The sequence below is a fragment of the Caloenas nicobarica genome, chromosome 9, assembly GCF_036013445.1.
Source record: "Caloenas nicobarica isolate bCalNic1 chromosome 9, bCalNic1.hap1, whole genome shotgun sequence".
Classification (NCBI taxonomy): Eukaryota; Metazoa; Chordata; class Aves; order Columbiformes; family Columbidae; genus Caloenas; species Caloenas nicobarica.
Genome location: NC_088253.1, coordinates 12,335,826 through 12,407,656, shown reverse-complemented (window position 1 = coordinate 12,407,656; position 71,831 = coordinate 12,335,826). Strand labels below are relative to the sequence as shown.

General features: G+C 38.3%; 3 protein-coding genes across 4 annotated transcripts; 1 reads left to right on the top strand and 2 right to left on the bottom strand.

Moving 5' to 3' along the window:
• Positions 1 to 30,430: 30,430 nt before the first annotated feature.
• PDP2 (pyruvate dehydrogenase phosphatase catalytic subunit 2) lies at positions 30,431 to 35,445 on the bottom strand. The gene is made up of 2 exons (XM_065640975.1): positions 35,290 to 35,445; positions 30,431 to 33,201 (listed from the first exon to the last, which is right to left on the bottom strand). The coding sequence occupies exon 2, from the start codon at positions 33,140 to 33,142 to the stop codon at positions 31,541 to 31,543; it is 1,602 nt and encodes a 533-aa protein (XP_065497047.1). The 5' UTR covers positions 33,143 to 33,201; positions 35,290 to 35,445; the 3' UTR covers positions 30,431 to 31,540.
• Positions 35,446 to 44,562: 9,117 nt separating this feature from the next.
• CA7 (carbonic anhydrase 7) lies at positions 44,563 to 52,658 on the bottom strand. The gene is made up of 7 exons (XM_065640877.1): positions 52,619 to 52,658; positions 50,460 to 50,657; positions 47,830 to 47,948; positions 46,837 to 46,932; positions 46,526 to 46,588; positions 44,936 to 45,091; positions 44,563 to 44,685 (listed from the first exon to the last, which is right to left on the bottom strand). Exons 1-7 carry the CDS (start codon positions 52,656 to 52,658, stop codon positions 44,563 to 44,565), a joined length of 795 nt encoding a protein of 264 aa, XP_065496949.1.
• Positions 52,659 to 58,017: 5,359 nt separating this feature from the next.
• Positions 58,018 to 71,548, top strand: NAE1 (NEDD8 activating enzyme E1 subunit 1). Of its 2 annotated transcripts, XM_065640899.1 has the most exons (20): positions 58,018 to 58,093; positions 59,104 to 59,207; positions 59,295 to 59,355; positions 60,287 to 60,317; positions 60,910 to 60,981; positions 61,279 to 61,358; positions 62,472 to 62,581; positions 62,930 to 63,039; positions 63,559 to 63,621; positions 63,884 to 63,947; positions 64,712 to 64,803; positions 65,839 to 65,898; positions 65,987 to 66,120; positions 67,369 to 67,444; positions 67,798 to 67,837; positions 68,336 to 68,422; positions 69,464 to 69,556; positions 69,966 to 70,080; positions 70,156 to 70,205; positions 71,302 to 71,548. In XM_065640899.1, the coding sequence occupies exons 1-20, from the start codon at positions 58,038 to 58,040 to the stop codon at positions 71,409 to 71,411; spliced, it is 1,608 nt and encodes a 535-aa protein (XP_065496971.1). In that variant the 5' UTR covers positions 58,018 to 58,037; the 3' UTR covers positions 71,412 to 71,548. The 2 variants fall into 2 exon arrangements, with proteins under 2 accessions (XP_065496971.1, XP_065496972.1); XM_065640900.1 differs by lacking the exon at positions 58,018 to 58,093 and having other exon boundaries at positions 59,120 to 59,207; positions 59,295 to 59,359.
• The last annotated feature ends 283 nt before the right edge of the window (positions 71,549 to 71,831 follow it).

The following is a 71,831-nucleotide window of genomic DNA, read 5'->3' as shown; positions in this document are numbered from 1 at the left end:
TTCTGAACAAAACAACAGCTTCCTAGCAATCATGGTTCATCAAGTGAAATAAAAAATTCATTCTGGCTTGGACTCCATTACAAATACAACCTGAGTGAACTACACTGAGCACGGCCAGAACTGATAAAGAGCACAGACAATCTTTGCTGTCACAATTGTATAGACACTCAGTGAAATACAAAAAGACTGAATCTACAATAAATGTTATGAAATCTTCCAAAGCTGGGTATAATAACAGTAAAAAGAGAGACTTAGTTTCAGTCACCCTGGTTAACCCAGGTCTCTTTTAGCATTAATGAATTTTTAGTGCCCATTCCTGCTTCATGTGGGAAATCTCTCCTGTAGTTACAGCAACCGACTGACCTTCTTTGAAAAATCATATGCATGATAAAATGGAAAACTATATGCTCTAGTTAGATACCAGCCTGTTGTCAGCCGTATGCTATTTTGGGAATCACACTTCCAATACTGTAAATCAAGCCAAGATATTGGCTTCTGTCAAGGATACAGCTTTATATGAGTTTATAAGGACTTCAGATTTTCTACCAAGATCTTAGAAAAGCTATTACTTTAAAGGAACTTGAATCCAGATTTTAGTAATTTGCGGGATTAATTATTCTGTAGTGAAGAATATTACACGCACCTTTTAATAGTATTTGGATGTAATTCAGCAAGGCACTTAAACAATTGTTTACTGCTAGTATATACTTCAGGATATATATATGTGCCTTGCTGAAGTAAAACATAAATTGCTGAGGATAAACTTCTGGGTCAAATTTTCAAAAGCAGCCTTTGATTTTATTGCTGGACCCAATTTGCTTATTGCTGAGAGTCAAAGCATAACACTTGGGAAGAATTCCAGCATCTTTGCAGGTCTCTGAATTTCTAAAGACTCTGCTGCTGGAAAAGTTCTTCTGTGAGTACTGGGAATAATGAGAGGCCTGCTTTCTATCAATTTGTACTCTTTATCTCCACAAATGCTCACCTACACTGTTGTATTAACACATTTTCTCTTGCCGTCTGTTCTAAAACGTCCTCAGACAGCACGCGCTTGTAGATGGCCCAGCTGGCCTCTGCTAAACGGAGCGTGTGACCCTCAGGCTGTACCTCTGCTTCCTTCAGTGACGGCACTAGTGCAGACTTTCTCTTCTGAACAGCCTTCAGTTTTATTGAAACTTAATTATGAATTAGACTTCCGTATATTTTGTCAAATTTGGCTAAAATTATACTGTGGGTATAAAATGTCTTCAGGGAGATAGGACTATGTTATTGATAATAATATGATAGTATAAATCTAATTTTCATAAGAAGCTAAGCTGTAAAGAAAATTACTATCAGCATTAAAGAAATGAGCTTTTAGGAGAAAGTGTGTTCCCAGAATAAATCTGAGACTGCATTTCAGAAGTTAGCGATGTTTATACCAATAACCTGCAAGCATAGACCTTCCGTACTATGAAAAAGTAAGAATCTGCTTTAGCATGGAACTCTAAGTAAATAAACAGAAAATAAGCAATCACAGAGTTTCTGTGACAAGAAGGAAAAAGCAGGGGTGTGGGTAAAGCGCATAGGAAGCAGGCAAAGGCAGTAGTTATCACCATTCAATTGATTGATTGGGTATTTGATTATGGAGACTATTTCCTCTATGGACCCAACCTGCTGTGATAATAACTTCTCTGAGTTCAGTGGAGTTCTCCCAGGACTTCTGCTGATTCCTCCTTCTCTCGGAAGGCAAATCTAGGAGAGGATCAATAGCTTCATTTCTTTCTTTGACTGAGAATCTCCAGTGACTGAAGTCACTGTCCTAAAAAAGAGCATTTTTACCATCTTGTCTAACAAATTCCAGAGACAGTGACCTCCGGAGTATAAGATGTTTGTGCTGTCTGTAGGTTTTCCGGGGACACTGACAAAAGACAGACGGAAGGAGTACTGTGGGAAGGCCTGGCAAAGATTTTCTGGATCCAGCTTGTATTATTTTTTTTACTTTTTTACCTTTCCTGGATATTGGTGGAAAGCAGATTAAATGTGCCCAGAAAATGTGTGCTTAGATATAAAAACCGAATTGTGCCTGACACTAGCAAGTCTCAAACAAGTAAGTGCCTGTTGTCTGCTCTTTTTCCTGGACTCCTCAAAAATGCTTATTACAATTAGCATTTTTGTCCTACCTAGTAACTTTAACATAAATTCAAACAGACTTTGTTATAATCTCTTCTTAGAGTTTAACAGTTTTATGGCATATTTTTTACTAATCTCCTGAGTGACCCAAACTGCACATTAATGTCACATTTCTTCCTCTTCAGCCTCACAGGAAATCATTTTTCCTTATGTGATTCAATGCAATATGCCAGGGGCTCTCACAAGCCTTTCCAATCTTGTTTCAGATAGGTCTTGTAGGTAGAATGGAAGTCTGGGCACCTGAGGCACACTGCACACAACCAGTGAATTTCCTTTCCCAGCACCTCAGCCTGCCCTTTTTGTACTGCGAGGAGTATTTTCCTGCCTCTCAAAGGGGTTGTAAAACTTCTGAAAGAGCATCAGCTCATCAAAGGAGATACACCAGGAAGGTCCAGCTGTGTGAAGTGTTATGTCCATATTCGAGGTTTCAGAAAAGCCAAGAGATCTGAAGATGTTAAAGAGTCCTTCAGCAACTGGGGTATTTCTCTTTTCTAAGTTCAGGTGGATCTCCAAATTCTTTTTTAATACACTTCACAGTTTTCTTCCTTGTTACTTTGGTTCAAACTCAAAGCATTATACCAATGAGTAAGGAACAGAATAATCTTCCTAGTCACTTAGTAAAAGGAAAAAGAGTAAAGGTTTCTGAGACTGGAGTCTCCATCTGTTCGGGGTTTTTGATTTCTTTTTGTTTTTAATGCAAATAACAGAAAATTACTAGAATTAGTAATAATTCTAAAGTAAAAGTAAAAAAAAATAATGAGGTTCCAATAACATTGTTTGAGGGTATACATTATGCTAACTTTATGACCACACAAATTGGGATAATGCAACATCACTAGGATTTTCCAACTTGAACACACTAGACCTAAAGATTAGAGCTGACGATTGAGGCTGAAGGGCTCAGGATGTTTGGCTGGTGCTAATAATGGCTCTACAAATGTTTCTTGGAGCTTACAAACTTTCAAAGTAGTGAAGTATTTCTTTGATTTATTTTTAAAAATTGTAAATCATATTCACTTAAAAGGCAAACTTTTACACCTATTACTCTAATAACTCTTTCCTGGTAGCTTAGAATTGTGCTTTACATACAAGCTCTCCTTTCTAGAGGTGGGATTTTTTATTTGAAATTGGTGCCTGATTCTGTTTGCACGTGATCAAAACAACACTGAGCTGTGAAAAACACCAAAATTCCTCCCAGTGGTAACCACATGTCTGGAAACTGTTTCCAAACATATTGTTGGAATCTCCATGTACCCTGTACCATTGTTCCAGAATGCCATTGTAGTCTAGCTCACATTTGAGCAGTTTTGCAGAAGAGGTCTTATGTTCCATCTTGAGTTGGACATGTGCCCGAATGCACCCAAGCAGAGGGTGCTGTAGGATAAGCTCTGCTTTCGGCAATACCAACTGCCCGTAAACTCAAGAGGCCTGTTAAAAATAGAAATAGTTAAGACGAGTGGCACAACCACACAAAATTTTCCTGGCAGGAAAGGGGTGCGATGGAGCCGTGACATACATTTCAGGCTCATAGGGATTCCTTCTGCTGTGATGATCTCACCATAACTGCTTAAGTCATCAAGAAGAGTTGCTTTGTAGTAGTGGTTTAGCTACAAAGTAACACTTTACCTCATTCAGTGAGGATAACAGAAACCCAAAATGACCTTCTGCTCTTTTCTTAGTTTCAAAATTCAGTCATTTCAGTGACACATTCAGAAAGCCAGGATATGGGAATGAGTTTCTGTTTGTCTACCTCCCTGTCATCCTCCAATTTGATTTATACTTCAGCAATGTTTAAAATTAGGTCTTTTGATGCATTGGAGTTTTGGAGAAATTAGATAAGAAAGATTGATTTTTTTCATTTCAGCTTATTGGGAATGAAGGCTTTGCAATTATTTGATGATCTGACTGATGAGCATTCACAGAAGAGAATGAGAAGAAGGAATTGACTTTCACAGACAAAGTGAGTACAAAGACACAAAACAGATTTGTATTTCAGAGCTTTCCATAGTGACAGCAAAAGCAAGTTGTTTATAAGGATTCAGATAGATTCAAAAGAACAGACCTAAGGAATACACAAAACCTGATGAGACCACAGAACAGAGAAAGTGAAAAGGAGCTACCTTCTTCCTCCAAAATGCCCTTCAAACATTGGCATGTAAAAAATAAAAAGTAAACAAGCAAGCAATGGCAGACAGAAACAGGGTGAGGGTGCAGCTGCTCACTTGTTATGTCCTCATTGCGTGTTGCAAAGGTTCAGCTCTTTTCGGTAGTAGACCTGCTGCTACCAACAGGGACCCAACAGAGCCCATAACTCAGGGCAGTGTCTCACAGACCTTCTTGAACAGTAGATCTGATCTTACTGTGGAAGAGTATCTCACACTGAAGATATAAAAAGCCCAGTGAAAGGACTGAAACCAGTTACTCAGCAGAAGGGAAACCTCCTTCCTCCCCCGCTCCCTTCAGTCTGAAAAGTCACCTTGCACATTGCAAGAGCTTTCTCTGCCCAACTGACAACTTGGCAGCCCTGACAAGAGCAATCTGACTTTGGATGAAGCTGGATCTGTGGGAAGCATATAGTTAGAAAATAAGTCACGCTTTCCTTCCATTGAGTGCATGTTCTATTTATAGCACATTCCAGATTATGCAAGGATTCCCAGAACACTGCAGACTCTAGTTGAAAATTATATCTGCATAGCATGTAGTATATCAAGCAATATTTTTTAAATCTCATTGTTAGCAGAATGAGCATCTTGCAGCTATATCTACAGAAAAGCTCAGCTGAATTTGGAAAGATACTGTGTAGTAATGAAGAGTAGTTATGGTTCATTTTATTTTGTTTGCCAAATCGTTTGATAAGTTGTATCTTTTAAAAAAGCAAACCAGTAATTGCAAACCAGTAAAAGCCAAGGTAAAAAGCTCACTTGATTGAAAAATTATATTTTTCTGATGTTTCAGAGAGTATGTACTTTAGAAAATATGAGGGATAGTTTTAGAATGTGAATGACTGAGGACAATAATATCTAAATTCTAACACTTTAATGTAAATTTCCTCTTAAAGTTGTGACAAAATACAGTATCTTGCCATCCATCCAGCCATGGGATAGGAACTTTCAGTAAAAGTTTTTGTGATGCAAACATTACAAATTTCTTAAATTTTCATGTTGAGAATTTCAAATAATAAAGCTGGTACTTAAAATATTTCAATGACATTTAAGAACTTCTAAACCCTCAAGAAAAACAACATGGCAGGAGAGCCATGCAGATATAAAAGTCAAGTACACATAGCACCAAGCATACCTGTTTTCACTGCAAATACACTCTCAACACCTGCATCTATTGCTTTTCCCCCAACTCTTATGTCATGTAAACTTGAACTACTCTTATGCTTTGAAACAGACCAATTGGCAAAGCTTATTCTGAATTTTCAAATGACTTATCACTCCTTAAGTGTGAAGCAGGAATTTATGAAAGCCAGACTCAATAATAGCCATTTTGAAAGTCTGGCTGAGTTTAGTCAAAAACAGAGAACATTCATAATTCTATTACAAAGTTTATTATCACTGAGTCATCACAGGTTTTCACTGAAATATCAAATAGAGACACAGCTTTGGGTCAAGACTATTCAAAAATATGAACAACAGTGACCATTTTCATGACAGTGCATTCTGTCAGACTTCACATTCTTGACTTATTTTTTAAAATGAATGTACTAATTGGATGTCCCAGTCTATTTTAGTCAGCAGATACACTCCAAACTGTTAACTGATGCGCTGGCTAGCTAATCAATCCAAGAACAAACTGTACTCTTTCAATATATTTCTCAGTTTACTATACAATTGCCAAGCCCTGTTACGAAGTGAACTTTGCAGTCTAACAATAAATTACACCTACAGAGAAAGTCTGCAAAGTTATCTTCAATAATAGATTAAACTAGCAATATACCTGGGCTTACCTGTAAAATTTTATGAAGTGTGTTTAATGTGTTACACAGCAGAATGTATACAACTAGAATTAAATAGCTTACCCTCAAAATCACCTTTTGTGCTGGATTTAGAAACTGGGAGTTCACAAATTTTCTTAACAAACTAATAATGCTGTTCCCACTCTTAACGAAGCATTCAGGCCTCTGTACACACATATCAGATCCTGCAGTGTTTCAGTCCATTAAAAATATAAAATAAATGGGAAGAGGGGACAGAAGAAAGAGGGCTATTTCTAGATGCAAACATAAGGTGGAAGGGCATTTTTGTGGTATTTTTATTTAGTGATATCACCTATACTTTTCATGTCACTCTAATTTTAATCTCTGAGGTGCTATTTTTCCATCAACTAACTATGGAAAAAGGTGATGTGAGCTCCTCAGTTATCTATCCAATTATTCATCATTAATGAGCGGAGTTGCAATGTAAACCTTCATGCGTAACTTTAGAGTCAGAAAAGAGCCAGATTAGACAGTTTTAATTACCCAAGAGTCATAATTTGAGCTCTCTCTTCTCATACTCTTTCATTTTTAAATCAAACCTCACATCTCACACGTTAGTTCTCGCACATCATCCACTAGATACTGGAATAACTTACGCAAGGTGTGAAGTAGTCTGTTTTTAGCTATCTGTTACGAAGTTAGCAATGTTACTATTCTTACTGGGCACAGTGTGTAAGATGTATTCCCACACTAGGAGAGTATTCAGTAAGGTCACAAGGATGCCCGGTCCTTATCAAACACATTCCCTGGAAACTTGGCAGGGGTTTAGTTTTACAAAAATTCAGGGGCAAATTAATGGTATTGGGTTTAGAGTTATTTAAATTTTTCAGTGTTTGTACAGAAAGAGATTTTTATTACCAACCTGTAACAGAAAATTTGTTGTCAGTGGTACTCAAAGTCTAATTTTGCTTTGAGTAAATTGATTTTGAATTCATTTAATTCACTAACTTTTGTAGACTTGCTTCACATTTGCAGTGGAAGCAGGCTGTATTTACACTACTAAGATTAATTTTAGTCTATTTAATCATTTTATAAGGAGGAAAACTGAGCTTTTTACATAATTTTAAAGATAACATCAAGGCCGGAGGCAAACACAGAGTAATATATGCATGGAGTGGATGCAAACATTTTGCATGTTTAAAAAGGATTTTGTGTAACCCAGAGAAACAGAAGCAGTAGCAGTGTGGCTCTAAAGGGAAACAGAACCCTGCAGAAAAAAGGGACTGGGTCAGAGTGCTATGTCTCTACTTCTCATAATCTGTGGGAAAGGGGCAAGACCCCACACTCTATGTTTCTTGACATTTTTCTGACATTTTCCTTGGTCTCTATCCTATAAAAAGTATTTATGTGTGATAGGAATGTTGCCAGAAACAGTGAGGTGGAAATCGAATGCAACCAACCATTGAAGATCTTCACAGAACTTACGGGCAGTCTATGTAATTGCAGAAGGCTCTTCCCATTCTGCTGTCAAGCCAGACCAAACTATATATGCTAAAAAAATGTATTAAATAACACATCACAGTATATCCAATGGGAAAAGATGTGATCTGCTGTGCTCGTGAGAATCAGAAAAGAATGGTGAGCAGGGAAAGCCTTATTTTAGGGAACAGTCTTTTTAAAAAACTTAAGGGGAAAAAAAGAGCAGGAGCAGAGTTAGTTATTACCATCTGCAAAAGCTGAAAATAGCCTCAATAAATGAATGAGGGGACTCAGATCCCTCTGAGAATCCAAGAATGTCTATAAAACTAAGTTATGAAACTTAGCAAATATAATATTCAACTATGTATCCTGAAAGCAAATCTATACAGATAATAATAATATGCAATACAAAATATTTGCTGTGACATCAGCTGTTTTTCCCTATTTGCTATGCATTGAGGCCTACCTGACTTTCTCAGTCTCAGTGAGAAACTGGAATTTGAAGCTGGATAATTCATTAGTTTCACTTAATAGGAGAAGGACTAAGGCCCAGTTCCTTCCTTGTCCTACACCTGTGCAAATGAGAAACTAGGGGTCACCACACGTCCATTCCCGCCCAGGCACACGCCGTGGGGCAGCGGGCGCTTTACAGCGGGCAGCAGCGCTCAGGAGGAGCAGCTGGCTGAGCTGCCAGCCCGCACTCTGCTCTGCGCGTTATGTCGTCTTCTCCAGCACACTGGGATGGCAGCTTGCCATCTGCAGCACGTTCTGGCCAGAAGACGGCATTTGGATATGACTGCACTCCAGAAGTCCAGGAAAATAAATTGACTCAGCCTATCTGTCAGAATAAGGTCTTCTACCAAAGGATAGCCTTTGTCAGGAGCTGGCAGTCCTGCAGAGGACAGCCACACTTAGGAAACTTGCTTTTGCATTCTGCTCCAGCAGAGATTTCTTCTGTGACCTTGAACAAATAATTGTCTCATCTATGCCTCGGTTTGCTCTCTGAAAATATTTGCAGGGGTTCTTGAGGGTAAGATTGCAAAGCCCTCAAAAACAATGGTACTGAGGTCCAGAAAAGTGGACAGATACAAACTTTTTTTGGAAACACAGCTTTCTACTTCAACAATCAAAAAGCCTCAGCTGTACCAAAGTTCAAGTATGGAGGTCAAAAAAGGCTGTGATAGCAGAGAGCCTTCAAACTCTGCTCTTGGGTAATGAACGTGTCTTCCAACACTTAAACAACCACTACTGACTGATAAACAATGCAGCATTTTGCCCTTCTGGCCAGCAGAAAGGGTCACCACATGTAGGGCCTTTGAGCTGTTCTGGGAAATGCAGATCTTGGAAGACTTCACCAAGAACGATATAGTTCTGTGTTATATAATTATTATTTCTTCTCTAAGATACAAAGCTCTCAGACAGTAGCATTCCCTGGCTTTCCTCACGTGAGAGTCACAGTGCTCTTTGTGCAACATTGCTCCTGGAGCTTACGGTTCAGTAACTTTCAATCTGCCTTGATTGTAAGTGGCAGTGTCAACACTCATGCCAAAAATAAAGCCTCCTGACGAATGACATGGATACTCCGCAGGCTTAGAGGCATCTTTTTATAGCAACCCTTTGATTTCAGATACCGAACTTTTGCTATTTTTGGCACAGAGGCTTGGAGAAACTTTCATGATCTTTAGCCTACATGACTACTTTTGCACACAGCTCAGGTGCTGTCAGAGTATTTGTGGCTTTTCTTAAAGATAGTGAAATACGTTTATTCTGTTGGATATTTGTACTCACTAGAGAAACAGCTGACCTAGAAAACTGAGACTGTGCTATCACATGAGGTTTTCCAAATTGTTGCCGGAGTATTAAAAACTCATCACTTCAAGAAGTTCTAAGGTGTCTGGTGGTTTCATACTTAATATAAATGAAAATAATAACTTTGAACTGAGTTAACTAGAAGTCAAGTGTAACCATGGGATTACTTTGATGTATTTCCTCATTTAATAGCCTGGAGAGGATATATGTATTTATTTATTTAAATAAGAGATTGTGGTACAAATAGCAGATGCCAAATTCACCCTCTAGCACATATAAGTTCACTACTTATACATAGTGCAGACTGAAGATGTCCTTATCCAAACTTCTAAGTCATAATTTACCTCTAATACAACTCTATCAACCCTAAACAGCACTAGAAGCCACTGCGTAGGCAGAGCTCTTGTTATTTTACATCGGTTCAGTTCAACTGGATAACAGGACAGTAGAATTTTGGCTGCACCACCTGATTTAGTCATTGCTATCAACATTCTAGAGAATTACATTTCTGATATTTACTATTGTAGTCAGAGCCAAGTCTCAAGGAAATGTGTATTGCAACTAAATGTTCTGTGGCTTAAGAAACACTTGCCAGATCAGACCTAGTTTACCATAGTACATACAGAATCTGGAAGGTAATTTAATTTTCCAGCTCTCATTTTAATGCTTTTTTTCATTGAAGTTTCTTGCTCATGTTCCCTTTCTGATCAATATGACTTAAAAAGCCAATCTAGGTAATAAAAGTACAAGGAAATAAAAAGTGTTATGGACACTTTACCAATATTGGAAATGGTTCTAAAAGTTAATTTCACAATAAGTCTGTGAATAGGACCTTATTTCTTCTGTAAGTAAATACGGTCCTAAATACCAGTGCATTAAGGCTGCTTAAGCCTGAAAGTAGGATGATTCCAACTTGTCCTATTTTAGCAGGGTAAACTCAAGGTATACTTTTTAAGACTACTGAATGCAATTAATTTCACAATTACTTTGAAAGGATTGAAAATCTGACCAGATTAGATTCTAAGCCTGGGCAGCAATTGCTACAGCTGAATACAGAGCTTCATATACCTATTCATTTTAGCTGTTCACTAATGTTAATATCCACTGGTCATTAAGTAAAAATTCAGTCCTTTAGACTTTCCCCCTAAGGCACGCTAATGAATTTATTTATGGATGTTAATCCAACTAGTAAATTGTTCCTCTCTCTCCGTATGTAATCTCCCTCTCCTTTAGCATTCGACCATTTCAAATGCTGACTATAACCTCCCATAGAAAGCTTTCCCTGTAAATACTAAAATGAAAAGAACAAAAGAAAAAAGGGATCAAAAAGATTACTTTTATTTCTAAAAGCTGGTGTACAATGTATGTGTGTATATATCTCCCTTTGCTTTAGCAGATTTCTTCTTTGCCTTTTTCAGGTCTCCAAAGGCCAGATCTGACTACAAGGAACAGTCCATGGAAAAGTACGTATCATCTTGTACTGTATCTGCCAGAACTGCTTTATTTGGGAAAATAACAGAAAACAGGCTCAACTATTAAAATAAAATTAATAGAGAGGCATAACTTACACTGGTCAACCAGAATATGGGCAACAGAAAAATATATGGTAAAACAATGAGCTGGTTTTGGTAGGAGAACATTCCCTTCCTTGATTTAGAAATTCAGCAGTGATTTTTAATTCTGAAACTTCTCAGAAAATGTACTAGAATACTTACTGCTAAGTGTCAAAGCTTAAGAGAGGTGCAGCCATTATCAGAGAGGAGCTGCATTGCCATACACCAGTTTTCTCTAATTTTTACTAAGTTTATAAAATCTGAAAGTTAAAAAAATTGAAGTGGAAGAAACCTCTTTTGCTAAACTCTTCTAGGGCAGACAATCTTTTCTGAGGAGTGACTAACAGGCTTGTCTACAGCATGACCATTAAGCTAGGGTAAGGAAATAGTACTTATTATCTATTTTGCACCACCTCCTGTGTGCAAACACTTCAAAAAGAAAAATCAGTCTGCATGCACAAAGATGCTCTGAGCAGAGGGCATGCCTTCCCCTTAAAATGAAAGATGATACAGATCTCCTTCAGCAAGCTGTGAGCAGAACCAAAGTGAAGCATTCATATCAACACTGCGCTGTGCAAAAGGTCCCATCAACATTTTTTTTTAACTAAGAAACAGCATTGCACCCAGTAACTTTTTGCTGTCTTTGGAGTCAAAGCTGGTCACTCTTCAGTGCCACGCTGTAGCGAGCTATACATATTGTTCAGTGAACGGCATTGCGCTCCACTGTGCACTGCTTTTTGTTAAAGAACTGTCTTAAGAGAACAAATAGAGCAACTACAAAATAGCTAGGAGACAACTCAAACCAACCCTGGGTCAGACTACTCCTCATCTTACTATTGACTTAACAGTTTACATACTTTAAAGGACGATAGTTACAACCTGCTGTGGAGAACTTTCTGATACATTATAAATAGCCAAGCTAAGTCTCCAAGTACATTACACTTTTGTGGATTCAGTAACCCAAAGGGAATAAGAATTTCCCTAGACTGATCCCCAAACAACAGGTTAAAGCCTTGACTCTTCCTTTTCTACTGGCTTAGTTGTCTGACTTTAACTGGTAACACTACTTATATATCTTAAAATACATAAGGTTTATTATTATGTTACTCAGTCTGCATCTGACAAGTGATAAGAATACTTGGAACAATGCACACAACCTGCAGCAGGTTGCCAGGTAAAGGGGGAAATTCTGAATTCTCTTCATTTCAGTCTGAAATAACATCTAAAAAGGTGAATGCAAGCTACAGAAAACTACTCATTATTAATGTCTGAAATCCTCTCATAACTTGGCCTTTACAGGGGAAGAATCAAAACAACTTTCAATTATAAAGACCATAGAGCAATATTAGATTGTTGTTCTTACACATTAAGTGCTCTCAGTGTCTTTCTAAGGGTTTTTTTTTTGTTGGTTGGCTGGTTTGGGTTTTTTTGTTTTGTTTTAAAATTGGTGTCAAATGTGAGCATCATCATTTGAGTACCTCCCATGCAAATTGTCAAGCACATTACCTTGAGGGAGGCTTTTCTCATCCCCAGTTTGATGTGCTAGGTGGAAAGGAGGACTGTGCTGACAGCAGGCCAGATAACTGATAAAGCACACATCTAGCATTGAGTCAAATGCTCCACAATCCAAACATACACACTTGACAGAGAGACAGACATTTGTGTAAGTAACATTTGGCAAGCAAGAGGCAGATAAGTAGTCGGTAGGTGTTTACCAAGAACTGAATAGTTCTAGTCATCTGTGTAATATGTGCACCAGCTGTCAGTCAGAGCTGAGGGGTTTCTCTAGGCTGACAGAGTCATTTGTACTCACCATTTCTTAGCTCCCTTTCCAGAAACAGATATAAATAGACTTTTCAGCAGATGTGAATGCAGTGTAGATCAGCAAATTTCTAAATGCACAGAACAAGGGTTGGAATCACAGGAGATCACCTAAGGTATTTCCATAATAAGAACTGTAGAAGTCTAAAGAATATGTACTAAAAAACAGATGCACTAGAAACACATTTTTGGTACAAGTTCTCATTAAGGCTCCTTCCTTGTTTTCCCCTGCTGGAAATCAAGAGGAGTCCTGCAGGTAAAGCCCTATCCACTACAGCAAAGACTGCAAAACCAGACCATCTTTACCTTTTTTTGAAGACAAGTATCTCTGAATACAGTACCTCTGCTCCCCTTAACTCCAGATTTCAACAGAAGATTTACTGACTCTTTTCTGGAAGAGCTGTGATATTTTTACTGTAAAGCAGGCAATGCTGAGCATCATGTTTCAAAGCAGCTTTCTTGCCCACATGCTCTGAGCTGTCAGGCATCAGCAAAGCAACCTGTTTGTTTCCTAGAGCAAAAATCTGGAGAGAAGCTTTTGTTCCCAGACAGTGAGAATTTTATACTATTTTATTTTCTTCCTTTGATTAACAAGAGTCTAGAAATGGTGCTTACAATGGACATGGATCCTTCTTGTATTTAGTTCAACTGTTCTGTTTCCTACATATACTTGGGGGAGAAAAAAAAAAAAGTGTAAGGTGACTGATGAGGATCTGTCTTTTGCCTAAGCAGAACTGTAAAAAGGAATACATTCCTGCTTCTAAAACACATTTGTTGAAACATAGGTTGTCAGCCTATTAAATGCAGAACAGGCACAAAAAGTTAGCCAAAACAGATATATGTTGACACTGCATTTCATTTTGATTGTAATGAAATGAGCTACCTACTTTGCTTTCATATACAGTCACATCACTAAAACAGGATTGTTCTATTTAGATCAGTTGCTTGAGCATTCTAGCCAAATTTCGAAAGTCTTATTAAATTTGAACAGCTACTACTTCTACCCTTTTCTGCCCCAGTGTTTGGGTTACATTATAGCCTGACTCTGCTCTTGCAGTGGGTGACAGAAGTGGCCCAAGGGGACACAGCTGAATGCTGCTTCTGTAACTTGTTTTTCACCACCTGAACAAACTGCTTGTGTGTTTATACACCTTTAGTTCCAGCACTGCTCTCTGGGCTGGATCAGTCTCATTAATACCCCATTTCCATGTGTAGAAGGAACTGCAATGCTTGTTCTTTACCAGACAAGTTTTGGATATGGTTAGTCATAAATGTGCTTTTATGTTACACCACCACAATCTGGTGTTGTAAGGCAAGACAGTTTTGCTTCTACTGTAGAGATGGCAAAACGTGCTGTGCAGAAAGTAACTCCAGAACCAGAATCCTCTTTGGACATATCCCATAGCCCAGATGTTAGCTACCTTAAAACTTCATACAAGTGCTGTTTCATACTGTGGATATGACCTAATGAGTTTGAGACTTTCAGAACTCTTTGGGAATCTTGGTTAACAGTTTCAGAGTACTGAAGCACTTCTACTTTTATACTCAGAAGGAGATACTTCCAGACTATCTATAGATCAAAGAACGCCTTCAGTCCTCAAGACTGAAGGTTGAAAAATATCTTTGTTTTTCAAAAACATGGGAACCTTTTACCATAAAATTGAAAATAAAAAATAGTCTATATTAGGTGTAGAGCCTATTCAAGTCATCCTTGCTTTAAGAGAGCAAGGTGCCCTTCTATAAGATGATTTATGAACTTAAGTAGAATTTCAGACACTTATGATGGTAGAGAATTTGGCTCTTCTCTTCAAATGGTGAAGTCAATGCAAATATGGGTAAGAGGAAATTCACACTGAAATGAACGTATGCGTTCTGCTCAGAGTCATTCTAGGTTTTATGCTATCCTGGTGATTTTCAGTTACAATTTTGAAAACATATGCAAGAAAAACATTATGAAAATTTTTCATTGACAAACGTATCTTTCTACTATTGTCTGAAGTAGATAGAACTTTAACTGGTACTTTTCCATGCAAAGACTCCCCCCCCACTTCCAGAATACAAATACTTAGATACAGCTACAACAAAGAAAAATTCCAAATGACATGGATGTATAGCCATTAGCAACAGAGATTTCCAAAGTGTCAAAAAGCATGTCATCATCGGTCTTTTCAGAAAGATGTGCAAGTAAACTCAAAATAGCAGCCACAGACAATACTCCTCAGTTCACCAGTAAAGCAGAGGTAATCTTGGATACCAGACAAAAGCCCTTATGAGCAAGTAATTCAAACACTTAAACCCATGTCCTCGGCTGAGACTATACCCCTATTCTCCTGGCAAACCCAAAGTACCAAGTGTAATTGCTTAGGTAGAGCAAGCAATACAGTATAGTTACTTGACAAGTGTGTATTAATACAAGTTTATATACACCCGGTTGTGGTTTTAACTGAAAATATGCCTTCTAAACTGTAAACAGATTATATTCTATTTGTTCCATTTCCCTGTCTTTTTCTGGACAACTGTTGGATTGAAACTGAGTTTTGAGTGAAATATAATGACAACAAAACCTATCATAGAATTAAGGTTTAAAATCCTTTGTACATTAGGTTAAAGGCAGTATTAGTACATCTTATTACTTTGCCACTTCCAATGCCTTGTAAAAGATAATCTCATTAATCCTGTTGTGCTCCCTCTACAGAGGTGAAACACTAGGTAAAGGAACACAGAAATAAAGCAGTTGATAAGTGGTGTCTGATACTAGAGTAGAGCAAAGCTATGCAAACTGCCAAATCATCTCAAAAAGTACAATTTAAAATTTGAGATCTGTATTGCCCAGCTAGACACAAACAGAAAATCAGTTCTGTTTCCTTAAAGGGTGGTAGAAAACAGTCATGTTTCATTCACTGCTGCAGTTAGTCTCTAACTTTGTCTGTAAAAAATTCACAGTCCTCAGAGGAAACAGTACCAAAAGAGAGCATTTTTTTCCCCAATTCAAAGAAATACAACAATAAAAGAGAGCTTAAAATATATTTTTATATATAAACAGATAGCCTGTTTTCTTTCCCACCCTCCCTACTTTCATCGTGACAGCAATTACTATTTCAGAAGACAATAACAAAAGGTGAAACATCTCCTATCACTCAGCTGTATTTATATGAAAAAATAAATGCATAGAGGATTGTGGAAAAAGCAAATAAAGTTAGAAGTACATAGACTACACTTTCACAATTACCGTTAAGGTAGTGGGAACTCTGCAAAGTTGGAAATTGCTACATTTCCAGCAATGTTTCCAGCAATGGGAGGGCAATACTGTGAAGAGCCTCAGTAGTATTTTGGATGTTTAGAGGTCTTCAGCTGATTTCTGTTCATGTAAATACAACTTCCACCAGTTATATCTCCTGGACATAACCCGTAGAAAAGTTTTGCTCCCAGTTTTGTGCTTTTACCAAAAAAAAAAAACCACCACCAAACAAAAAACCAACCAACCAAAGACCAAACAAACCAACCAAAATAAACAAACAAAAAACCCCCTTCTTCATATTGAATGGACTTTTTCCTTAAGAGACTTGAATGATAATCATGAGAAAAGAAATAAGCCCTGAAGAGTAAAAAGAAACACATGAAATAAAAATAGACTTGTCAGAATTGTAAAAAACACATTACAAAAAATCAAGTGTCTCAAATTTTTATGGATTTGAGGATTAAGTGTCAGAGATGGAAGCTTCAGAGAGAACCTATGGAAGGTGACAGAGATAAAGCTTCCACAGCAGCCATAATGCTGGAGATCATAAATCCTTAGCTGATACAAGTGGGGTTTACTCAGCTAGTTAAAGCTGTTATAAGAATGAAGATTTTATAGTTGAAAAGTGAGATCACACAGGTACACCAAAGAATCATTTGTCTTGAAGACTCCTCCGTTTTCTTGAAGTTTACAGCTAGCATCTTTAAGCTTTACTGTGTGGCCTTTGGACAGAAACAGATCTTGAAGACAGGGTATCTGAAAGCTTGTAATGGATTTACTTTTACCCATAAAAACTCAAGGTTTTAACATCGTGTTTTCACTTACTCCCTATATATGTTGCAACTAAGAAGGAACAGACATGTCTAATAATCATTTCATAACAGGGAAAGCTTTCTGCCCTAGTGGCCAGGATAGATGTTTTCTCAGATAAGTACTTTACAGTGCCATTGGCATAAACTCCTTCAGTTCAAACACACGGTAACTTGTGCAAAGTTGCTGACATCCTGTCTCAGCCGTCTTGGTCCCTGAACTAGACACGTTCAGTAAGGGAAAACTAACAGTCACTGCTTGCCAAAGACTATCTGAAAGCTAAACAAAGCATTTTGGACCAAATTATAGGAATAATAAGTGCTAAGTGTCAGATTTGCTTTTTCTATTATTTTTCTTGTTAGGAGTAAAAGTATCCCCAAATGAGTCAATGTCTTTAATCTTGAGATACCAAAGAACATTCACAATCTGGCGCCGTTGGTCAGCCCAGCTCTCCTGGCAGTGTGCTAGACCCCCGGAAATCCCAGGCAATTCGGTAAAAAAACCCAACCAAACAAAAAACCCCCCCACACACACCCTCCAAAAACAACCCACAATACAAAACACTGCACCATACGATTGTAATACAAGTCAGCCTCCAGCTAGTGACCATTCATAAAGGGAATGAAATGAGCAAGCTTTCAATAAGGAATAATCCAAATTTCCGCTGTGTAAGAAGCAGCATGTTTTGAATCCTGTAACGGCACAAGTATCAAGTTTCTTCACAAGGTCAGATGAAACAAACATGGCCTTGAAGTCTAATGGCACTGTATTGTCATGATTCAATCAGAATTGGTCTGCTCAAGTTACAGACACTGAGGCTTTAAAAATTAATACTTCGTTTCACCTAAGCTGTTCCTGAAAAAAAGCCATTTAACTTTAAAAAGTGCTGACCAAAGTTCTGACTTGCCTTTTCATAAAAAAATGAAGGTTTTTCATCCTTTCCTTGAGGAAAAAAGAAAATAATTGCACAGTTTATTTCCCTGTAATATTTTGTTGATTACCTGTAAATATTGCAGTTTTTATCCTGTGAAAATCAGTGTGTGAGCCTGTGAAACATGATTATGAAACATTTCCTTTTAGCTAAACCAACAGAAAATTACTGCATTTTTCATCTTTAAATGAAAATTAGAGTTCTACGTGCTACTGAAAAGGCTGTGAATACTTTGAATTTTTTTTTAAACAAAAACCTTTTCATAATTTAAAAATGACCACTTCAAATCACTTCCAGATAGAGATTACTCTAATGTTGTAGCTTGGCAAGTTGTAGGTTTTATAGACAAGCTATAAATCCTCCAAATAGACATCAATAATAGAAATAATTGCACAGTCTTTATAAAGCAGTATGAACAATTATACTGCAATATAAAAATCTATTTCCACTATAACCAATGATGAATCAGATGCCCATTAATGAATAAAGGTTGTGAATCATCATCTTTGAAAGATTTAAGACCATGAAATGTAATACCTTCTTAAAATTGGCTCCCTAGCTTGTCTGTGTTAACAATTGCCTGGCCAGAGATGGTTAAGAAATAACTGGAGTTTGGGTTCAGTGACCAAACCCCGGTATCTGTCTGATGTGCACCACCATGGTTTTGGTACGGCTTGGAAATTCAGGCTTTTGAAATCAGCCAACTGCAAGGACACGGTGCTCCTTGTACATTGGGAGAATACTGAGCTCTCACCTGGACTACACAATATCGCACCTGTTAACAAGGCATTTTCACAAAGCAAAAGGGCCTAGTTTAAAACAACAACATTTATAAGCAGTTTCTTATTTTATCTGAATTTTGATTTGCTCATCTATCAGTATCCAATTAAATGTGGTATGAGTTGATGGTAACATCCTATATTGGCTGCTGCTGACTAATAGGGCAGGTCAACATCTATTCATAGAACTGCCTAGTGAAGTAATGGTGACTGGCAGCTCCGATCAGAAACAGTGACCATGAGCACAGTACACATATTTGAAAGATGTGCATTATTATACTTAATTCGCTAACATAAAAAGGCAAGATACACCATTAAGACTTTCATATTGAATAATCCAAATTTAGTATTGCTTGCTAAACTTTGGTACTTAGTGATTTTTTTTCGCACTCTATCAAATAAATCCTTTCTTCACATAAGGGCAAGTCTTAAAACTAGTATCTAGAGCATATACCTAAAAAAAAAAAAAGAGGCAATACATTATTTTTAACCTCATGCTTTCATAAGCATTGTATACAATGTAAATCAATGCATCCTTTGCAAGAAGCAACATAAGGTTTACAAATCCACAGAAACCAAAGGAAGAAGACAAGCATGCAAAAAATACTTCAGAAATTTTAAAATGAGCATAGCAATTTTTTTTTTTTTCAGGTCAGCACATAATTTTCTGTTACTTTGTTTTCCTTAATCCATCCTGGTTTACCCTACCCTTAGTACAATTAAGATCACTAATTTAATCTAAAATCAAAACAGATTTTTAATAGTTTGTGCTTTCAGCTCAGATACTACAGACACAGCAAACTAGCTGAATGCAAGCATGGTAGTCCTGAACTATGCAGGTTTTTGCTACAGTCTGAGTCCTCTGAGCTTCACCAACACTAAAAATCTGCATAGACAGACTGCCCATTCATACATGCTTTTTTTTTGAGAGGATAGTATTTGCTTTCATGGAGCTTGGGCGTTTTTTTTAGTTTTTGGAAAAGGGACAAATACTTTTAATGAGACACAATTTAAAGGAGGATACAGTGATCTTTGAGCCTTAGTTTTCCTTCTTCTGGCTTCTGAATGCACTAGTTACCTTGTCTAATGGCTCTAATTTTGCCACAAAATGTTTAGTCAAAGAAATATATCTACACAGCTACACCAGACATTTCCTTTTGTAGTGAAGTGAATGACTTTTAAAACACAGGAGGAAAGACAGACATCACTTTGAGGTTACATGTATTACCAATAGAAATGACAAGCACAAGAAAGAGGACAGGATTAATGCATTCATTCTTCTTGTCATTTAAATTAAGATTAAACAGAATAAGAACATGAGTTCCCAATTTTTTTTTCTTAATTCCTGTTCTTGCTTACTGGAAAATAGACTTCTTATAGTTATCTGTCAGTTATATAGAACCACTTGCAGAGACTTTAAATAGCGTGAGTTAAGTGTCAGCCTTGCCTTTATGTCTAAGAACTGGCTTCCATCTAAACCACAGCCCCACGTTCCAGTCCCATCCATGACAGCAGTACTGTGCTATCAATAGCAGCTCCAGAGCAACAACATGCATCTACGGCTTAGCAAGCAGAGAATAGGATGTAAAAACATATACTAGACATCGTCCAGCTGCAGTTGACTCTGACTACCCAAGCAAATTTGCCTCTTTCAGTGAGGCAAATTAATCCTGCAAAGTGCCAAATTACTACTATCTAGCTCTGGAGTTAGCTCGGGTACCTCTGTGCTGTACCGCATCCTCTCCAGCATCACTGGGAGTGGTCAGGGATTTAAATTGCTGGTGAGAGAGCATCCCATATTCCATTAAACCCTATAAGCCATGCAGGCTATGAATACTAAGACAGACAATACTCCATGTTTCTCTAAAACCTCTGCATTGTGTAAGAAAAGGCAGATTGTCAAGTCACAAACACAAAATCCAACTGTAATTTCAGACACTTCATATGTCCTTCCCATTAGGTTCGTGTGAGTGAGTCTACAAAAACATTCACAGTTCTTTCTGTAAGTTCAGCGATCACCCTAATCACCCAAAAGACATGAAAAAAAAGCACTGGAAAAATTAATCACATGTCCTGCCATTATCACCACTTCTTAATACATTATTCTAAACACAGCAAAGTCTTCTTAATCTTTCAGATACAAATGTCAGATGTTGTTTTATTTCAATAAAGTATTTGTAGTCAATACAATTTTTCAAAGTTAAAAGTATCTCTTTAAACGGTCCTCTCAACAGATCAAATTCTTGGTATAACTAGATTGATTTTGCAGTTCTGGATGTGAACAAGAAAATACCTTATCCCAAGGAAATGTCATTATTCCATACTCAGGAAGACGAAGCAAGACCTTGGTAAGGCCTGTCCATGCCATACGGCAGAGCCTGAGCTCAGAGCTGTGACGGAACAGCAGAGGACGGTCCCCTGTCAGGACTCCCAGATTTTATACGCCCGTAAGATGTTAGAGAATAGACTGCCTTAGCTTATTGAATTATTGGTATACTGCTTCTTACAGAACTTGTTTAGAAACTGCTTACAGAGAATTTTCTTAGCATAACTTCTGCAAGCTGTGAACCTTTGTTCTTTCTGTTTTGTTAAGCAAAAAAGGCCTTGGAGTCTTCAAGCTGGAAGATAAGGGGATCTGCATCCCTGGAGACAAGTTAAGGAACAGAACAGTGTCTAACAGAAGAATGTTTTGGCTGCTGTCAACAACTTATTTTCTCCAGCTGCAGGTGTGAAATAGCAACGGAAGGTCAGAACTTAGACAGCCCACCTGATGAAAATGAAGAGATCCAATGAAGAAAAAGGGAGACCCCTGACTCTAATTTTGCAATTGGCCCAGAGTGACTCACAGGGGGTGGGGGCTTGGATTGTGAGGGTATAATTATCCAAGTTTTTTTCTGCTGGGAGTCCCTCTTCAGGAGGCATCAATGTCATGCTGCTCTACACTGTATCTTGTGAATAAGTTACTGATTTTAGAAGAATTTCATGTCTGAGTCTGTTACAGGAAACCTAGGGAAAAGGAACTTCTCTAACATAAGATGATCTGATTTCAGCAAATTTTCTTACTTCTTCGCCAGTTTCCCTCTCTACCCTTTATTCCTTTTTAGTTACTTATAGTACCTGTATTTTCTTGCACATTGTATATAGGAGACAGCAGGACAACCATGACAAGAGTTTCCAAGCTGCACACTTCCATAACAGTCAAATGGTTCTTAACAGCTGATTTTCCCTGACTTTTGGATTACCAAAGCTGCCACTCCAAGATCCCATTCCTTACCTGCATGGGTTTTATCTCGCTCAGATTTCACAGACCATTATTTAAAGCACAATAATTTTAACTATACAAGTTATAAAGAAATTCATGTCATTGGTTTCTCCTGTACACTGTTGGTTCTAGAGGCAACACATGAACTCACCTGGTTTCAGTACACAGTAAAAAAGTTAAAGTTAATATGTCCTCGGAAGACAGTAGAAAAGAGTGAGCTAAACAGCAAATGTACATACCCTGGAAAAATGGTCTACAGCTCCTCCTCAGTGACTTGCTGTGCCTCAAGATGACAGGGTCTTCACCCTGCACACTGTGCTTTGTTTCTCAGTAAGGAAAGAGGAAGACATTAGTTAGGATATTATTTCATGATAATAAAACTTAGTTTGGCATCCAAACATGTTTGAAGCCTGTCAGTAAAGGAAGAATCAGGGCAAAGTCTTCATGCATGCCCCAACACCAGAGTTTCAACTTCTAGAAGGCACCTTATGCCAGACACTTATTCAGAGCAGAACGTGCACACAGTTACCCAGAGTGTTCCCACAGGACATATTTCTGGGCTGATGCAGTAAGCCTTTGTCTTCCCTGAGACTAGATAGCTTAGAGGATTCATGCATTTTCCATTAGTAATCCTACTTGAGATATTGAAATAGAGTCACATATCCATAAATTTACTCCACCACTTCAGCACCAAGTGTTGATAGAGGAGACATATCTGCCTCTTACATATGAGGAAGACAGGCAGAGGTTAACAGGATTGTAATTCTGTACAAGTCTCACCTGAAGAAGACAGCTCAGAATACCAGAAGTCATTTTTTATCCCACTGTAAAAACTCCATACATTTTTCTTAACCACCCCAGTCTTTTCTCCTTTCTCTCCTTACAATATATGCTGCCTCAAATCTATTTTCCAGATGGTTTCTATCGCTCTTAACAGTAATACAAAAATAGCCCATTTGTAATTTAAAGGTTTAGAACCAATTATCTCAGTCTTTGCTTGCACTTCATCAGCTCAAAACTTCTGTATATCAGATCACATTGTTCCAGCTGAGAGCCTAATGAGATAGAATTTCTCATTTTGGTGGCCCCCAAATTCTATTTATAGGGTTCTTTCCAACAATGAATTCATTTGTTCAGAAAACAAGGTCTGACTGTGCTCAAAAATAATTTATAATGAGCCATGTCAGCAAATACTAGATAAAGGCACCGCTGAAAGAGGGAAATGAATACTTCAAGCTCATTTATGATTTATGAGTTCAGGGTTGAAATGGAAGTGACACATAATAATGAACAATGGAAATACCTCATTTGGAGAGTGAGGATGAATAGAAATTTGGGCTTGAATAGGTTATTAATAGGTTATTGATCTAAGCTATTTCTGTTACAAAAAAAAGTTCAAGTACTGGTCAGCAATAAACAAAAATACACTCTATGAGCCAATAGCTAAAATACTTCTGCATGGCCATAAGCATATACACCAATAACCAGAGTCATGGGTATTGCACATCTAAACCAATGTCTCTTTTGCAATTAGAATGCACACATCCAGGAGTTTCATGGTCTTCTTCCAGGTTTTTCAAGGAGAGGTCAATTGGCTCTGAACAGAGTCCCAGGACGTTGTGGCAGTGAAATCTTACATGGTCTCAAGGGAGAGCACAACAGTGCATTTTCTACTCCAGACCAGGGAATCAAAAATCTCACGCTTTTTTAGAGGTGGACATTTGTTTATTTTCTACTCTACCGGTTTCATCCACTGCCACAGCTCAGAGGGTGAAGCTCCCATTGACCAGTGCCTCAAGAGGTCTGACTTCAGAGGCAATGCCTACATCACTGGCATGTTTTGTTTTAATTCAACACCATCTTGAAAATCAGAGCCAACCTTTGACATGTTCCTAAAGAACATGGCAGAAACATGCAGTCGTGCCTCTGGGGTGATAGGCTTGAAGTGGCTAAGATTTCATCTAGTCAAGCACAGAAAACCTCTTTAGAAAAAAGAAAAAGTTTATCTGGGTGTACATTCGTACCTCTCCTTTCTCTTCACAAAGCATAAAAATCATGTTTTCCTATTATAAAAATATATTTAAAGGTAGTAAAATCCTTGTACTCATGACTGTCTAGGATATTAGCTTGCCTACAGTTCTTGCTTTTTGTCTATAGATCAAATGGGGTTCAGATACACATATATGTAATATATAGAGCTGCATAAATCACTTGGTCTGGTAAATACTACAACCTGTTTCAAATGCATTTAGTAATTGTTACTTTTCTAATCTAGATATGTAAAGTCCTGCAATAATTTACAGTTTTTACAATAGTTGTTTGATTACAGCTGTCATTTGCTAGTTTTTAATGGAGAGGTATCAGCAATTAAGCTGGGATTCTGCTACCAATAGATTGCATAAATTAGCAATTTCAGCTCTAGAAAGAAAAAAGAATTCTCAGTTGGATTTCATTCAGTGGTATATCCCGAAATTCCTACATAAACACACTCTTACCCTACATGGAAAGAAGGGAAGTCCATAGCGTGGGTGCTCCCTTTTTTCCATCAATACACATTGCCAATTTATTCTTAGCTCCAGTTCCCAAGACAAAACTTTACAAGTAACCATTCTCCTGCATGCTTGGTACCACTGCCCTAACGCAAGCACACCGGTGTTTGAGGAATAAAGACATGAGGTTCAGCTGCACCAGTCTACGCCTCTGGAACTTTAAGGGAATATAAGGACAGGCAGTTTTTGTTTTGGCACAGCATTGGTATGTTGCAATAAGAACATAAAGTGCAGGTTCACCTGTTGCTACATTTACTGGGTTGCATTATTTCTGTTGCCCTAGTTGAACATCAGAACCTAACGATGCCTAATTTCTTTTAAAAAATGTGTAACAAAGTAACAGAAAATTCTTACACTAAGGTGGAAAGGATCTGTTACATCTGTAGTGGGAAAGTTTTTGAACTGTTCCAGCAACAGAGGTTTCACAGGAGATGGTTTTCATCAGCAGGATGAATAAAAGATGAGTTGGCAGGTGAATAAGGTAGAAATATTTATTACCAGCATTCACTGAAAATGACACTAGAATGCCTCTAAAAGCCTGACTGGAGGAGGAAAAAACAAATACACACACACACACATTTAAAAAATTAACAAGCACTCCAGAAAAGGAAATGAGGATAGCCAAGTATGCTTGCTTCTGTGTCAGGGGCTTGGAAAGCCAGACAGACACTGAAAACAAAATGAAACTGAGTCCCATTTTTCTTTTTGTAACGTACCTGTAAAAGGGCAGCAATGTCACATTGGGTTTTTCTGTTTGTGGGGGGTTTTTTTGTTTTGTTGGTTTTGTTGTTGTGCCTTTTTTTTCCCCCAAGGAGTTCTATACTCTCCTCTTCATCATGTCACCAGAGAAACTTTCAGATTATTGACTAGCACAATCTGTTCTACTGTAGCCAAATATTTCAAACACATGGAGCTTACTTTATACAAAGTCATAATAAAAATAACTAACCTTTTCAGCCATGTTAGGCACATTTTTTGAAAAAAAGATCAGAGTCCTTAGGGAATTTACTCTCTACTATTACCATTATTTTAAAAATACAGCAATTATCTCTTATTCATAAACACAGCTCTTCAAAGGAGAGAAAGGTCCTATGTACACGCCTCAGGAATTCACAGGGGATATCACAGTAAAGAAAACCACTGGCAAACAGTAAGTTTCTTAATGAGTGTTGGGACGTGAAAAGAGCAACAGCAAGAATATGCAATAGATGCAAGTTTTGATAAGCAGCATCCAGTGCAGGCAACTTTGTTCAGATGAAAGAACTGCAAATAAACACAAGAATTTTAAAAACAGGAAAAGAGACAAAACCTCTCAACCGCTAAACAAACCAAACACTGATTTATTTCTCAAACCCTCATCTCATTTAAGAATTCCAGCTAACAACGCAGTTGAACCAAGATCTCTGCAAACACCTACACTGAACAGCAGATATCAAGCTCCTCACAGCAGCAAGTTCCTCCAGGAACATTTCAATGTGATTTCCAGACTAGACATTTGTCCAAACCAAAACACCTTCACCTAAGCCACAGTGTAGCCATGGGGCAGCTGTGACCACCTGCAGCTTCTGAGCTGCACAACAGCAGGAACCAGACACGGGTAGTGGTTGAGCGAAGACTTCCTGAGGAAGCTGAGGAAGCAATTGTGCAATTCTTGTGCCATTGAAGACTCTTCAGGAAATTCAGACAGGTGCCTCTTGGCCTCACTTTCATGTCTGTGTACCCAGCAGTAACAGGACAGGGAGATTTTTCCACAAAGATTTACCACTTAGGGTACTCAGGCCATTAAAACTTGGTTTTGGCAAAAAAAAAAAAAAACAAAAACAAACTCACTCTTGCTCAGATTATCCAATTCATAAGTTGGAAGTACTAATAAATCATATACAATTTTAAAGATGTGTGTAGGTGATTGGTGGGGGTTTTTTCCTCCATTTTTCAATAGCACTGAAATTTATGTTATGAACACATTATCTATAATAGGAAAGAGAGACAGAATTCTTAACACAGATCTCCTTTTGGAAAACTCAGATGACATCTTCTGGCCAACCTCGGCTCTGCAGGTACAAAAATCAAAGATTATTCAGTAAAGCACTGAAATGGAAATCCTTTTTGCTAAGAAAAACACCACAGAACTGCAGAACATGACATAGCAATGCAAGAGCCACCTCAACGTTATGAAGACCATTTCAGAGAGCACAAAGCAAAGCACACTGAACAAAAATAGAAAAGAGCATGTCAAAGGCTCCAGCAGAGCCCAGAGCCCCCCTGAGCTGACAGCAAAGTGCCCTTCCAGCAGCCACAGCCAGGAACAGCTCCTGCCACCATCTGAGAGAAGTACGGTCTGAACTAACCAACCCGCTCTGGAACAAGTCGCTGTAGGATTGGCTCCAAACTTTCAGCAAGGAGGCAGGAGAAGTACGCTTTGTGACCCACTTATCTGCTGCCTAGGATTCCAGTACCTTTTAAAGCATTGCTCCTTGACCACATTTTACCCCTCCGCATTGTTTCTAATTCAAAAAAGGTCACCATAAGGCAAAAAGGTACTTTTTTTCTCTTTAAGAAATGAAAATTTCCCAGTTAAGTTTGATTAACCCAAATAGAAACCCTAACTCTGCTTCCTTTCCACAATTCCTTGGCTCCCAGTCATCTTTTTCCTTTGAGTTGTTGAAGACATTCAGTCAAAGCATTCCAAGAGTCTCAAGAGCACAGGCTCAAAGCCCAACTCAAGCAGACGTCCACCACTTGTCAGCAGGTGCTGCAGTGCAGGCCAATGGGCCGTAACGTCTCTGAACAGCACTTACCCCCCTCAATAAGAAACAAGACTTACTTGTACCTGACAGACAACTGGGGAGAGATCTGACAGTAGCAGTTTGAACCAGTTCTTCAGGATAAAGACAAAGATTTAGTAAAATTCCAAGTGTTTTGACAATAATATTTCTTTGATGGTTAACCTCTCTGAAACAGATATAAAGAAGGAAAAGCTTTTTTTCATGTCGCACCTGTGCTTTGTAACACCCCTGTGACCAGCTGGTGTCTGACAAAACCACAAGGTGTACACAGTTCTGCTTCCAGTTCTTACTACAATTATATCTCTGAACAGAGAGCCTCTGTTCAACTAAAACAATACCAAAAAACTCTTCCTCAAAGTTTAGATAGATACCTTCTTTAAAAAAAAAAAAATCTGTCCCAAATAATCTTCTTTTATCTTATCATGCATCCCACCCCCCAAAAAAAGACAAACACTTACAATTAATATAAATAAAGTTAAGCCTAAGTACACAAACAATTGTCTTGCTCCTGGCCTCTTGTAATTCAAGGATTTAATCAATATTTCTATAGATGTTGTATTTGTAGGGGGTTTTGCATTATTTTAAGACAATTACAACACACACTTCATGTGAATGTTACAATGATGATGAACACATACGTGCATGTGAGCCTATCAAATATTTTCATGTAAATTGTCAAATTAACTAAAGCACATTTTGGATACTTTGGCCAGAGAACTAGCGCTCCCTCTGCTGACTCGTTAATTTAGTGGAACCTCACTACTGTCAAGATGTCCTTACTTTTACATCTTAACGGTTATTTCCATTGTGGGAAAACCACAGAGCTACAAACACTTCAGAAAACTTACAACATCTACTCAGACTATTTACTTTTACACCAGCTTGAACATTTATGCTTTCTGACCTGAAATGTAGCAACTTTTCATATAAGCATTTAGCAGAAAGAATGCCAGATTCCAGTACAGCAACCAAAACATTACATCTTTCATCCACTTAATAAAGATTAGGTTTAAGCATTAAATGAATATTTTTACCTACAGTGATTCCCCCTCACTACTTAGAAGGAGGTTACAAAAAAAACCCCAAACAAACAAAAAAACACCAAAAACAAACACCTCCCCATCCCCCTGCCCACAAACTCCAAATACATTATGGAGGCCTGAATACTTAAATTTAAATAAGCATCATAATTTAGGAACATGGAAAAAGAGTTCTGGAGAAAACAAACAAACAAACAAAAAACACACACAAAACCAAAACAACAAGTGACAAAGTTGTATTTCAACTGAAAGTTTAAGTTTTAGGGAAAAAATTTTTTTCTGTTATTTTCATCAGTGCTTAGCCTCACATATTTTACTTAAAAGTCACAATGCCCATAATACCACATTTTGAGACAGAGTTTGAATGACTACGATTTTGACTGTTGCTTCTCTGAACTTAAGCTGGAAATTAAAAAAAAAAAAGAGAAACAAATGCAAAGCAGAACTATCTAACCTAAACCAGATACACTGTCTACAAAGATGTTTGTTCCAACGTATCTGCAATATTGCAGAACTTGCATCTAAGTGTGCTATCAAATCTTTACATCACTGTGCTTGCAGGAGCAGACTAATGCATTTAATTCACTCATTTAAACATTGATTTTCCAAGTCACAAAACACTACTTTCATTAATGCCTATTGGCTGTGTTTGTAGTTAGAGATGAAAATGTCTACGATCCAATTCAAACAGGTAGAATCATTATTTTCCTTACCACAAGTATGGATAGTTTGCTTTCATTGGCCTGTAACCAGTTCTGAGGAGCATGCAGTGAAAGCCATGACCCCAACAACCCTCTAACTAGTTCAATGTTATCCTTTTCCACTGTAGGATAACTATAGTATTACATGTTAAACTGAGCAAAACTAACATTAAATTACTAACAGTACCTTTCTTACTATCAAACACGTTCCCCAAAACAATCATTATCGATTTGCAGCTACAACAACCTACGTACAATATCGTATTTAGGAGTATCACTTCGATGACATAGTGCCACCATGACTCTCTTAAAAGATGACCCAGATTTCATCACTGGGTGGTGAAAAGAACAAAACACTTATTTTAATTTTATTACTATGTACTAGCTGGTTTGCTGTATTACTTTTGCAGTTGCAGGTTTGCTCTACAAAAGTTTTCTAGATTATCTTCATAAAAAATGTATCACTTCATATCAGCTCTAATATGGTTTAGCCCCTTTGTTCCTCTAGCCACACTGTTAAGTAATTTCTCTATTAAGAGGTAGTCTAGAAATGCATTCTTTTACTGCTTAATGTCTAAATTTCAAGCAATGATGCATGTAACTAATCACACAAAAGGATTTGTAAGAGCCCACTCAAAGGCAAAAGGGCTCAGGAACGCTGCTGAAGAGCTCTACCCTCCTCACTCTCGGAGGCAGAGCACACCCCTCCTGCGGTTGACACGGGCCTAGCCTCCATCGTCGGCCTTTTTCTGGCAGATGGAGTCTCAGTCTGCAGAGGACCAGCCTCATGGATGAGGGCACACTTTAAACTGGACCCAGGCAACAAGGATTGCAGCAACCTCTGTAACATCTTGCATGTACCTAAAGCCTTCCTGCAGTCCCTGTCACCAAGATTTAAGTGTGAAATTTCTTGAGCTAATCCTGTTTTGTTGGTATCAAAGGGAATAGACCTAGTCATTTTATCTGAAAAACAGGGTGAGCAGCCTCCAGGGTGAGTTGCTGGATGTGTTGCACTATGTACCAGATGAAACAACTTACAGGGTAAACTGGTCTTCCAGAACACAGGGTTCTTAAGGATGCATTCAGTGACTGCAATTCTAGTGCAGTCTAGCACTGAATTACAGGCCAATTCTGAATATTCAAAAGCATGAATATTTTTTAAACAGATCTATTAACAATTTCCTTCTCATCAATCTTCAAGACAGATTATTTAAATGCCTGAAAAAAGCACTGAGAATTTTTATCTGCAGGAAAAATATTTTTTGAAAAGCCCCAAATCCACAATTGCTACTGGTTCATGCCTTGAGATCTCATCTACTTAAGATCTTGAGAAAAAATTAAATACTTTTTCATCTGCTGAACTACAGATGGATAATGAAATTCAGGAAAAAAAAGGCAATATTTTTATCTGCTCTGCTGCACCCACACAAGTTCTTAGTAGCAACAGCAGTAAACAGTCCTATATTCCCAGTATGCATATTCTTGTAAGCAACAGTTACTGCTGTGCTTAAACAAGGAAAAGAATCACTAGAAAACACCATATGTGAAATTTAAGAAAATACAGCTAATTTGGAAGCTTAGATTGGCACTCTAGAAAGTATAAAATAAAACCACTCTAAAATACACTAATGTATATGTTCAGAGATGAGAATATACATTCATTACAGAAAATAACTCCACACCTATAAGTAAAACCTGACATCCATAGGCAACAATAAGAATAAAATAAAGATTAAGCATATTTTGGTGAAATATCAGCACTGTTCTTTCTCTCTAAGTCAAATCTGAAATGTGCCCTCTTTTCCTGTATTTACATTTAGATGAATTTTTGAACTTCTGGATCTGTCAAACTTCCATCAAATTATTGTTTGTGGATTTGATGCACAGCACTTCGTACAAAAATACTTAACAAAAGGGTATCATTTTTAAGCAAGTTAGACACTTAAATGCTTAAGGCTAGTATTGTTAATTCCTACATAGGGAACCATGAAGTCCCTCGTGTGTTTGAACTGTAAGTTGTCACTCAAGTCCACATATTTAAGAGAACATGCATTCACATTTGAAAATAATTGCAGAAGAAAATACGATTTTGATTCCTAGCTTTAAAAAAAAGTATTAAGAAAAAAACATCTGACAACCCCAGAGGGGTTTGAACAGCTTTCTAAAGTGCTATCTTCACATATACATGGCAATTTGTTAAAGTATTTGACACTGTTACATGAAATAAAGGTTTGGTAGTTTGTTTATTTAATTCAATTCCAGTGTTTCGATAGGGTGCTACTCACTTTCCACAAGAGCGAAGCCTTTCCTACACTCCATGCAGCTACAGGTATTATCCATCTCTCTATTAAATTGCACCAGTCTCAGAGAAATTTGTCCTGTTTGTTCATTCGGAAAGTTTTACCAGTAGTTCACATAGAATCGGAACTGGGTCAGCAATCATTAGTTCGGTTACATTTCAGTGAACATTTATCAAAACATTTTTCTTCATTGCACACAGACCTGGAAAGTCAGACAACTTTCACCAAACTTGCTCATATGAAGTTATTTTCAAGACTAGTACGTAACCAAAAGATTTAGGAACTTCCAGACCATAACACTAGCAACAGCTGGACTATCAGAGAAAAAACAATAATGGTTTCAGTATCAAAGCTGGCTAGTGGTACAGAACAGTAGCAGTGCAAGTCTCTATTCATTGTTTCTGTGGTAATTTTCAATTGTTTCTGAATTAAAATAGACCACAGTAACTGTGATATCATCTCTGTACATTCTCACAAGGTCTTCAGGCAGTGTCAGCATCGCAGCAAGTTTCTCTTGGTCCACCTCCCCATACTCGTTACTTCCAATTGCATGCCTTATTAAATGAGTAGCTACATTTTGGTCAAGTGAGGCAATGCCTCTATTTTTCCTCTGAAGTAACAAGCTGTGCATATAACCCAAATTAACTGGTTTCTCAAAAGCCAGTTGTGGTTTCTGCACATTAAGCTCTGTAAGGTGTCCAGCAACAAGTTCTACAACCTTCTCATTACTTAGCATCTCCCATAGACCATCCGAAGCAATAACTAGAAATTTATCCTTGCCTCTTAATTTGTGGTACGTGACTTCAGGCTCTGCAGTTAAATAAGGAGGTGTGTGGTAGCTTGGAGGAACATACTGATAAATATTTAAAGCCTCAACATCACAGCTATTCTCCAGAATGCTGTGTTGCAACTCTTTACTCCATTTTAATTGCACATCTCCAAACGCTCTGGAAGGCATGAGAATCCCAAGTAATCTGTCATTCACAAATAGCGTTTTCTCCTCAGATCTAGGATGCTCTCTCTTCAGTCTTCTAATTTCAAATTCATTGAAGGCATTGTGGTCTCGAGTTAGAGGGAGAGTGGACCATGTTCCATCTTCTTCATGAACCCCTAAAATTGCTCTGCAATCACCAGTATTTGCAACATGTAAGTGAACACCATCAATGTGAGCTACACAGGCTGTTGCACCAGAAAAAGCTACTTGAAGGGCAGTATTTCTCATGAATTCCTTTTCCTGAGGAGCCTGAACTTCCAACGATATGTCTGAGTCTAACCTTTTGAACGCACATGTCATGGCTTCTTCTAAACTAAACGCTGGCTCAGCATCTAGGTCCAGCAAATGTTGCCAGTAAACCCGGAGGTTTTCAAAATACTGTGAAGTTATTTCTTGATACTCTGTATCATTTAGATGCTTGTGCCACTGCAGAATAGGCGGAACTGGTTTCAAGCACTCGGCAGCAAGCTCCATCTCTTCCAAGGTTTGCCGAGACATGAGAGAAACCGCTATATAATGAAGCAGTCTCTCACTTACTGCCTGGGCACACGCAGAACCTGCATGACCATCGAAGACTCCAAACATCATCCCTTTGGTCTGCAAGCAGGTGGCTGCACTTCTGCGGTCTTCAACAGGAGTGTTGGATGCCAACTGGTTACTTTCAAACCTCAACACAGAATTCACATTTTTACCATTCAAATCCAGTATTCTATGGGATAATTCACCTGCTCTGAGTATATCGTTGATTTGTGATGGAGACAACTGGAAAGAGAATTGTTCTTCTTCGGTGGAAGTGTGCCGAAATGCTTTTTTTAAGGAGAAAGTATTGTCCAAACTGCAGTTCCCAGCAGGGCAGAGATGCGTTTTGGAGAAAACAAGCTTCCATTTTATCTTGTTTCTATTTGGGACACAGATGGAGTACAAACGTCCTTTTCCTTGTAAAACAATACTGTTTCTTGCTGAGCTTAAGATCCAGGATGATACAGTTCTTGACATGATAAGTCACTCCACAAAAAGTAGCACCTTCCTTCAGTAACACAGAATGTCCTTGCAGCCTGGAATATAAAAATAGGAAAGGTACAAAATTTAGAAGGTTCACAAGAAGCTTTCTATACAGTAATACAAAAGGAAGTCTAGAGCCTACAGAAATATCCAAAATCTTTCTCCAAAAAAAGACTACTATAAACATAGGCATCTTAAAAGTGATACAATTTCCATCACTTAATTATAACCTTGGTGAATTTGGCTTAGGATATGACTGCCCCTCTTAAGTTAGCTCATCAGAAAACGTAAATTTTACTTTCCAAGCACGTTTTCCCTCATTGTGGCAAGGCTAAGAAGAAATTCCAACATTACAAGAAATGTAATCATTAAGTTTTCAGTGAAAGGCCTCATCTAACATGACACAGAACAAACAGATCCAACAAGTTAGAAAATAGGAGTTTAAGTGACAATGCATAACTTTTAAAAAGCTTGCTGGAGTACAACTCTATTAATGCACTCTAAATAACAAAACCAAGAGAAGATCACCATTCAAACCCTACAGAAAATATGAAAGATGTGGCAAATTAATGATTCGTGTGAACTGCCATGACCCTCACATCTAGAACAAGTTAGTCTACCTTTCCAATTCTGTTCCAGCTTATAAACTCAGTGGGTTTTGGTTTTGTTGTTGTGTGGGGGGGTACTACTCATGCTTAACAACAGAAAAGAGCAGACAAGGCCACACCAACAAGGACCCCACTACTGTAATTCTGGGGGTCCTATGAGCAAAGACATAGCATAATTTTCCTGCTGATGTTAGGAGAGCAGATGGAAAAGGCGATGCCAGTTCATTGCTCAAGGCTCGCCTGCAGTCTCCTGGGACACTGGCAACACAATCAACACCTTTTGTTGTACTGCAGAGAGAATACAAGCGAAATAAAGCTAATAGGAAGACAGCTGATACTGCTAACTCCAGCACCAGTTAAACCCCAAAAGCACCAACAGTGCAAGACAAGGCTTCACGTTTGCCAGCCTTTCCCAGGCAATTTTCCATCCTGTTATTTCTTTTTCCACTTCTCAGTAAGCCACGTAAGATTGAAACAATGACAATTTTAACGTCCTTGACTCAAAACTCAATAGAAATGGTATTTTAAACAAACTTACTTGCTCACATCAGCTGGCTAACAGACACAGCAAGGCGATTTTTTTTTTTTAGAAGCAGAGTGGCCAAATACCATTTAGACATGTGTTTGTCTAAGGTCAGGTAGCATTGATCAATCCTAGAGCATATTTCTGAACCACCCCTACTCACTGCCCATAACGATACGACTTTCACATCCTCAGGTCCCCCCCCCAGCTGCAGTGTGCAGATCCCATTGCTCTGCCCAGGACACCCACCCGCATCCACAAGCTGCTCCAGCGCGAGCCGCATTAGAACACAGTAGCAGTGCTAATAAAAGCAACGTGCGCTAAAGATCTTTATGTAAGATCCAATTACATAAACCTTACGCTCCCTGCTCGGCACACCTACCGCTTCGGCACTGAACACGGCACTTCCTCGTCAGGTGAACCACTGTGATCATTGAAACACAAACTGCCCCACAACCCGGCCGCTCGCTGCTGGGCAGCCAGAGCTCACTGGGAGCTCACAGAAAAAGAACGCCCAATAAAACAACAGATACCCGTTACATCTTGCTTTACAGCCCCCGCCCCCCAAGCCCCATTTTCCCCTCACACTCGCTCCCGGCACTGCCCACACACCCTCCGCACCCCCAGCCCTTCAACCGCACACACCGGCCGCCACCCACAAGTTCCCCCGCCCCGCCCCTCACTGACCCTGCGCCCCAGCGCACGCAGCCCCTACCCCGCACACAGCCCTTACCCCGCACACAGCCCTTACCCCGCACACACGGCCCCTACTCCGCACACACGGCCCCCACCCCGCACACTCCCCGGGCCTTTTCCCCGCGGCCTTCCGCCCCCCACGGCTCTGTCCTCCCGCGGCCGCACGGGCTGCCCCTCAAGCAGACTCGTCAAGGCCCAGCTCCGTTCCCTCTGCCCCGCGGCATCGCCCCCAGCCCGCCTCAGCCGGTGCCACAGCGGAAGGGCCGGCGGCCACCGCCCAGGCGAGCCCCCGCGGCGCCGCCCGCACGACTCACCCGCAGCGGCTGAGGCGCCTCTGGCAGCAGCGACTGCTCCCGCCCGCCCCGCTGAGGCGACTGCCCGCCCCGCGCCGCGCGCCGCTCCCGGCCGCACCCAGCGCAGCCGCCACGCGACCCCCGCCGCCCGCAGGTTCCGGGCTCGCCGGCGCGGCGCGGGAGGTGGGCGCTGACTGACAGCGCCGCCGCCCAACCCGCGCCTCCGACGCCGGAGCCGCCCCCCGCGCCCCGCCCCGAGCAACTGCGCGCGGGTTCCTGTCAGGACACGGCGGGACGGACGGAGCGCGCGGAGCCGAGCCCGGCCCCCCCCGCCATGTTCTCCTCAGCGCCCGCCTTTGCCGCAGCAGCTCCTCCGCTCGGACACAGCCGCGGCCGGGCGAGGTAAAGCGCGCTGCCGCCAGGCCCGGCGTTGAGGGGAGATCCCCGAGGGCGGGGCCCCGGAGCTTCCCGTCACCTCAGCTGCCCGCGCTCCGGCAGCAGAGCCGCGGCTGCCCCGCAGCTGGGGAGGGGCTGAGGGACAGCGGCCCTGCGCGGTTTTAAACAGGAAAGTGACGCGAGACAATAAAGGCAAGAAGATGAAATGCGTTAGAAAATAAAGCATCAGCAAATCTTCCTTTCCCCAATAATAAAAAAAAGTTATTCTCTTTGGGGAGGGCCATTAGGATTTTTGTTTGTTTGTGTTTAAAATACGATTACACGCTCTTCAATGCTGAGGCTGCCAGCTGATGAGGCTCAAAATCGCAAGGCCCTTTTGAAAATTCTAGGCCATACAAATTATGTAGAACAAATATTAAAAGCTTATTTTGCTGGCTTCCCTTTTTTATTTTGATTGTTTCACATGTCTGCTTGTCTTAGTTAAAATTTCTACTGAGTGGTTTTATACCACATATCAAGACAAGGAATGAGCCCAAAGTGCATGGCAGTTAATAAGTAGTTATTGTGTATTATGGATTGGTTACTAAGTAGTCCTTGCTTTAACCTGTAATAGTGATTTTGCAAAAAGAGAGGCTCGCAAGTCACAAGAGGTTTTGATATTACCAGAGCATTTTTTATTCTGCTGGCTTCTTGTACTGAAGCATTTTTCATTTAAATAATGTGTTGCAGGTATCCTAGATGAGGGAAAGGTTTTCCCAGATTATCTCAATTGGAAGGATGTGTGATCATCTTCGTGAGTCGGAGCTTTCATTTGTTTCCTGTTTTTGCTAATACAATGAAACATAGTTTCATGTTAAACGGAAGACCAAACCATGGGGCAAAAAAGGTCACCTTAAAGAAAAATGTCAGGACATTATTTTAGCACACATTGAAAACAATTATTTTAAGTTTGACATATTTGTCTGACAAATGTGCTGAACACAAAGAGGTCCCCCACAGTAGACCTTACCTGTATCTCTCTGCTTTGCCCCACTGCTGGGGTATACTGACAGTAGTTTCTGGATCTGAAGGTGCTCCTTATTCTGACCTACCGATTTTTTCATCCTTTGTACCATTTACAACAGTGGTAAAACCTCATCCAGGAGCCTGAAAGCTAACTTGACTGTTCTGGGTTTCCTGCACTCCTGGCATGTTTAAATGCTTCTCTTCAACTGAAAGCTATTACTTATTGCTCACATGTACGGGCAGTAATTTCATAAACTCATACACAAAAGCTGAAGTGATTTAGGAAGTGTGTAAATGGAGGTGAAACAATTAACCTGCAGAAGGAGGTGTTGCTTGCTTTCCATATTTTCTAAACACAAGAAGGAATACCACACTGAAGGCTTCCAAGAAACTTAATCATTTTCAGTGTTAATAAGTTGAATTGCGATTTAGATTCTGCTTTGGTGTGTTTGGCTATGCTGATGAACCAGAGTGATATATAATTAAAGTTTAAAGCAGAAGAAATGCTACTCTTTGACATGATTTGAGAAAAGAAAGAGTACTGCTCAGGCTTGCAGTATTTTTCCTTCAGGAATATCTAATTAAAATGGCAAATTTCTGCAGCAACAGTGGCTTGGTTGCCATAGTGCTCTGTCTTAAAAAATTATAGTTCAAGTTTCTTTAAATAAAACTAAGATTTGTTTTTTACTCCCCTGTTTATATGTGAACTAAAGCTCGGTATCAAATGTCATGTGCCAGGAGTATTTATCTTATCAGTATTTATAAGCAAACAAGTGTAATTCCAGGGGCATTGTACTAAGGTGCAGTGATAGGTTAAAAATATAGCGAATGCTATATTTAGACTTTTTTCAAGGTATAATTTTATCTGTTGACTTGTACAGTCAGCAACTCTGATTTTCTTTGCAAATGAATTTTTGTGCTCTGTTGCTTGTTTGGGCCATGATCCAGCTCCTGTTAAAGTCAATGACAGTCTCAGCAAGCTTTAATAGATTTCAGATAAAGTGGAATGTTTATTTGATCCCATAAGGTCAGTTTAAGAAAGGCCATTACATGAAACAAGTTGTGATCAGGCCACTCAAGCCTGTGATACCTTTGCTTTTTACCTCAGGGGATTACCAAAATATTAACAAACTGTTTTATTTCTGTTTATATTGCACAACTCCCATTGCGTACAGGGACTTGAAAAAAGCTTGAGTTTACTGTTTTGTGATCTTTTATGCCTTGATTTAATTTTAGATAAAAACAACTCTTATTATTCATTATCTTAGCTATATCAAGTTTGTTAGCAAAGCATTAAGAATCATATGAGAAGAATAACTAGGTCAAGGTTAGATTACACTATACTGAACATGCTGACACCATCACAGAGACAATTGCATTCTACCTCATCAATTCCCAAAAGTTGTTTACAGAGACAAAAGTAAATGACATTATGCAGCCTTTGTGAAGCAAACATATTTCAGCAGTCTGATCTGAATTTTAAACTTTTGTTCAAAAAAATTAATGAAGTATAATAGAAGATGCACAATCTTGTATACCTGGAGTAATTCAAGTAAGTTAATACAGAAGTACTGTAATTATTCAGTCATAACAGAGAATATTTGCACAATAAAGATTTTCATACACAGAACTGGAGGTAGACATCAGCTAAACTGATAGGAAAAACTGAGTTCTCTGGAGGGAGTGCAGGGAGGTGTCCCCCCAGTCGTAAACCTTGCTTGAGGGTTTTAGCACTCCTTTGAAAAGAGCAGCAGCCAATCCAACTCTGGAAGCTTCTATGTTGCTAAAAGAATTCTAGTTAACTGAAGTTCAGGTAATTGTGGTTCCACAGTAACTGGACTCCTAACTGCACTATATCACTTTCTCTCTGACAATCCAAGACTATCTAGAAGAACTGAAAATTTTAGGAGGCAAAAGAGGTCATATATATGCATCACTTGGAAATGGCATATGAAGGTATCCTTAGTATAACTTTGACAGTTCGGGATGATGAGCTCTTTAGCTGAAGTTAAGAAACAGGCAGAATGTACCTAAAGGGTGAAAGAACAGCCATTTCTAATCTTTCACAACCTTTTTAGAAAAGAAGGCTAATACTGTGACTAACTGGACACAAAAACTTAAAGATTTCTATCTGACTTCCCTTACCAAAAAAAAAAAAAAAAAGGACAAAAATCAAGCTAACCAGCTTTTCAAAGGAAACAAATACAACGCCAGTTCACAAAAATATTGGGATGCCTTCTTGCTCAGACCCTTAAAAATGTCAGCTGTTTACTCTATGTATTTTCCCTGCGAATAGTGAAATACATTTTGTTTGCTATATATAATATTTTGAATATTCACGAAAGGCAAATTAGTACTTTGGATGCAGAGATCAACCAAACAAACAGAAAAGAGGAATGAGACTAGGAAAAATAAACTTCCTCTAGGTCTGTTAAAGCAACTGCATTTTCCTAGTTTGTTTACAGAAAATTCCAGTCTTTGATCTTCCTGTATAATCTAAAACAAATACTCAAATGCTAGGAAAGCAAACAAGCTGCAAGAAATGTCAATGAACAGGGGTAAACACCACGAGCAACTGTAGGAAAAAGGCCATTCCAACTCTCCAGCTTCATTTAACCTCTACTGTTGCAGCAGTCTAAGAGTGTCGCTATATATGAAGTTGCAGGCTTAAACTGAAGAATCATTTTAGGTTAATGTAATTGGGCTGGTGCAAAGGCCTGCCTAGTTGCTGCAGTTGGATCTAGACTCCACAAATATAAATTTTACCAGTTGTTGCTCACAAAACTGGTTCAAGTTAAACTAAGATGCTTATTCAGTTAAGAATCTGTACCACTGTTAAAGTGAGTTTATGCTTATTGCAGACACCTTACAAGCGCAAGGAAATCTTGCTCAGTATCAAGTACTTATGTGTAGAAAAGTAATTATACACATTTCCTCTCTCCTCCTTCCACCTTCTTCTCCTCCAAGAGATGAACAGGCTGACTTGACTTCTGAGTTGCTGCATTTAATATTCCACTATATTAACATGAAATGAAATTAAATTATGTTTTGCATTAATATGTTGCTGTTCACAACATGGAGTGAGGGGGCAAAATTTTGCTAAAATTCAAACGTAACGCAAGTAGCACTATAAATGGCACACCAGAGATATAAGCATTCTCTGCCTTACAGCCATGCAAATGGGGAATAGTTCTGTTAAAGTCAGTCAGGTTTCATCAGTATGCTGTAGTTTCCTCAGGGTGAGAAAAACTTGACACTCCCCTTCTTACAGGCAGTATAGAGCAATATGGTTCAATACTTGGTGTCTTTAGTAAATGGTCACTCTTGCATACAGAAGGAATTCAGAGAGGAAAACAGCTAATCTGAGGTATAAGATAACATCTCATTTTTTCAGGCTTATCTCTGCTTTTTTCCTGAAATGCTCCCTTTTTTATCTTTCTGACATTTGAACACCACCAAAAGCACCATCCCGTGACAAGCTACCTTGCAACACTTTTCCCCTGATGCTTATATTTGAGTTCATTTGCAGCCATCACAAAATTTATCATTACGAATCACTGCTAGATCATATCAACTATATCCCTGAAACTGCCTAAAAACCTTTCTGTTTGCAGAGGATGGGAAAAAAAAACTTACGCCGAACCTTACACTATAGCTATCAAAATTTAAAAGTTCAAGTTAACATAGTGTGCGGCTTACCAGGTGGAGGATCTCTCCACTCTGTCAGTGAAAAGAGAAATAAAAAATTATAACTGATTTAATGAGTTTGTTTTGTAAGATTGATTTTTATCTGATAAAGGAATTTCAAGGACTGTGTAAGTAGAGCCAGCACAGGGATATCAATTACACTCACCCATACCTTAAAAAATAATTATTGTTAAAGTTAAATTATCTCATCTGTTGTATTTTGACTGAATTTGCCTTAAAAAAAAAAAAAGTGTTGTTTAAGAGTTCAGTTGTTTCAGGCGTTGTGTTAAGAAATGGGAACAAACAGCCACTAGATGGCATTTTTAGTCTAGTTTTTGTAGCTGTGCAGTTTCAGTCACTGTCCTAAGCAGAAGGCCTTGTGTTCTCTCAGTCATGACAGCTGTGATCCTATTAAGTCTTGCTGGACTAGTTATATTAAACTGCTATTTTTCCTTCAACATAGTTGGTAGGGGATAAGGATAGCACATATTCTAGAATTTGAATGATCTTGACAGAGGAGTTTTGCTGAGTAATGTTTGTATGCAGAGGAAGACAAAAAATGAAGTTTCTGCAAATCCTTAAGAAGTACTGCTGCATGGCACAGGTATTTGGTTCTATGAATTGCCTTTGAGGGGCACATTTGTGCTAGAGGCACTAGCTAGAATACCACTAGGAGCTCAGACAAGCAAACTAGTAACAGGGGCTTGATACCCATGGTCTTACAAAATGTAGCACCTCTGTAAATTGATGGTCATGCCTATATACGCAAGCACCAAAACTCAGATCAAAAGTGGAATTATTAAATAATGGAATTTTGTACTGTTATGGTTAGTATCTTCTGAAGGTCTCAAAGCACATTATAAATATAGTACACAGTCCTTGGGTTTCATTATCCCCATCTCATGGATAACTTGAGAGCCTTAAAAGAAATAAAGGATTTCTTGCTATATCAACACTATTTTATCTTGTTAACTATATTTCAACCAACATATTAACAAGTCCAGAATCTGTATAAGGAAAACAAATTAATATGGTCCCTTAATACTCCTGAATAGTCTTACTAGGAAAACTTTGCTAAATGAGAAAGAATCATCAGTGAAGCTCTTCGTGCTACCCCTTCTGAAAAGTAACTTAGATTGCTGATTTTAAGTCTTTTAGCATGGAATAAAAAGTTTTATTGTTATTAGTTTTGCTATGTTTTCCTGGTAGATTATATTTTCAGTTACAGGGAAAAGATAGTACAGCAAAGCTTAATCCAATGGAATACCATACATTCATCATACTGATTGCATTGTTCATTGAGTATACAAGAAAATTCATTATTTAATGTTTGATATTTCTTCTTGCACTTTGCTTTCATAATCTCAAAATAAATGAAGTGCATTAAGCTGTAGAATGTAGTTTATAGCTTTAAAACCATACAAAATTAAATACTTGCTTTTTTATTGGATGACCAGGGTTTCAAGAAACAACAAATATAAAAGGCTCTCTTTTCCATTTTGCTTCACTGTGGTAAAAAGAAAGAGTGTTCTTTAATCCAACTGAAAAAAAAAAACCATAAAATTAGTCAAAATTTATTTCTGAAGGAAGGTGTACATTCAGTTTCTCCTGGAAATCGAACACTTGGGGGATTCAGCATTTAAAGCTCTTTACAATAGCTAAGCTTTTACAATAACCTAAACATTATCCCTCTGCTGTTCACAAGCAAACCACCCTTAAAGAAGCTTAAGTATTATGTTCAAGGTCACAGAATGAACACATTCAGTAGCTCAATAAGATTTATTTTTGTTAGACTGGGTGGTTGTAGTTGGGGAAAAACTGGAGAAAGTTTGATATACAATCCTTACCTTTTATGAGAGACTGAGTGAGCAGAAACCAACTTGTATGCCTAGAATGAGAGAAAACACTGAAAATATTGACCAGTGACCTTCTCTGTGAAGGTGTGTGCTGATACTAGTGCAGCAGTACTTTGGTTGCTTAATTAAGCTGTATATATTAAGTAATACTGATTTAAAATTTAATCAGGAAGGTATTTTAATTTACCCCAATAAAATGTATTTGGGCTGTCAAATATGAGGTTCTTTTGAAAGACTTTAATATTTTAAGATTAAAACCTACATTAAGAGACTCATTTTAACAGGAACGTAAGATTCATGACAACAATAATTTAACTCAGAGCAAAAAGTCATCCAAGACACACAAAATGTCAGAATTTTCTTGAGTGGAAGGATTAAACAGAAACTGATGGGAAGAATTGTGGTACAGGAGGCTAAAAATAGCTTTTAAACATCAGTAAGCTTTCTATATTTTTTTCCCTTCCAAAAAAAGCAGCCCAGAAACTTGGGAGGGATAACTCTGACCTGCCTTTAGATTCTACTATAGCATAATCAAGGTTTCTATGAAACTGAAGGTAAATAAATCATTCTTGGATCTGAAATAAATGCATCAGCTGGAGATATCAAACAGCATTTCTGTTAATGAAAGTCCAAGAAAAACAGTGCTGTAAGTAGGGAGAGGTAGGCCTATTCCAAACAAAGGACAAAGAGATGCACGCTTGATTTTAAAGTCTCATTTATTTAATTTGTTAAAGAAATATACATTAAATAGATTTTCTGCAATACCAGTTTGCATTACTAGCAAAGTTACATTCATAATAGCTAAAAACATTGTATTTTGTAACGATTCTGTTTCCTTTAGCATCTGCTGTGTAAGAATGTCACATCTAAAACAACGCTGAATTAGCCCTCACAACATCCCTGTGAGGTAGGTTAGTGTTACCCTCATTTTATGTAAGGGGAAAGTGAAAGTTTCGAGTCAATGTACCAGAAAAACTATAGAAGAGTTAGGTCTAGAATTCTAGTGTTTCATGGCTTGTACTGTGCTTCACATCTAGTGCCTTTCTCCCTTTCTGAAAAGGGAGAACAGCCCATAGTAGCTGTTATCTTCCTTCCCCCCCTTTCCTTTACATTGTACGTCTTTGATGATTTCTCCAACTAAGCTGATTAAAATTGATAAATATCAGCAATTTTTATCTGAGCTATACAGATGAAGTAGAACATTTGAAGCCCAGAATTAAAGTAACTGAAAATAGACTGTGGGTATTTACAGATAACATCACTGAATTTAGTGCCAAAGACACAAGTCTGCATTTTGTCACCAAGCTACAGAAGCAGTATTACTATCACATGGCTTTTCTAAAGCAGCTTTCTTTTGAAGAGGTAAAAGGGCTCAGGACTGATGAGCCCCTCATCTGCAGAGAATATCCTGATGGACTGCCAGAGCAAGGGCATGATTTGCGCAGCAGTGCACATTCAGTGCAATCCATGTCTACCCATGTTAGGTCCCTAAAATGAACAAAATATCAACTTTTCTTAGGGCAGCAATGAAAGAGGTGGTATTGCAGAGCAAACCACTTGGCTGAGGTAGAATTTGAACAACCGAGAACCACGAAACACATACCTGAGTTGCTACAGATGTTCTTTTCAACAAAATTGACCAGGGCATTACGGTTATGTATGCTGCATGGGCTAAAAGAACATGTGTCTGAACACCACACTGCAATAAAATGGCCTGCTTTTAAACACAACATTTACATTGTTATTTCAAATTAGTTATAAAACAGTATCTTAGAACAGTAACTTAATGTAGGTGTAGTTTTCATACTAGTGCTACCTGATGTAAGAACTCTTTTCTAGTGCTAGTCATGTGCATGGTATGCGACAGACAGCAAGAATACAGTGAAAGCAATCTTTAAATCAGACGGAGCTCAGCAAATGCTAACAAGAGATTGGTAAAGAAAACTTATGTCCAATGTGTCCGAAATTCTTGAGTACTGTTTCATCATGTATTTTGAGACAATTAGAAATTGTAGCCACCAGTACTAGTAGATCACTACATAATTTCCCATTTCACATTAAGTAGGATTTTAATTTCATCTTAATGTTTAGAGTGTCAGGTCTTGGAGAACACACTAGATTATTCAGCTATCCCTCACATTGAAAAGTACCATTTAAAAAGATCCCATTTCTCATAAGAATGAGCAATTCAAATAAAATACAAAGTCAGAAGATTGTTCCTCTCCAAGTAGAATGTTCATGGGAGTGGCTATCTGGTGTGTTCCACAAGTGATCTGAAGACCAGAGTTTCTATCTATGGTATCTCAGATGTGGAAGCTCTTGGATATCTCAGGGCCACTATCAGTTTTCTTCAGGCCTTGAAGGAAGCTCGAACTACTCTCCCTTTAAGAGGCTGAGGGGGTCGAAAATTATTCACCATTTGGATCTTCTGGTCTTCCTCAGTGGTGAAGAGGAGCATGCGGAATTTCTCCAGCTGTAAATTCAGTGAAAATTTACTGCTTAAAAGGGCAACCAGTATTAAAGTTTTTATTAAAAGGACCAAAGCAAAGTATTCAGTACATTAAAATCTGTTAATAGAACAGGTTCAAGCAAAGATCCTAGAGAGTATTAACAGAAGCCTTAATTATTGAACAGGCTAATGGTCTTTTAACTTGGCCCTGTTGCAAATCAAAACAGTCACTGTGTTGAATCCTACAAGACCTGGGAGAGTACCAAAAGCTTACCTGTTTCTCAGAAATCCTGATGGGTTCTTTCAGCACTATCCAAGTTACACTCTCATTAAGGGGTGGGGTTGTCAAAGAACCAAGGTATGTCCAATAATCTAGACTCAAAGGCAAGAGACATTTGGGGTTGAAGCTCTTAAATTGAGCTTTTGTTCCCTGGAAAAATAAAAATCATACTTGAAGTATAGCTTTCTACTTTTAAGTGCAGGTTAAATAAGTCTTTTTGAAGGATAAAGAAATGCTGAAGTAATATTAAAGATTAGGGGAAAGGAAAAATCTATAAAGGTCCAGCTCCCTTGTAATAACTTTTATCTAAGAGTAGCACAGCAAGAGTGACACCTGCTGCTGGCTTACTGGACTTTGAGTTCTTGCCTCATTGCCTCTACCAAAGTTCAGCTCTTGTCACAAAAGGTCCAAGAATAATGCAGGAAGTATATTCTGTATATAGCGTTCAGTGTGAGCTACAGATAATATGGCAGAATTCCTTGTCTCATTACTTGCTGTTTTCTATGCTCCCCATCTACTTCAGTAGGAAATTTGAAACTTTGAAAAACTTGGCCCCGAAGAGTCATCATCTGCTAAGACAAATATTGACTTTAAAATTTAATCAAGTGTTCAAGTCTAAAATTAGACTAAGGTGGATCAACCAAAAGACCAGTAGAAACAGAAGGAGGTGCTATTTAAACTGGTGATTGCCTTAACTACCACAGTCTAGGGCTTGTAGGAGTATCTGAAAGGTACTTGGTCACTCAGAAAGCACCGTTCAATTGTCTGTAAAATTGCTCATAAGGAACAGAATGAGCAGTTTATCCCCAGTGGCAAACCTGCAGACCTTCAATCACTACTAGTGAGGGATAATTATTTCTTCCCTGCAAGTAGAAGCAATTACTTAAACATAAAAATATCATTTAGCATGTCTACAGCCTACATATTGCTGCATAACTGCCTCATTCCTTGTCTTTCACAAGCTTATACAGAGGAGCAAGAATAATATGACTACTCAAGTTTATTTTGCATATTAGAACTTACACATGCTATAGAATGCATTAACCTCATGTAAATCCAGAAAGGTTAACACTAGTAGTGGTCTAATCAGTTCACACTTAAAGTGCAGCAGGTATCAACTTTCAAAGCTCTCAGATATAATACATCTGGTTAAAGACCACCTTAAAGTATCACTGTAAGAACAGACTGGCTCACGACCTCATGAAGATTGGCCCCCAACAGAGCTTTGCAGCAGAAGACAGACACCCAGCTTTGACTTGTTCAAGGCTAGGCTCAATGGAAAAGGATTATTTTGCTGAGTGTAAGAGCTGAGCCTGAAGGGTCATGGAGCTTTTGATTTTAGATACTCTGGGAAAAGCAGAACCTCTGAATTACCAATGGGGTCAGCATAGCCTTGGGAGGCACCTGGGACTGGGCAAATAAGATGAACTTTGGAGAGGAAGAAGAGAATACAACTACAGTGATGTTCTAATGATGGGAGGATTTGTGGTGGGTGATTTTCCATTTTTGTCTTAAACATGTACATGAGCTTGATTTGTAAAGGATATTCTAGAAACAGTGAAATTTAAAGAGATTAAGACTTACTTTAAATTTTACCATGTACAAAGCATCAGTGAGTCTGTTCATATTGGCATGTTCTTTCCCAATCTAGAATAACAGAATAGACAGGTTAAATAAGAATTACTATAATTATGCTCTGAATAGGTGGTGTTTTTTTTTTCTCTGAATCTCAACATTCCTACTAAAGTAAGTTTAACAGCAATTTGCATTGAGTTACTGCTTCCAATATGTCATCTGTTTTCCTTAAGCACTTCTTAAATATGTAGTTTCGTTCTCAAACACTTGACAGCATAATACTTCTTATCATGTAAACATGCTATTTTTGTTATTCTTACCTCCAAGAAAACACCAACTACTGCCAAGCCATCTGGAGCTGCTGCTGCTTCTCCAAATGTTGCATATTTTCTGGCATTCCAGTGAACCAAGTGGAGCTTTAAAGAAAAATAACAAATAATAAACAAATTGGCAATAGAAGCTGTGAACATAGGTTGTCTCATGTTAACAGGCACTAATGGTTGCTCATAACAGAATGTAGGTTTGCTCCAAAACCATCTTTGGAAAGACGAGCTAGTTCAGCCTTTTGGACCAGTCCGTAAGCATGGACAAACACTAAACAAAGTTTCTATATATCAGCTTATTTTGAAACAAAGCAAGCATTAACCTGTGACTTAACTTCCCTGATATGGGCTTTCATCCCATGAAGCAGTATGCTCCGGTACTTACTAGGAGACTCCAGAATTCTATACTACTGTAGTGTTTGGGAAAGATTGTGCTGGGAAAGGCCTGTGCTTGTCCTAGACTTTGCAGAACTGTCTCAAGCCCCCAGATGAAGCCATTTCTAAGCTATGGACAGCACCAGCATTCCACAGGTGGTGACCATCAGCTGAAGCCTAAGCTAATTGTGCCAGGTAGTGGAGCTATACAGGGCCTCTCAGCATCATGTTTGTCAGTATATTCTTCCACCTGTGTAAGTAAAAGGATGCAATCAATTGTGTACAGCAGGCTAAACCACACAGCAAAGGACTGTCAGAGGTACTGTGTGAGCACAGCAACTAAACTGTGGGGCTGTGTCCTGTTAAATAGGATAAGATGACTGAGAATCTCAGAAAAAGGGCTGGACTGGGGGGGATAAGTTTGCATTCTAAAAACCAGAGTGATCAATAGATAACTTCAGTGTAAGGAATAAAGTTCTCATTAAAGTCTGTGCTGACCTAAGCATGGTGAGTAAGCAATCAGAATCCTAAGGGACACATGGTCCCCACTGCAGACAAAGTCATTTGTCAACAGCATTTGCATTAATTAATCCCATCTGTAAAAATACATATTACCTCACATGGAAAAGGTTTGCCATCAATTGTGTGCTCCGATCCTTGGTCATGCTTTGTCCCCCAGTGAAAGTGAAACTGCTTTAGCCGAAATGGATTCTCAAAGGGACCACCACTGATTGCTAAGCAGAAAAAAAGAGAGAAAAAGCTTAAGCATTCCAGATTCTTAGCTTCCTGTTAGTAAAAACTAATGTTGGCATAAGAGTGGAAAAAAGTCAGCAGCATCTCCCAGTTGCCAATATCAAATATATGCATCATCCGGATATTTAGAAGGGTTGGATTTCTTAATGGGAAGCACCTGAATTTATGTAAAAATTTAAATTTAAAAACATTGAGCAGCTATTTGTACAGAATTTTGTAGCTTCTTTGAAAGAGTATATTTGACATACGAAGAGGGAGTAGCTTTATAATTATGCCTTTCTTGCTCAACACAATAAATCCAAATTTAATGTTAAAAAATATGTAACAATTTGAAACTCGTGTATCAAAATATTTGACAGTGCTACTTGACATTTCATGCAAAAGAGTGTAGATACCTTGAGCATCAGGTAGACAATTTCCTGGTTAGAGTGTCTTCCCTTCCTCTGGGGGTTATCTATATTCTGTTTCCTTTAAATACCTGATCTCACAAAAAGAGGTAATATAATAGCTTGTTCTTTACATGACACCATTCAGAATCTCAAGTCACCCTAAAAATGTGAGGAAGTGCTACAGAGAAACTTCATACATCATTTAGAAATAACACTTAAGAACGGGTGAATGTGTAAGCTGCCACCTATAGAAGATCCTTTATCAGCAGCATCTGTAATCCTCCTGTACTTTTATATGGCACTAAATCAAACAAATTTTGCCAGACATGAAAACTTGATCAAAGTCTTATATTAAGAAAATTAAAATTACATTTAGTATCCATCAAGCACTCATCCTCAGTGTAGTCCATAACATTTTGTTTAAAAAAATAAAGCTGGGGCTTGCACAGTCTGTAGTTCTAGCTGGCCTTTATGCAGGAAACTGGCCTTACCAAAGCAAACGTTTCAGTATTAGGAGTTTAAGTATCTCCTAGTGTGTTTTTCTGAACTTAGCAATGGAATGCATCACCTCTCTCAACCATTATTTTAATAAATCTAGCTATTATGGGTTACTGTCAATTCTGTTGTGCCATTTATGCAGAATTATGAGTCACTAGATCTATTTCAACACAACTAAAACACTTTAAACCATGCTTTCCACCCCTCAGTCTTCTTCCTTGAAAATGTTATTAAAACAAGGCTTGTACTTAGTGTAGAAAGGGCAGAGGTGTTCATTCCTGTCTGTGCTCTGAGTCTGTATTTCTAAATGCAGAATAATGATGCTCTTAAACTTCTAAAGCTGGATAAAGTTCTGTTATATGCAGTTCAGCTTAGAGTGACACAAGAGTAGTTAGCAAGCTAAGATAACACTTTCAGATATATTTTACAAATTCTCTTTGTAGGGTGACATGCTTAATGCATCTGTGTAGCAAAATTTCTGAAAAATGCATGTCCAGTCTTCTCTTCAAATTCAGTAAAGATACTTGAAAAACCTCACCATTCAGTTGGGCAGTTTCTTAGGTTCATTTCAGAAGAGAAATTTTAAAACAAAACGGCTGGAATTGTAACCCCCAGCCCCTATTTCAAAGGGTTACCAGCACAGACAAGTCACTTCACAGAAAAATTAACTTGGTTTGAGTATCCAGGGTATCCTATTTAGCTAGAACCAACAAACACACCCAAATGGAAGATTAAATCAGTTAATTGACATGTTTAAAAATTGTTTATACTTTTTTTATATGCACTCAGCTATTTCATCATCTCCATTTGAATGCTCTTCCCTTACCTCTCAGATGTAAAAGCAAGGTTTACCATGGCAGTAGAATTAACAGAAGTAATCAATCACTTAAAGCATTTATATTCTCTGCCAAGAGCTAAGAAACAAGAATAATATGCAACTGCAGATAGTCCAAGATCCACAAGCTGCTACCAACTCTGAATTAACTGAAGATTTTATCACTTCTGAAGAAACTGAACTGCTATGAGGCAGGGAGGAAAGAAGAAAGTAGTGCAAGGTCACAGTTACTGACTGGTCCAGGTACAACTTGGATGTAGTGGATTGTGATGATGACTACGCTGTATCACCTGATCTCTGCTAATCCTCTTCTCTTCCCTACCCCTGGGGATGGAAACTGGGCAGTGAGCCACACAAAGCTGGCATGTGTGTTGGCACCTTTGATTTGGATGATCATGGACACAGGGCAGTGGGGAGTGTACATACCTACTCTGTGTATCTAGAACTGCTGGAAAGATGCATGGTTTCCCTGGCTAGCAAACTGACAATTCCCATTTGAAAGGGACGTCCTGCAAACAAACTTCTGATTTTCCCAATGCAAGAGATTTTCCTAATGTAGAAACACTATTCCACTAGGCAATATTGTATTGCTAGAGAGATTCAAGTGAAGATAAATGTGGGGCTCAAGAAGACAAAATATAAAGGGCTCTGGTTATACGCCTTGTTCTAAACCAAAATTATACATCATATGAAATACACTATACAGGATGTACTTGTTTCCCTCACTAACAAATTGTATTCTGAGTTAGCTGGCTGTGTGTTAGTCTCACCTGTCTTGTCATCAGTATCTTCAAACTCAACCATAACTGAATGGCCATTGTTGGAGATGCTGAGAGATGTACACGATTCATAGGAGATAATAAGTGGCTTCAGATTAGGGTCATAAACTGCTCTTGCAGAAACTATATCAATAGGTGACTGGCGGTTCCCTTGGGCAATAGGATAAGATTTGTGCCACTCTGAAGGTCCTTCAAAAGGAAAGAAAGGAAAGTACCATTATTTTCTTCCTACTATACACAAAATAATCATTACAGGTTTTAATGAGGCTTGAAGTAAAGCTTGCTGAGCAGGAGTGACTTGAAAGTTTTGTATCCAAGAGGTTCTCTTAAATTCTAAGCTGGTGTATTTTTATGAGCACGGACTGCAACAAGATGGGGAAGTCAAATGTCTTGTACAAAACACACTGAGGAAATCACAGCGCATCAGAGTGCTGTATCTTCAGTTACTTGTGACAGTAATTTTCTGCAGAGTGTGTAATTTCATTGCTAAGGAATCTGAAGACCTTCCAAGGTGGGTGCAGGTGTGAACACATGCGTATGCACATACACACTCCTCCAAAGAAACAGCATTTAATTCTTCCTGGGAAAGACAGTGTAAAAACTCCAGTGATTCAAATTAGATGCGGATGACTCAATCTCTTAGCTACTGACTATGCAGTTATTTTTAAAACCATTTTATGACTGCAGTAGATCTTTGAGGCAGCTCCATTCTTCACTCATGCCCATTATGGTATCTCTCTAACCTGAGCGAAGGGCACAGTGTGATAATTAATATTTTTGGACTTCCTGACCACAATAAAGTGGAGAGAAAGATCAATTTAATAACACAGCTCTCTGCTGCCAGAGCTGCAACATTCTTATGCTATTTGAGATAACACGACTGTATCTGTACCAAAGAATTACTTATTCTTAACACTTCTTTCTTTACTTTGGTATGGTAGCACAAGAAGCAATTAAATTCTTCTACTGCTTATGTTCAGAAAGTATTAACAGCAACAACTTTAAGATTCCCTATAAGCGCATTTTTAATTGTAGCATTCTCACATACTTTCACAAGTGGAAACTTTTTTTTAAAATCAAGCACAGGTTTGAGTTTATGTAACAAAACCAGTGATCCATTATACTCTTATTTGTCTTTGGCATTTTCTGAAAAGCTAAGCTTATAAAATAGCATATTTTCTCAGCTTGCCTGTAAAGCAGATTTAGGATTTAAATGCTGTTACACAAGCTTAGGCAATATAATTTGTCTCTTATGAGCTTTGCAAGAAACATGGCTTTATTGCTACTACCTATATGCCAAACACATAACACGAGCTACTAGCACTAACCAGATTCACTTAGCATTTAAATGTGCTTTTTGACTTGGAGAAACTCACAGAACTGCTGTTGAGAGAGACTGGCTTCTGAAGGTTATACAAAAGACTCTTGTTGGACACTCAGCAGCTAGAATAGTTGCTGCCAAAAGAGAGAGACTCCTGAAGGTTATGCAAAAGATTGTCTTGTTGGACAACACCAGTCACTCATCCATCCTCCTCCATAAAGCATATAGGTGCTATAAAACACTGTTGTAGGAATCGTTCAATAGCTTCACAAATCCTCTCACTCTGTGACACACATTCTTGGAGGTGGGAAGCAAAGGAGGATGACTAAATTAAAAGCTGTCAAATCAGAAAGCATAACTTGTTCTTTAAGAGATTTCTGATACTGATCTGTACAATTTATCGATGTTCTAGAAATATATAACATATATCTTATTTTATTCACCTCTGTGGAAGCCTAGATATCACATTTTAACAACTGCACAGGATCAGAAGATCTATTACTGCTCTGCTGAATCTTTACTTTAAAGAATTAATCCTTCTCATAACAGCTTTTTGGAAAGGGACCCATCTGTAATATCTGCAGCCTGGGGAAAAAACCTACCTCAGTACCACTTCTCTCAGCTTTGGAACATTGATTACAACAATGAAAGACAGCAGGCATAGGTTTGTGCCACTTTCTGGGTGCTACTTATTATCAATAAAATAATTAGTTACCTGCTGTATATACTTGATGCTTGCAGGCAGCTCTGCAGGGCTCAGGAAACAGTTCTACAAAGAAAATGAGTGGGGGAAGACCGAGAGATGGATCGCAGAAATGCTATAACCTACCGTCATCCCGCCCATAGCCCCAACTGTGCTGGCCGGTCATTACCGGGAGCTGCGCCCGCTCCGCCCGCAGCTCCGTGCAGGAGCGCTGCTGCTCACCTGCTTTATACCGGCTCACCGCCGGGGGGGCAGCCCTTAAAGGTACAGAGCGAGCCCTGCAGGAGGGGAAAGCTCCCAGCTTTGCTGCTCCTACTGCTGCTCACCCTGTTTGCTAACGGAGCACAGGAGAGGGAAAATGTAAAACTGAGATAACTGAAGTCCCAGGACTTAAGAGAGGAACCAAGGCTGTCCAGGTCGCATTGGGGTCAAATTGAGGAAAAGGTTGTAGTATTTTCCCATTTTACACCACAAGGAAGCAAGAGCCATAACCTGCTCTGAGCATCAGGGCACAGTAACTCTGCCAGCTTGTAATGGGAACTGTCCTTCTCACTTTATGTTCTGCAGGGGGAAACATCATCAAGTTACTGCATCTCTTTTCTCAAACACTCTCTCCATCTGAAAAAAGAAAAAAAAAAAACACCACGCCAAAAACCAAAGAATGATGTTTCCACCTGATTTGTAATTAAAACTTCAGAATCAGTGCTTAGGTCGGAGGCAGAACATTCTCATCTCAGAAAAAAAATACTTATGCTACTTTTAAACAAGGTAAAAATCACAACAACTAAGGATAAATTGGTAATCTGTTGTGGGTTTTTTTGTTTTATTTTGTTTGTTGTTATTGTTAGTTTTTTTCTTTGTAAGTCTAAAGAAACTTAAAAAAACCCAAAGTGTGGTTATATTAGGGAACAGAACACAGCAGACTCTAGCAAAAGGAGGTGATCTGTGAAGCCTCGGTTAGCTGGTATGATCCAGTAGTTGCCTGCACCCTGCTAAACCCGTGAAGAGGCTACAAGGAGACACCAAATCTGCAGCTGTAAAATGTCTGAAGGCATCTTTGTGGCAAGAAAAATGGCTCCTTGGTAGTAATTTTGTTAGATCTCAGGAAAAGCTGTCTGTCAAAGCTACATTTTATAAATATATTGATTTTCACAAAGACAATAGGACATAGAAATAGGGATTCTTATGTTATGCACTCAGGAAAATGGAAGAAAAAATCAATTGAGGCATTTAATGCAAATTTTATGTTGCGATACTGCATTGTAAGAATTCATTTCCTTTTTCAGGACCTCTCCATAGGATTCAACTATAAAACCTTTGAGATTCACTGATGCAAGCTAAATCACTCGATATGGGACGTAAACTGTTGTAAAGGTGTCCACAGAGTAGTTCTGCAATTACTTACTCAGGTCATCTTTTCAATTTGTTGCTGTTAAACTCCCAAGATCTTCTCAGGTCCCTGCACAGGCCTGACACGCACCGGACACTGACCCTGCTGGGATGTCTGTGGCCAGATAGTCTGCATGCCCAGGTCCCTGTGTGACTCAAATACTGGAACCAGTACAGCAGCGCTGCCTTTGGGTTAAAATACTTTGCTGCTTAGTAGGACAAATGAGCTGGGAGAAGCTGTGGTGCCTTGGTTCTTATTCTTGTGGGGCTCTGTGCTGGGTTTGTAGACAGGGAAACCAGCTGTAGACAGAGTCAGCCAGATGCAAACAGTCAGGAAAGCTGTTCTAGACCATGGGAAAAAGTACAAAAAATACCAACTTAGCAGAGAAAAGAAGAAATAGAAGAGGAATTTTCTGTATTAAAAAAAAGCCAGCTATAGACTGGGGAAAACCATATGCAAGATAGAAAATACTGAGCAACTTTTCAAGAGAAACTTTAAACCTGAGGCTCAGGTCTTGCTGACAGAGTATAGTGCCATTGAAGTGGCCCAATGTCTACATGCATTTGACACCATTCATCATTTCAGCTTTTATCTTCTCACATTCAAAACACGTAAGTATCTATGCATGTGGACTACAAAAGTAGGCACAGGGAGACATCTGAGACAAGAGAAACCTGCTGAAGACATGGCGGGAAGTGGACTTCACAAAATGGAGGTTTAAATGGTTGGATTTAGAAAACGTAAAAGGGGCAGTGACAGTACCTGAGAGGAAAGACCAAAATAGCTTGAATAAAATTTTTGCTATAAGTGATAGCCAGTGTGTACATGACAGTTTAATGTGCTCCCCCATCCAATCATCCTTCCTTTCTTTTGAGGAAAACAATAAGTTTTCCTTAAAGGGAGGGTAATACTGTGGCTTCTACAAACATCATGTTATTCTGTAACCCTGATGCCTCTTGGTATTGGCTGCCTTTAAGAATGGATTTTCACTGATTCTGTCCTCAAATTACCATTTATCACTTCAAAAGTTGTGGTAGTAATCTAATTGTGATGTCAATTTTACTAGCTTGAACTGGGGAGAATTACATCACACTCACGAAGTCAAATTTATGGAAGCGAGAAGAACAGAGTGCTAGGTGCATAAAGGGAAGACCTCTCCAATGCTGAGCTAAAAGTGATGTTCTCATGATTTCCACAAATTTCTCTCAGGCTTTGACTACATCTCAAAAGTGTCTGCTTAACAATAAATGACAGGAAGATGTAGTTCCATCCAATACAGTGAAACATTTCAAGCTGCCTTAAAGAATGATTCTGTCTCCCCCAGTCTTCACACTTATAGTTTTATTCCTCTTTGACAGTAATGATGAGTGAACAGAGCAGCAGCCTAGGACAAATACATGGGTTCTTCTTCTGAACCTGTCACTAAGTTGTGATACTGAACTAACAAGTGCTTCAGTTTTCCCGTCTCTATATATGGAATAATTATCTTCATGATTTAGTTTGAGCTCCCTTTATTAAAATTGCCATATAAGAACTAACCATAATGGTTAGAAAGCTCCAAGTAAGATTGGAATGCCAAACAGAAGTTGAACATATTAAGCTTTGCAGGTTTGAGAGAATTGGACTTTTGCATCTCTAAGGCAAATTGTCTCTACAATACAGCTCTGGAGTCACTGGGAGGTGTTCGCACAAGATCATGTCACTTGAGGATAACACTTTTGCTGCATATTACTGCATCACTGTAGCAAGGCAGTGCTGCAATTTAGGAGACAGAAAATGAAAGAATATTTACTTGGTTCCAAGGTGAACAGCTAAATGGCACCCTAGGTGTATCTGCTTCAGTAACTTGGCAACTATCCTTGCTGAGCATCTTTAATAATGGCAACACACATTTGAATGAGGTGTCATGTGCCTTCTTTATTTGATGCATGTGAGTGTGTCTGACATGTCATTGCTGATTAATAAAAATATGGCAGAAATAGTCAGTTTGGGTACAGGCTGCTCACTCCAGAGCCTTTGAAGTACAATAGGTAGGAGCAGATTAAATGTTAAAATGTTCATCACTCCAGAGCTTGCCTACACCTCAGGTTCTTGAAAGAGTATCTTGTTTATCCAGGCAGCTCATCTCTCTTCTTACATTGCCATTACTAATGCTGGCAGTTTCCAAATGGGACCTATATTAAGGTGACCTCTGTTCTTCATGTGTGCATTGAAATAATTGATAATGAATCCAGAAACTACACAAAAATACTTCACAAGGTAAATGTAAACAGGAAAGTGTACTGCCAACAATAAACACTAAAAAGCAGAAACCTCTCAGATTTTTATTTTTTAGTATTTTATTTAAAAACTGACTGCCTACATTTGTTGACTGACAATAGAAGTTTCAAATTTTATATTCTCAGGTTTGTCTTTGCAAACACAAAAATCTGGTGACTGTATATGGAGATTCTCGTGCACCCACTGTAACTTCAGGAGCTGAAAGCAGTAATCCTTCCCCCAGAGCTACATAGTGAGATTCATGAATTTTCTAAGGGAAGGAACTCAACATAAATTTACTTGGAATCTCTTCCTGGTATAAGGGAAAAAAAAAAAAAAAAAAAAAAAAGTCCCTAAGTAAAGGGTAAAGGAATTGAGAAGAACTGGACAAAAAAAAGACATGCGTAAAATCAACACTCAATTTTCAATTTTGCAAGAGAAAAAACTTGAATAAAATATGGGCCAAGAATGCCAAGAGGAAAGAAGGAATTTATTTGGAACATTCTTGGGAAAGTCGGGTAGAAAAAGAGGAATGGGATACCTGGCTCCCTCAGAGCTTCCCAGCCTTCACATGCCATTTTTTATTATTATTCGTCTTTGACTTTTAAAGCTATAAACACTTGGCTGCTTTATACCAGAAATGGGCACTATATTTCGGAACTTAGTCTGAAATAATAATTCTTGTAATTTATGGTTTGTCCAGTCGAAACTGTATAATTGTAGCAGATAGCAAGAACAGAGCAAGACAACTTTTGATTTGGGTAAACAGAACATTCCTACAAACATTGCAACAGCCACTGAAATTTCAACAGAAGGAAGGATTTACTGTGACTTAGCAAACACAAAGCCTGAGAAAATGAACTTTGGAAGAGATAACGTATATGGGAAAACAAAAGAGGAAGCACTATACTGTATCACAACAGCATCTACAAGGTATAAACCACTAAATTGCACCATTGTATAATTTATGCTAGCAGATATCTAGCAAATTAGATTTACTAAAGAGAAGCAGATTGAAAGGATCACAATACCCTTTATGGGCTAACAAATCAGCTGGAACAATGCACGCATTTTAGGACTTCTCTCTTGTTGTTGAAACTTAGTGCCAGAGATGTTGAAATTTTTAAAGGTGTGAAAGTTTCTTTTTTTGTGCACTTACATGGGACAAACTATATTGATCCTGTATGGAAAGATTTTCATAACAGAAGTGCATAGATACAAAAGATTTCAGGTTTTTTGCCTCGATACTGAATAGAAATAATTGTAATAATGTACACCAACTCTGCAAGTGTATCTAAACGGATTTTTCTGAGTGCAGGTATCTGCAGGGCTTCTGACTCAGACTGCTGTAAAATGCTTCAAAACTTCACACCAGAAAGTGTGAAGGTTGAGAGATGGAGAGAAATACCCTTTTTGAACATGAATTGTGGGAATGGGACCTTATTTTTAGAAATGTATTCCTGAAGAAAACAGCATCCTGTGTTTCTGTGTTTGTGATTCCCACCAGCGTCCCCAAAGACGTCCCGACCTTGCTCAGCGCGGGTTTTCCCCGCCGTTTTCCAAATTGCCGTCTCGATCCCACTGAACAACGAGAACACTGAACAACGACGGCAGCTCTGCGCGTATCCCGACCGGATCCGGTCGAATCTCCGTGTCAACACGAATGCTCCCGCTTACTGACACCGGCCTCCAGCACCGCCCGTGCCTCACGAAGGACGCCGGCGACGAGTCCCGCCGAGGAGGAGGAGCCGAGTGCGCCCCAGCCGCGAGGCTCCGCCCCGCCCCGCCCACAGCCCCGCCCCGCCCGGTCAGGCCCCGCCCCCGGCTCCCGCTCCGGCGGCCCCGCGCATGCGCCCGCCCACGCCTGCGCAGCGCCTGCTGGGGGAGCGTGCGGCAATGGCGCAGGCGGGCAGGGCCAGCCTGAAGGAGCAGAGATACGACCGGCAGCTGAGGTAGCGCGGCAGGGGCTGCTGCTGGGTTCCGCGGCCCGGGCCGGGGGGCGCAGCCCGCGCTCCTGCGGCTCTGGCTGCGCGTCCCATCGCCGGCCTCCTCCGCGGCCGCTCGCAGGGCGAGGCGCGGCGGGCGGCCCGGCCGGGGCTGCGCTGGGCGGGCCGGGCTGCTCGCTGCCCCCGCGGAGCCCCCGGGGCGCGGGGAGCCCGTGGCCGGGCTGCCGGGCCGCTCGCCTGTCGGGTCCGCCGGGCAGCGGCGTGTTCGTGCCTGCGTGGGGAAAAAGGCAGAAAAGCGCCAGGTTAAGTGAGAGGGGCGGCTCGTACCGGAGCCAGCCGCTGTTCGGAGTGTGGCCTGGGTTCATTTGCACATGCTCGTACACATTGGAGAGTCTTGGTTATAATGCTGTGCTGTGCCTGGTCAGTGGCGTTCCGCTCTGCAGCTGCACAGAGTGAAATTCCTGCCCGTGTAAAGTCAGCGTGGGGTTTGTGCCCGAGTGCTGTGCTGTCCCCGTCGCAGCCTGAGCGTTGTCTCATAGACTGCTGAATGCGAGGGCCATCTCCATCCGCCTGTATGTTTCAGGGTCTTGTATTATAAATTGTAAAAAATATTAAAAATCATAAAAATGTATTATAATAAAACTTACAAAACCCAGAACATTCAGCTTTAGGACAAGAGTTGCGTAAGGTGTGTTGTAACCCATGCTGATTTTTAAAAACTTAAATATGTTACAACAAAAAACGTGTGCATGTTCGTGTAGTGCAGAGTATAATAGATGGAGAAAATGGAATGTCAGTAAAATTAGGTTGCTCTTTAGAAAGTTTCATATTTGTCACAGTAAGTTTTCTTAAGGAAAGCTTATCTTGGTTGGTGCTGCTTAGCCAGTCATCAGTGATGGAAAGCAGTATGCTGGCCTCCATTTGTGATTGCTTAAATGTTTAAAAAATCCTTTATATTGGCATTATTATCTGAAATGAAATACCTTCAGAATGTTTCTGTTTCCATCCCAATATAGATTGTGGGGTGACCATGGACAAGAAGCTTTAGAATCTGCCCATGTTTGTGTGATAAATGCAACAGCGACAGGAACTGAAATACTCAAAAACTTAGTGCTACCAGGTAAGTAGATATTTCTTTTGCATTTTGTAGTAATGTACCTGATAATTTTCTAATGCCTAGTTATTTATTGTATTTTTTTTTCCCAAGGTATTGGTTCATTTACAATTGTCGATGGGAATTGGGTCTCTGGAGAAGATGTTGGAAATAAGTAGGTTTGTTACTAGTTTCTGATAAAAATTGAGAAGTAACAGGGTTTCATAAGTAGTTCTGTTAGTGTACTTGTCAAGGAATTCTATAAGATTCTTAATAACTTTAAAACCCCAGGTGTATTTCTCCAAGTCTTTTGTGGTTTTGGACATTTGTGGCATATACAGCATGCATGATAGTTTCAAAATTAGCTGCTAAATTTTACATAGTTTTTTAGTTGCTGTTTTTGTATTTTACAGGTCTGTTTGCTTCACAAATCAAGTTTATAAAGACAGTGGTTTGCTCAGTATAGAAACATTCAAAAATAACTTGTTTGCTGTAATCTTGATGTACGATAATGCAAGGTTTCCTTGTGTTCCAGCATGGCTAAATGTATTTTCCAAAATTTTCGTTGCACAAATAACTTATTTTTAGTTTATCATTGTGAAATTAGACTAATAGCTACCTATTAGCTCTCACAGCTTTAAAGGCTGTGTGCAGCAGGGGAAAGGATAAGAAACTCTTTATAAATCCTATAGAAACAATTTCTTTGCTAATTCTAGATCCCATTCTCTTATGGTTCAGGTAGATACCTACAAATATCTGTCTACTCATGAGAGTTATATGTGGGTGGAGGATATTCCGTTACATGAAGAAATGAGTGCTAATGGGTCTTTAATTAGCCTAGTGAAAAAGAATCTGCAGTATCATCCTGGCTTCTGGAGGAGTTTGGTGTGTCTTATCTTTCAGATTTGTGGCTCAGGCATTGGAAAGTTTCCTTAAGAAACTGACCATGAGGAAAATATTACAGTGGTGGGGAGCAGAAAGGCAGATTTAAGGGGGAATTAGTTTGTATGTGAGAGTCAGCAGTGTATTCTGCACTACAAAATCTAGCTTTAATGTTGTTTTTCTTCAAAATACAACTTCACATGTAACTCTTGTCTCCTTTTCAGTTTCTTCCTACAAAAAAGCCATATTGGTCAGGTAAGGAGATAACAAGTGTTAATTTAGGTGTGTTGAAAGCATGAAAGTATTGAGTTAATAGTCAAATGTAGTATTATGAGTAATGCTAAAAACATGTATGGATAGGTTAAAATCTATGTATTCTCTGTCAAAATGCCCCATGCTTACTTTTTAGTCGCTGATAGGTGAGAAGATAAGTTCACTTCTGGCAAGATTGAATGGAAAAATGAACAGGATACGGTTAAGAAAATATTTGGAAGGTTAAGGTGAAAGAGAATAGTGGTTGAAGGAGTAAAGCTAAGAGTAGAGAGGTGAATGGGGGGTAAAAAAAAATCACAAAAACAGGAGAGTCCAAAGGCATTGGTGACTCCTGGGAATGAATAAATAGCTGTCACATAACTTTTGTTTTTAAAATGATGTTACTAAAGATGGACTCAAACAAGTGCTTTCTGTAAAGGGATTTATTTTTTCTTCAGATAAGCAAGGGTTGGAATAAGAAATTCTATCTTGTGTCTTTTTTTTTTTTTTTTTAGCATGTTGCATATGTAGTACTGATATACTATATAAATTACAGTTCAAGAGATTAAACATTGTTTTGACTGTTCTGAAACAGAATCGTGCCCAGAGTGCTACTGAGCTCTTGCAAGAATTGAACAATGATGTTTCTGGAAACTTTGTCGAAGAGGTTTGTTTTCTGAAATTGGTTATATGTTTCTTGTTACACAATGTGATAAAAGTGTGAAATAAAACCTATGTGTTGTCTTTGTAGTGTTGCAGTTTAAGTAGCTTAATGATAAAACGTTTGAGGAAGATGGTCTTAAGTTATTTGCAAAAAGTCAATTTATGTATTGTAAATATTATTTTATAACTTCATCATAATTTTATAACTTTCACTTAACACTTTAAATTTAATGTTGAACCTACTTGCTGTGTATTCATGAATTTTCAGTGTTTCCTGACTTTTTTTTTTCCAACTATTTAGAGTCCAGAAAAACTTCTAGAGAATGACCCTTCCTTTTTTAATCGGTTTAACTTGGTGGTTACAACCCAACTACCAGAAAGGTAAAGAATAATCTGAAGTTTTTTTGTTTGTTTTCATTCAGTTGTACAAGCAGATTTCAATTGCAGGCATACGCTTGCAGGAAAACTTACGCGAAACAGAACTCTGTCGTTGTGGAGAAAAGTTACAGTAAATTAGGGCATTTTTTCTACAGACCTTTAATATGTTAATACATAGTTTAAAACCTTCTTCAGATCTCTGTCTGACTCCTAGGTGCTGTCTCCAGATATATTCTTCTTTGTCAACTACTGTTGTAGTGAAAGTTGTTTCTGGTCCAAAATCACTATAACAAGTGTTCTTATGTAAAACCTAACAGATAATAGGAGCTGTGATACCTTTAGATTTTTGCAAATCTATTTTATCTTTTGTGTAGGTCTTTCCGTTTTACCCATGTATATAATTATTTTGCCCATATAACTTTGTCAAGACCAGAAGTTCCTGATTTTTTTTTTTAACCTCTTCCTGCTGAGAGGTGTCTCCCGTGCTGCATTCCAGTAAACAGTATGCAGGAAAAATGACAGTTCTCAGAGTATTGTGAAACTGGCGGAGAAGAGGATGTTTCTATTTCAGTAGAAAAGCTGCCTCCACAGAGGCAAGAGGCTGCTGGATAGAGAAATAGTTAAATCTTGTTTTTGTGAGGAAGTGGCTGTTGTTCATACTTTATATTTCTCCCTCCCTCTACTTACAGAGGAGCTAGAGATACTGTCTCTTAGAGAAATAAGAGTCAACTTGCCTCTCTGAAGTGGTGATTTTCTTGCAGACATCCATGAATAAAGAGTATTTATGTGCTATGCAAAAACCTGTGACTGGAATTGCCCCTACTGGAAGTTATGTTTGTGCAACATACCAATCTCATTGGAGTTCTTTGTTTAATTGATAGTTGGAACATTTGAGAGAATAGAGATAAATATCAGTAAGCTAATGGATAAATGTATTTCTAACCTAGTGTAAATTCACGTATAACATTAATGACCTGGTATGCGCTTAGAATCATGATAATATTAGAGTTCTCCCGTAGAAAACTTCCCTTTCTCAAGCAACTTGCATAAGAGTTAACTTTGTAGTTAACTGTTGTCCTCTTGTATATCTGACAAAAAAAATATTTTTCCTTATAGTACGTTGCTGCGCTTGGCTGAACTTCTCTGGAATTCCAACATTCCTCTGCTGGTCTGCAGGACTTATGGACTGGTTGGTTATATGAGAATCGTCATTAAAGAACATACAGGTTAGAGGGTTTTCTGAGATAAAGACTCTTCAAAAAGGCTTAAGGGTTCAATATGTGATTTCACTTTTTTTTCCCCATCTTTATCTTGTGTTGTATTTAGTATTTGTTAAGTCTTATGTAGTTTGCAGTTTATCACTAGGAGCACTCTTTGAGGAATGCATAGAAATTATGGACTGCAACAAATAGTAAAATTGAGATTATCTAAACATTAAAATTAACTTACACAAAACACTTACTCTGAGAACCAAGCAGTGCAAGGAGCAGATGATGTACTGTATTCGGTGTATAGCACTGTTTTGAAGGTCGAACACAGAAGTGTGACATGCATTGTGTAACTTTTTCTCACAGTTGTTGAATCTCATCCTGACAATACGTTAGAAGATCTGAGACTGGACAGACCATTTCCAGAACTGAGGGAACACATTCGGTCTTATGACTTGGATCACATGGACAAAAAGGTTGTTATGTGGTTTGCACTATGTGCTCTAAGACAGATGCAGACACAGAACAGAGATTCTATGAAGATGACTCTTCGCAGAATGTGCCCCAAATGTTACTGTCTGTATTTAGATCTTAAGCAAATGGGGGTATTGGGAAGTAATCAATATTGTTGGACAACTTGGATATTTTGTTAGATTTATTTCCCCATGCCTCCCATTTAAAAAAAAAAAAAAAAAAAAGATTACCTACTGCTGCAGAGCTTTGCAGTGTGGATATTTCTGCATAACATAAGTTCCACTTCGAAAAAATATTGGAGAACTTGGCTCTGCCACCCTTCTTTTAAGTAAAGGAATAGTAATTTAGTAATTTGTTTTATAGTAGTTAGAGAATGTTATTTCTGAACTGAAATGTGGAAAATGTCGTGTGTTTTTACAGTAGTGAAAGGGATGTTAGATATGTATGTTCAAAATAGATTTGTAATTTGTGTCCCATTTTTATCTTTTCTCAACAAATATTTCTCTGCTCTTCAATTACAGGACCACAGCCACACTCCGTGGATTGTGATTGTAGCCAAATATCTAACAAAATGGTTCAACGAGGTATATTGCAAAACTTCATAAATCATCAATATTATTGTTATTATTACTACTTCTTTAAATATTTCTTTTCTAAACTAGATTGTTATGTTAGCAATGTGTAACAAATAAAGAAAACAAGGTGAAACCATTAAAAAATTTACTAGTTGAAATACAAGTGAATATGTATGGACAGTGACAGACTTCTGGAGTTCAGCAGTCTAAGTGCAATGAAGTTAGTCATAGCTGTTTTAAAGATAAAATTTTTTTGTGTTTTTCAATTTAGAACAGTGACCAGTTGCCTAAGAGTTACAAAGAAAAAGAAGCCTTCAGACAACTGATTCGACAAGGTAATATATGTCGTAGGAGTCACGTATTCATACTGGCAGAAATATGTAAGGCAATATCTGAAAAATAATCTGAAGTTCTCTCAGGATTAATTTATGAAAATCTGCTGGCACATATAGTACAATTCTTTTGCAAAATGATTGTCTTATATAGGTGCTTGCAGATGCTAAAATTAGTGACACGTTTTTAACATCTAGAAATATGTTGTCATAAATTATTGCAGAATAAAAACATTAACTGAATTTTTGGTATTTTCTCATTTAAAGCTGGCCCACGTGCAAATCGCGGAGTGGTTCTGTCATCTTTATCCCCGGGTTAGGCTAGGGAATCGATCTGTAGTAATTATCTTTGGTTAAATTAGGTTTTTAGCGCAGTCCATTTCTTGGTCTGGCTTGCTGTGTGGGTTCATAAGTGTTTGCCAAATTTGACCAAAAAAACCAATAAAACATGACTGGGGTTGGGAAGGAGAGTTGAATTGCCTTTTTACCACCATCTACATTAATTAAGTGATTATGAAACTCTACTCTTTCTCACACAAACTGGTATTTTTGTGATAAGCAACTTGTATGTAACATCACAGGAAAATTAATCTTATGCAGAATGTACATGTAGCTGATTTTATCAGTACGTCTTACTAGTAACCCAGTTTTTTTGCTCCTTAGTTATTATGCCACAAATAATTCAAAGCCAGTCTGCTCTGTTGGTAAGACCTACATGATGAATTGTAATTCAGAACATGAGTTTTGGTTTATTTGTTTTCAATAAGGTATCTTAAAGAATGAAAGTGGGACCCCAGAAGATGAGGAAAACTTCGAAGAAGCTATAAAAAATGTGAACACGGCATTAAATACTACAGAGGTAAAATAAACATTTATAGGACAAAATTGAAGAAACTTCAACTACCTCATTTTTTCAGAACATATTATGCAGTTTTAGGACAGGAATTCCATTTGCAACATTTATATTTAGATAAAACAGGATTAGTACAATTTTAAAAATTGAAATAATGTGTAGTAAAATAGTCCTAGACTAGGTGGCACTGTAGCTTATGGAAATTCTTTTATTTCCTTGCTCATGCAAGGAAGCTACACTTCCTTCCTGAAGACTTGAATTCAAGTATAGAAAGAATCAGTAACCAGAGTTCATTAGCAATGTATGCCTGGCGTAGACTTCATCAGATTTCTTTTACAGATCAAACTGTAAAGCGCATGGTACAATTATAAAGAATTAGCAGTCACTGGTGTGGATGATGTTGGATTTAAATACTCAGAAAGCATTTGTTGAAATGATGCTATATTGAAGCCACTTGCTGTGGTATTGATTCTGTATAGAAATGAAGTGCTGCAAGGGACCTTTGACTCAGCAAATTCAGTACTTTCCTCTCGAAGAAACATGTTACGGAATTCCTTTCATAAACTGATCAAGCTAAAAAATGTTGAAAGTGAAGTTTTCGTTGTTTTTAAATAATCCTGAAGTAGTAACTCATGCTTTAGAATTGATGTCTGATTTCTTTGATTTCTAATCCGTGGTAAATTGCAAAAGTTACATGGGGTAAAAGCACATTCTGTGCTTCTTTCTGGATTACATTCAATTTTTATTTGAACTGTGCTGATTCTTGCTTGGACAGTCATGTTAAGTCTCCCAAGAAAGCAGCAGGTAAAACTTAGTGCTCACATCTGAGCCGGTACAAGCCGTGTCCCAGATTATTAGTGATTTATTTCAGTTTATGTGTCAGACTGAACTCTGGCAGTTAAGGGGTCAAAACACTCTCACTTTTGCAGCCCCTCTTTACTCTGAGGTCACTTAGAGCTGGCTCACCTATGTAGTGAGTGTTGAGATAGTTCAAGAAATCCCAAGTCGAGTAAATACAAACCCATTTTATTTTTTTCGTAGATTCCAAGATGCATTGAAGAGATTTTTAATGATGGTTGCTGCATAAATCTCACAGAGCAGGTAATGAGTAATTAAGGGTAAGGCTTAAATCTAGGAGAAGCATCATAAATAACATTTGTGTACGTGACTGTCTCTTGTGCATTTGCAGTCACCCTCCTTCTGGGTTTTGGCTCGAGCTGTGAAGGAATTTGTGGCAAACGAGGGACAAGGAAGCTTGCCTGTCCGAGGCACTATTCCTGATATGATCGCAGACTCCAATAAATTTATCAAATTGCAAAATGTGTAAGTATACGGTTTTTACTTTAATAGTTACTATTGGTAGTAAATGGCGATGACTTCAGACCTCACAAAGTGCATGAATTCCTGTATTTTAAAAAAAACAAGTGTGTATGTGGGACTGGAGTGAGGAGGGTGTGGGAAGCACGGCAGCCTGGGGCTGTCTGCTGTCTGGAACCAGGGCCTCAGCCTTCAGTGCACCCTACTTTCCTAAGGCTAGGCAGTAAGTGATCACTTGGCAGTAAGTGATCACTTTCTTGGTTTTGGATCTAGTAAAGACAGTCCTACAGTGGATCCCATAGCCCAGCTACTGCTGTCCAAAGCAAATTGTTGCTTAAACGCAGCCTTTGTTTTTTCTCCTCAGTTTGTATGTCAACCTGGTTACAGAAATTCTGGTTTCCTAGGTATTTAATTCTAAATACTTAATTCTAATTAATGCCCTTTGAAGGGATTGTTTGGTAGGTAAGGAATGGTATGAATGAACATTAACTGCAGATTCTAAACAGCACCAGTGTGGATCAGGATTTTAGGAAGGCCGTCATTGAATACATGTATCCTCAGCATGAACTTAGTATTTCTCTGCATCCTGGACATGATGCAAATTGTTGGGCCAAAAAGACTTTCTTACAGTGTTACTACATTTTCTTTGCAGTCGATTGCTGCTTCTGTTTTTTTAATCTTTAAAATGAAGCAGTATCTTGCAGAAGACTTTGCTAAATTTATTGTCAGTGCCATTGTACTGTTGAATTGTGCAAATAGGAAAGTATTATTCCTAATAGATTTTGATTGTTTCTCCATAGATTCTGAAACACAATCTCTACTAGAAAAATGATTGCATGCCTTAATAGTGTTTATGAATCAAAATGAAATCTGTAATTTTAGAGGTGCATTCCCCAGAACTGTGATAAATAGCATTACAAAGATTAATATAAAAAGTAGACATCCGTTACATGTCTAAAATAATTGATTGTTATTGCTTCATGGAAGTTACTCTTTATAATGATAGTAAAGCCAAGAACTTGTATCATTATTTTGCTAAATGAAACCATAGTTGCTTAAATTTGCACAGATACCTTAATTTGTAAATCTGAATTCTATAAACATCAGCTCTGAATTTCCAGATCATTATGTACTTCAGTTTTCAATTCCAATAAGCATTACAGGGTTTTATTTTGCAGATAGAATACATACAGTTCCTTAAAATGAGCTCTTAAATTGAATTTTATTAAATATTGTGCTCTTTATTATTAACAGATACCGTGAAAAAGCAAAGAAGGATATTGCTGCTGTGGGTAACCATGCTGCTAAACTGTTACAATCCTTAGGCAAGGTAATTAAAATTGTACCGTCATTCTGACAAGATAGACATATTTTTACCCTGACTTTCTGTACAGACAAGTCACAGGAGACAGATATGGAAAGAGAAAGCTTAGTTTCCTTATTTTTTCAAAAGGTTTAAGTAAGTTCTAATGAAATTTTATATTCAGGGTCTGTTTTATTTATCACTTTTGGTTTGGTCATATGAAAGTAAAAGGAGTACAGAGATATATTATTTACAATTTAAGTTTTGTTTGTTTTTACAAGAATGACTAGTTAGTTCACAATGAATGTATGAATATGTCTGAAAATATAAATTCTTTGGTCATTGTATGTGCTGGAATGAGAGTATATTCTCTCTTTTAGGCACCCGAATCTATTTCAGAGAGAGAATTAAAATTATTTTGTAAGTATGCTTGGATTCTGTCCCTGTGTTTATGCAAATGAACAAAGAGTCAAAAACTTTTGACTGTTAGTGTAGTTATTAATCAATAACTCAATATTTGAACTTTTCATAGAATCTTAGTAGATGTAGCGGAAAAGAACCCTTGTTCATTTACAGTATGGGAGAGGAGTGCGTGAAGTTGATGGCTGTGATTGATGAATTGCTATAGAAGAGCTACACGCGTTGTCCGCTTTTACATTAACATCGCAGATACGTGTAGATTCTAGAAGTAAATAAGCACAAAATATTTCCCTAAAATACTTGTGATCATAGACCTAAATGTAGATCAATAGATTTTGTTGCTGCAAGAAACTGGAAGAAACATGAAAGTGTTAAATGAAATTATTATAAATTTTCGTGTTTCATGTTTAACTCATCAAAGATACAGGCTTGCAAAGATTTCGTAATTGGTGATGCATTCAAGTAGGTAACGCTCTCCTTTCTGCACCCTCTGCGTAGGCAGCAACTCGGCTTTTCTCCGAGTAGTACGATGTAGATCTCTCGCTGAAGAATATGGTTTAAACACTTTTAACAAGGATGAAATCAGTAAGTACTCCATTTTTGCACATACTTTAGTTGCATTTTCAACTTGAAATGGTTTTGTGATCAAAAAGTATTGTATGTTACACATTCTGTTTTATTATGTAGTTTTATAATTTGGCATCAACTACAAGTATTTTTTTTAAGTCTAGAATGTTGAATTAAATTTGATTTTTGAAAGTTAAATGACCTTACGGATTGATGCATGTTTCAGGTGTTTTTTCTTGCAGATTTTATTTTTGATAGCACATAAATAAAACATTGTTTTCTTCAAATTTCTCTTTTCTATACCTCAGTTTTTTCTGACAGAGTTGGAGAGGTGCTTTCACCTGACCAAAGATACAAGACTAATTGTCCTGACCCCCTCTAAGTTTATATTTTCAGTATTTGAACTAGCGAACTAGTTATTTGATGTTGCATTTCATTTTTTTGAACCTGGATAAATTTTTAAAAAAAAGAAAGCTGGAAATTATTTTTATTGAAGTTTGTTTAAATTAAGCTTATATTAGTACTCTGCGTGTTTTGGACAAAATATACATACAAAGTGTATACATTTTGTGTATACATACGTTTTGGAATATTTATAATTTAAGTGAAAGCTCCTTGAATTAGTTGGTAACATGCAATGCGATTTCAGTAGTAGTATTTAGACAGACTACTGAGCTGTATGTTAAGGGATTTAAGACCTGTTTTATAATTACAGTCATTACAGTTAAATATATGAAGCATGTGTTTCAATCCCAAAATTATCACTAAGGAGTATCCCAGTTAATGTTATAGCAGGTGTCAGAGCTGAAATGTGAATATCTTCACTGACCAGTTTATATCAAATACATTCAATATGTTTTGTCATACACTGGAGTCAAACTCGTGTATCTGACAGTTGACTCATCGAGATTCTCAGTTGCAGGTTGTTTTCATTAAAATATATTTTTACTGCAGAGTTTACAGTTTAAGCACATTGGAAATACTTGATTTCAAGTAATTAAAAATATTTTTTTTTCCATTTTGTGTGTACCAGCTAACCGGTTCTCTTCCTGTTTTCAGTTTCCCATATGGATAATCCAGACAGTGAACTAGTGCTGTACCTGATGCTGCGGGCTGTAGATAGATTTTATAAGCAGCATGGTAGATATCCAGGTATGTTAATACCAGAGTTACTTAACGTCATCAAAAAAAAAAATCTAATAGTTACTATAATACTAGTTATAAACTATGAATATAGTGTTAGTTGTAGTTTTGCTTCCATATTAATATAACTTTATGAATGTGAAAGTTAGAGTTTTTTCTCTTTAGGAGCTTAAGGAACTTATCTGAATTGATAACACTGAAATGGGTTGTGTGGATTATGAATTGGTTCAGCTATTCAGTAATTTGTCATTACCACGTGTAGCATCAACAGAACATGCAATTATTATTAGTCTAATATTAGTATGTTAATTGGCTTAGAAACTTTACAGAAAACAAAATTCTTGCGCTGCCATGTAAAGCCATTAACTTTGAATATGTTGTTATGGTTCTGTGATGAAACAGTTAACTTATTTTCCAGGTGTCTACAACTATCAGGTAGAAGATGATATTGGAAAACTAAAATCATGCCTCACTGGTTTCTTACAAGAACATGGGTTGTCTGTAGTGGTGAAAGATGACTATGTTCATGAGTTGTAAGTATTATACCTTAATTGTCGCTGTATCGGTAAAACTGACCTGAAAACACTAACTGTTACTTTGCTCTCCAGTTGTCGCTATGGAGCTGCTGAGCCGCATGCTGTTGCTGCCTTCATGGGAGGTAAGAATGTCACTGTATTTTGAAGGGCCATACAAATAAACCAGCCTGCTGCAGTGCAGTCAGAATCTCCTCTGGTTTCATTACTTTGTATTGTCAGAGCAAAGGCTGTGATCACAGACTGTAGTCAAAATAGTATTAGAACAAAATCTGCCCCCTTCATTCTCCAGATGTAACCTTCTATGGTGTATAGAAAAAGTGGACACAGCAAGGGTTTAAAGTCAGTAAAAGAAACCAAATAAACTTAAAAATTAATCTCCATAGATCAATTCTAGTAGCTTTATAATGTGTTTAAAAATAAAATGCTTGAAAGGGGCTCTGAGGTTTATTTTTAAAGGAATAATTGTACTAATATTAAAATTAACACAGTACACATCTTCCTTTAACTCACTAACACTTAAGTATCTATTAAATATAAATAGCCTTGATTGCTTACCTTAATTCAACCTATGGGTATTATCAAAACTGAATATGTTTTAATGGATGCTCAAAATTTATATATCCAGTTAACTTCTTTATTTGGCTTCATGCAGTGCTGAAGATAATTATGTATTAAATAGTCTGTGGATTTAGGATTTTTTTTCTGCTTAAGTGAAACTTGGTTTGTGCAGTGCTTTAGAAAAATATGTAAAGGTAACTTCTGAAGAAATTACAGAATATTTAATGCTACAGGGGAACAAAGGGATTGCGGCGCAGTGACCCTTCAATTTATTTTACCGTTTAAGTGTATATGATTTTTTTTTTAATTGAACGTCTCAATTTAATTTAGAGAGGTCACAGTTTGCATGGGTCTGTCTGCTTGCACGTTTTTGCTGTGTTTGTGTGCATATGTACATGGAGAGAGAAAGTGTATATGGCAGAGTGGATGTGAAGCTGACTTTCAAAGTAACAGCTTTCTGACTGGAAAGTCCTGACAGGCATTTTTACCTCCTAGGAGCTGTATCAGGCACTTCCCAAATAATTCCAGTGTAGTGAGTTCTAGATAAAAACTAGTAAAAGAATGTTGTTTAAGTATCACCTGCTAACTACGTTTTTGTTTGTTTGGTGGGGGGGTTTTTTGTTTTGTTTTGTTCTGTTTTGTTTGTTTTTTCCTTTTCAGGAGCTGCTGCACAGGAGGTTATCAAAGTCATTACAGGACAGTTTGTAATTTTTAATAACACCTACATTTACAGCGGAATGTCACAGACTTCAGCGACTTTCCAGCTGTAGGATAACGATCTCCCACTGCTGCTTGTTCTGTAAATACTGTGGTGTTCTGCCACTGACTGGACTCTTCTGTTTTACCTGCAAATTAAAGTTCCTTTATTTGTAACAATTTTATCTTTTTTTTTTCCTCTGGGGACAAATAAAATCATACCAAATCCTGACGGTTTTTTAAAATCTAGAATTTTCTGATTCACCTTTGAGAGAAAAAGGCGGCAGCTGTTCTTCGGCATGGTGAGTTGCATTTACAAATGGGCTTGCCTGGTTTGCAGTAGAGCTGAACTTTTTCACAAAAGCTGCTCTTGACTTTGGGGGGCAGGACTTGCAAAAGGTTAGAAAAGGCCAACGTGGCTTTGGTCTGAGGATCTAACTGTGAGGAGAGCTGGGGAAAGCTGTAAGGCCTTTTATTGAGCTCACGGACATTGG

What these genes read in the sequence shown, in the direction of transcription:
- PDP2 (XM_065640975.1), bottom strand. Translation starts at nt 33,142, where the DNA reads ATGTCAAGAACTGTATCATCCTGGATCTTAAGCTCAGCAAGAAACAGT.
- NAE1 (XM_065640899.1), top strand. Translation starts at nt 58,038, where the DNA reads ATGGCGCAGGCGGGCAGGGCCAGCCTGAAGGAGCAGAGATACGACCGG. An exon ending in CAAAAACTTAGTGCTACCAG is followed by an intron (nt 59,208 to 59,294) that starts GTAAGTAGATAT and finishes TTTTTTCCCAAG; the next exon opens with GTATTGGTTCATTTACAATT. An exon ending in CGGCATTAAATACTACAGAG is followed by an intron (nt 64,804 to 65,838) that starts GTAAAATAAACA and finishes TTTTTTTCGTAG; the next exon opens with ATTCCAAGATGCATTGAAGA.
- CA7 (XM_065640877.1), bottom strand. Translation starts at nt 52,658, where the DNA reads ATGACCGGCCAGCACAGTTGGGGCTATGGGCGGGATGACG. An exon ending in TAGTTGGTGTTTTCTTGGAG is followed by an intron (nt 46,589 to 46,836) that starts GTAAGAATAACA and finishes CTGTTATTCTAG; the next exon opens with ATTGGGAAAGAACATGCCAA. An exon ending in TGTACATGGTAAAATTTAAA is followed by an intron (nt 45,092 to 46,525) that starts GTAAGTCTTAAT and finishes TTATTTTTCCAG; the next exon opens with GGAACAAAAGCTCAATTTAA.